Raw genomic sequence first — 71,875 nt, 5'->3', positions numbered from 1 at the left:
TTTTCAAGCTATTCCAAAAAATTAGGGAAGATGGAACACTTCCTAACACATTCTATGAGGCCAACATCACGCTGATACCAAAACCTGACAAGGACGCCACGACAAAAGAGAACTACAGGCCAATATCACTGATGAACATAGATGCAAAAATTCTAAACAAAATTTTGGCAACCAGAATTCAGCAATTCATCAAAAGGATCATACATCAGGATCAGGTGGGATTCATACCAGGGACACAGGGATGGTTCAACATCCGCAAATCAATCAACGTGATAAACCACACCAACAAACTGAGGAATAAAAACCACATGATCATCTCAATAGATGCAGACAAGGCATTTGACAAGATCCAACAGCCATTTATGATAAAAACTCTGAACAAAATGGGCATAGAAGGAAACTACCTCAACATAATAAAGGCCATATATGACAAACCCATAGCCAACATCATACTCAATGGGCAAAAACTGAACCCCATCCCTCTGAAAACAGGAACAAGACAAGGATGCCCTCTATCACCACTCTTATTTAACATAGTACTGGAGGTCCTGGCCAGAGCAGTCAGGCAAGAAAAAGGAATAAAAGGAATCCAAATAGGGAGCGAAGAAGTGAAACTCTCGCTGTTTGCAGACGACATGATCTTATATATAGAAAATCCCAAAGAATCCATTGGAAAACTGTTAGAAGTAATCAACAACTACAGCAAAGTTGCAGGGTATAAAATCAATTTGCATAAATCAGTAGCATTTCTATACTCCAGTAATGAACCAACAGAAAAAGAACTCAAGAATACAATACCATTCACAATCGCAACAAAAAGAATAAAAATAGATTGGGGTAAATTTAACTACGGAAGTGAAGGACCTATATAATGAAAATTACAAGGCCTTTCCAGGACCAATTCTTTGATTTCAAAAGCCGCTATATTAGAGCTTCATCAGAAAGCGTGCTTTTAGCCACACGTAACAAAGAGCTTTGATTCTTTCAGGTTACACAATAAGAATAGTTCGTTACTGCACATAAGGAGAAGTTTGGAAGGTAGGGTGGCGCCAAGGTTGGATAATTCAGCAGCTCAATGATGTCACTGGTGATCTGGTTATTCTTGGCTTTCTCCTCTCCTGTTGTGATAGGTCAGTTTTCTGTACAAGCTAGCTTTTCTTCATGGTCGTGAAGTAGATTCAGCAATATTAGGCATCACACCCAGAATCAACACCATCCAAAAGAACAAGAACGTGAAAAACAAGATATGACACCACATTTCTGGTGCGGTTTTTTTTTTTTTTTTATCAGAGAGGAAACCTTTCTCGGAAGCCGCCCAGCTGATTTCTGCTCAAGTCTGTTCTCCAGAATTGGGTCACATAGCTCCCCTGCATGAATCACTGGCAAGAGAAATGGGATCATCATAATTGTTTTGGATTAATCAGATGTGTCCTCTAAGGCAGATGGGGAAATGGACACTGGTGCTCAAGCCATCAAAGAAGGAGCCACGAGAACCTGCTGCCACAGGGCAAAGGGGAGAGTAGATGTCGTTATGGGTCACTTAAATGATAAATGACAAACCTTTTTATGTGCATACATCTGTGGGCTAAGCATTTAGAAAATATCCTGCGACACATGATAGAATCCTTAGTCCTAAGTCATTGTCTTCCCTCCTCGTTCAAAGGGCCCCTGTTCATAAATTTCTACTGCCCGAGTCCCAACTATACACCTTTGGAATATGAAAAAATACTCTTTTTAATTTCAGAAGTAAAATCTGTTTTACCTTTTCAAAAGTGAAAGTCAAACTCTGAGCTGGAGAATATCTGCATGCAGCCATGCCGTCGGGGAACTATAGAGAGGTCCATTCTTAAGAGGTAGTGTGGCTTTCATTGGCCGGTAATTGAAACACTACCTACTGAGTGCTTACTGTTCAGTCTAACAGCCCAGCTTAATATTTCCTCTTCCAAGAAGACTTCCTTAGTTCACCCAGTCTGAGGTCCTGTTTCCAGTTCTCCATGAACATTGTCTTCTCTGTAGTCTAGTTATTTAGGTCCACATTTACCTCCTCCTTGCTGACTAGTCTGTGAGCTCCTCTGGATCTGGGCCTCAATCTCATTCTGTTTCTCCAAACTGTGGTGCAGAGCTGGACATAGGAAGTATGCAGCAATATTTCTATATGTTGATAAATGAATGAATACGTGACTGAACCAGCAGAGGAGTTAGCTGAGAACAACTTAATAACATTACTGCCAATCACGCCGCTACTAATGGTTAACACCCATGAAGCACGTTACCAATGTGCTGGGCGCTTAAGAGTCGCAACCTTATGAACTGGGCATTCCTTTATTACACGATGAAGAAACTGAGGAGAGGTTTGATACTTGCTCAAGTTGACACATCTGGTACCACGAGGGGCTGGGCCTAAACTCAGTTATGCCCGACTCCAGGGTCTTAAGCACTTTGCACATCTCAGGATGTGGTTGGATTATGTTCCATCACACGGGAAAGAAACAACCTGGATAACAGAGTCTTCTTAATTTTGGTCTAAATGGACTAAATAGGGTAAAAGAGTGAGTGGGTGTGAACTTGGGGTTCTGTTTTTAAACCTCCTTAAAATTTGTGATAATTGAATAGAAAACTCTGTTGCCTTGAATGGATGTGTTTGGTTATCAAGGAGAGAAGCTTCTCGATCTGCTTGTTGAGTGCAGCGTGGAGGCCTGGTCCCTGGGATAGCCCAGGGATGAGGTGGCCTCGGCAGCAACAACAGTTTGTTAAGAAGTTCAGGCTACCCGGCGTCTCCACTTGGATTTCCTCTCTAGGCTTTGGGAAGATGTTCATGGCACTGGATGGTTGTTGACATGTGTTGATTCCATCTCTTGGCAAAGCCTAACTGGTCCAGGCCCTTTTTACAATCCAGGCACAAAACCGTCTGAAGTCAGGATTAGACACAGAAGCCCTGAGCTGTGGGCAGGAGGCATAGTAGCAGACTGTGTTAGAACATGGGCTTTGGCGTCAGAGGATTTCAGCTTTGAGCCCCGGGACTCCACAAATGTTATGCATTAGTTGTCATTTCATTATTATTCTGATCTTGACATGGTTACTAATTCCGAGAACTTGATCAAGTCATTCTTGGCCTTACAGATTTAGTTTCCTCAGCTGGAACTTGGGCGTGACAATACTCAGTTCCCAGAATTGTCATGAAGAAAAAATGAGATAAGGGAGGTGACATTGTAGCTCAGGGAGACCAGGGGCAGGCCTGGCTTTGTGGGCATGTGGCCTGTGCAGTTGCACAGGGCCCTGTGCTTAGGAGAGCTCCATGCTTGGTTTAATGATCTACTGTCGCCATCTTGAAATTCTTAATAATTTCTGAACAGGGGTCCTCACGTTTTCATTTTGCACTGGGCCCCACAAAGTCTGTAGCTGCTCTGCCTGGAGATCCCCTGGACATGTTACAGCACCAGTCCCAGGAGGAGAAAGATGCTCCCCGGAAGGAGCTGGCCAGGGAGGGGCTCTTCCTGGTTGGGAGAGCACCGTTTCCACATCTGGTGTCAAAAGGAGTGAGTGATCATCTGGACCATTTTTGGGGGAACCAGGATGTGCTCTTCCTTACCCCTGGACCTTTGCACAGCCTTTCCTCTTGCCAGTAACACTTTTCCCCTGCATGCCTGTCAAGACTGAACTCCTAGTCCTCCACATCTTTTGCTCTTTATGAGAAAAGACCTTTCAAACTTGCGAGCAAGTGGCATGATAGTATAGCCCTGGAGACGTTTGGGAATCTAGGCTTCCTTTAATGCAAGATCAATTTGTATCTCATCTTTGAGGAGTGAGTAGACATAGTGGGGAGGAATTGGACCCGGCACCAGCCAGCCTGGGTTCACATCCCAGCTCTGCCCCTTCCTAGCTCCATGACTTTGGGGGAGTTTCATAAACACTCAATCCTTTAGTCTCCTCATCTGTAAGAAGGAAATAATACTAAAATTACCTACATTCACAGGTCAGCTAGGAGGAGCAGATGAACCCATGCAGACACAGCAGCTGGAGCCATGCCTTTGCAGAGTGGGTACTCTTGTCCATAAGCTAGAATTATGATGCTTTTCCACGCTCTGTGACCTGATTAACTGAAAGACCTTTAGAATCAGTAAGGACCAGTTTGCAACTGCCCCCGGGAACTTGCTAGCTGTGCGAACCCAGGCACAAGCTGTTATATCTTGATCTTAGCCCTTCAATCCTAGGAATTCTGGGAGTAAGACCTGCGATCAGCTGCAAGAGGTAGGATGTAAGGGAAGGAGCATAGGTTCGGGTCTTAGAAGCCAGCGCTTACATTTCATCTCTTCTCTTTACCAGCTGTGTGAAATTCCAAGTTATGAAAACTCCCAGAACCTTATTTTTCTCTTTAAAAATGGGGGTAGCAGTATCATTTAGAGAGGTGCTCCTCCACAAAAGAACATAAGTTCCACAAGGAGAGGGGTTTGCTTGCTTTGGTTCTTTGCTGCATCCCTCGGACAGTGCCTAGCACTCAGGAAGTGCAAAATAAATATTTGAAGGAAGGGATTGTTGAGAGAATTAAATAGCATGATTTATGTAAAGTACCTAGCATGGAGACAGGCCCCTACATAGCAGACGCTCAGGAAAGCAATGGCTGTGGATATTTTCAAGTCAGGTGGGTGGGAACACTGTGGGTCTAGCCAAGGGCTCCATTCGGAGCAGGACTGCCTGTCCCTGCTCCTGCCCAGGCGTGCTGCTGGGATTGAGAAGAGGGATCTGCCACAGCAAGGATGAGCAGAGTTGCTGAAGTGAAAACCAGGTGCGTGGACCTCTCCAGCAGAACGAGGGGAAGGAGATGGCTGTAGGTCACGTGGCAGTTTCCACTTATGCAGCAGCAGGAAGAATGCTCCCCAACTCCCTCAGGCAGAGATGAGGCTCTCATCTCACTCTTTTCTATCAGAGTAAGCTTAGAATCGTGGTAGAGCTTAGCTTACCTGAGGAAGGTGTTTGTATTCCAGCCAGGGAGGGGCTGGGGAAGGCTGGCACCCACTGCAACACGCTGCACAAAAGCAAGCTCTGATTATCACTCCATTTGTTTTGACTAGGCAAGTGTTAGATCCTTATCAAGCAGAGAGGAGCAAATTGGTTCCAAATTTAAAAAATGAAAGAGAAGAATGATCATTTAGAAAGCGTGTCAACAAGGGGCGCTGGCCTGATTCACCGGCAGCATGGCCCAGCGGAGAGTAAGGTGTGGTTTGAGTTCTGATTTCTACTCTAAGCCAGAGTATCCTCATAATACGTTAGGAGAAAGTGGCTCTAGCTCAGGTGTTCTCTTTACACTCACTGGAGAGTGTGTATGAGGTGAGACCCCCTCATCAAGACCTTGAAGAGAGGCTGTGAAGTTGAGTGGAATGAACACAGGCTGTGGAATTGGGCTGGTCTCGATTTGATGCATGCTCCACTGCTTGCAGGCTGGACAATCTCAGCCTCTCTGAGCCTCAGTTCCCTAAGCAAAAGTAATAAGAACGCCAGTGTGCAGTGAGAATTAAGTGGACATTACATATAGTCTTGCTTAATAAATGTTCCCTGGGTCCATACCCCCGCAATCCAGAATCCAAGGTTCCACAATCAGATTTCAGCTCTGGCTGATTCTAGGAAAGCCAATGAGAGCTGCAATAAATGATTGAGAGAGTCTCACCCCTGATCGCCTCTTCTCTAGGACCTTCCTGGAGTCTCTGGCGTCTGACTGAATTCCACAGGTTCTTGGGCGGAGGGTAGGGTGAGGGAGGGACGGCGGGAGGCAGGCCCATGGATATCTTGATATCAGGGGCAAGACTCTGCTGGGTTCTAAGTGCAGATGCCCAACCACCGAGGCAGCACTTAAGGGTAATATATGCCAGGATGTCTGAATGACATCTTCAGCATCCTCAGCCAGGCCTCATCACTGCTCCGTATATTCATCATCTGCAGAGTTATTAACACACATTTATTGAAGCCCGCTTTGTAACAGGCCTGTCCTGGCCCAAGAACACAAGAGGCGTAAGTCATGGATCCTGCCCTTATTCTTGGGACCACATGGAATAAGTCAGATAATATCCCCAAGTTACCTTGCTCCCCATCCTGCATGGCTTCCAGCCTGCTCTCTGTGCTGGACCCTTGTCCACAGGACATAAACTAGTTCATCCATTCCTGTCCTAATGTATAATCTCCCAAACTGGAGATGCTTCATGAAGTATGGAATAGGAGGTCTGGATGCATAGAGTACAGGGTTTCAGATTCCAGATGCCTGGTGTCTCCATTTCAAGAACCAATAAAAGACAAAGTAGAATTAGCCTCATCGTTTGCCCACATCTCTTTTGCCATCTCTGTGCAAGGCATTGCTATGATTCTGCCATGAAAAATATTTAACAAAGTCAAAATACCATCTGCAGAAATTAGCAGGGGGGGGATATTGGGTTTAAGTAGGAACAAGTCATGTGTGCGTGCATTTTGAGAGGTAGAAAAACCAAGAGCATAAATGTAAGATGGAAAGAGAGTGTTGTCGGAGGGAACACAGAGGGGGCAGTTATGAGGTTGGTCTCTGGCTCGCTCTTCTCCTCTCACTGATATAATGCACGTCTTTGGCTTTCTACGTGGACTGGCAAGTTAATATCTCCAACTCAGATACATCCTCAGTGTTCCATATTTGTATATCCAATTGCCTCTTAACACTTTCTCTTAGGTGTTTCAAAATACTCCGAACTGAAGCCATGCTCTTCATGACTCCCTTCCTCAAGTCTGCTTCTCTTTCTGATTTCCCTCTATCGGTGAAGTCACCGTGATCCATTCACTTGCACAAAGCGCAAACTTAGGAATCATTTGTGACATCTCTTTCTCCCTCCATCCCCCATCTCCAATTCATCACCAGCCTGTTGACTTTAATTCCTAAAAGTCACTCGAGTCGATCTACTTCTCTTCCACCTCCTGCCAATATGCTAGTCCAAACTGCCATTTCTTTCCTCAAAACTCCCCACAGTCTTCCAGCTGGTCTTCTTGCATGCAGTTTCTTCCTCACCCTGCACCCAGAGGGATTCTCCCCAGATGCGTCTCTGATCACACCATCCTGCCATTGACTCTGTCCTCATAGGGACATACTAAAACTCTTCAGTGGCGGCTCCTTGCTCATATGATAAAGATATGCTCTAGAGCTGGAGACAAAGTGAGCTCCCCCGAGCTGAGCACGGAAGTGGGAGTGGAGGAAGGATCCTTTATCAAGGCCAGGTACGAAGCTGTTACAGCACAAGGAGAAGTGGATGCTGGTCATGGAGAGACAGCAGACATCCACTACAAGGACAGTCTCTCAAGGGAGAGTTTTGTCAAGGAAGAACTTTGCAAGAGATTAACAGGATTTCAAGACCCTGTACAGGTGGGCTGAGATAATGGTTTCAGCAAGAGACTAAGAGACCTTAGAGGCTTAGGGAAAAGCTGACTGAGTGGAATCAGGGCACGTATATCAAGTTTAGGGCAGCGTTAGTAAGACCACACTAGTGGTGAGGCCAAGGCACCTAATATGCATCTGACTGCTGAAGACTTCCAGTTCATGGAGCTATACAGGAGCAGGCTGGGGCTGACAGGAGTCTGGCATGACTTGGTCATACTGAACCTCCGTTGGCTTCTCCCTGCTCAGAAACCATCTGTTCTATAATGTCTTCTAGAATTGAACTGGGATATGATGTTGTACTACCCGATCTCTAATTCCTGGGAGTCAGCCTTGAATCTTTGTTCTTGCCTGAAAATGAGCTCAATTACTCATCGCCAGTCTCCTGGTGTCTCTCTCACCTACCTACCCTGAAGATTTCTTCTTTCTTTCTTGAAGTTGAACTTATATTTCATAATAGGTGCCTCTGTTTAATCCACCGTTTGAAGTGCTGGAGGAGCAAGGAAGGCCAGATGAGTTTCTTCCCTTTCAGCCCATCTTCTGTGTCTCTCTAGAGACATTAAAAAAAAAAAAAGCCAGCTCTCTGTTTAAAAGCCTCCAATTTTCTGCAGACTAAAGTTCAGCCGCTCTAATGTGGCACATGGAATTCTTTGTAACACAGCCTGCATCTTGTAGGGTTTCTTGGTTACAGGCACAGTAACTATCTCTGAATGGTTTAAGCCTTAGAAAGCTCATGGAATGGAAGGCATAGCTGATCAAAGAAGCCTAAGAAAGGACTGGAACCAGCAGACCTCCAATAATCCAGAGAATAGGACTTAAGCGACAATCTCTTCAAGACGCTGTGGCTGGTACAAACCAGCTCCAAGACATTTCCCTCAGCCCCTCCGTTCATGATTTAAATTCCTAAGAACCACCTCCCACCACCATTGTGTGGCTTCTTAGAGGAAATCCCAACCAAGGTGTCCCACGTCCCTTGGGTAAGGAGCAGTGACCTAAGCTCAGCCGGCTTGATTGCGGAGGGCAGCGCCATTCTTAAGCCCATGCAGAAAACATCCCTGCACTGAGTCATCCGCCCTAGAAGTCTCCACTCTAGTCCTTCTCCCATCACGTCTTCCCAGGGGATAAGGAGGCCACAGGCCAAGGGCACTTGCCCACCTCAACCTGCACCCTCTCTTCTGGACCATTCTCTTGGTCACAGAGACCCTGGACTTCCCTGCCCAAGTTGGCTCTTCCCTGGATCTGTCCTCCCGAGGGCACATGGCACATGAAAGCCAGAGGGGATGTAAAGACTGCTGTCCACCCATTTTCACTGTGCAGGTTATGATGTACTCACACACGTACAAAAAGCCACTACAGTGATGGGCAGAGCTGGGAGTAGGAAGAGAAGTGGGGAACAGGCTGAGGGTAGGGATCCGGGAGCCATAAGCCAGGAGCCAGCTCTCCCCATGCTGCTATATTCTGGCAAGAAAATCTGAGAAGCCAGAGGATTCCAAATTTGAACTTGGCCTTCCAGGTCATTATGAAGATAGGAGGATAGTACATATTTTAAATGACACTTTAATAGATTGCTTTATCACTTTCAAATCCCTGGGCATGTGGTATATGGCCCTTCATTTGTACGCTTCCTCTGGGTCCTGCAAGGGTATAGGCAGGTCGGTCAAAGAGCATCAGGATGCTGCTACCCGAGGAAGAGGCCAGTGATGTCCACGTGCTGTTGAGATCCCGTGTTCCCACCCCTGTGTCTAGTGACCCAGCGCCCCGTGACTCAGCTGCCCAGGCCCTGAGCAGACCCTGCAAATGCCGGAGGCTCCCAACTGTCTCCCTGCCTCCACGTTAGCCCCCTGGAGTCCTCTCAGTCAAGCATCCAGAGGTATCTTTAAACATATAATGAATCAAGCCCCTTCCCAGTTTAAAAGCCTACAGTGACCGCTCCCCACCCCCACCTACCCCGCCCAGAGGAAAAGTCAAAATCCTTTCCACATTTCGCAAAGCTTTGCACGACACCTCCCAGCCTCCATCCACCGTCTCTCTGTCCTCTTGCTGACCCACTCCAGCCATGCTGTCCTTCTGGTGGTCGCTGGGACACGTCAAGCTCAGCCCTGCATGGGGTCCTCTGCACCTGCTGTCCTTGTGGCTGGAACATTCTTCCCTTGGTTGTCCCCATGGCTAGCTCTTTCAGCTCCTTCAGCTCTCTGTTTATGCTACTTCCTAGCACAATCTTCTCTGGTGACCCCAACTAAAATAGGGGGCCCCGTTCCCACCGCAGCATCTCCCACCTCCTTTCCCTGCACTATTCTCCGCACAGCACTCCCCGTCACACTATGCGTCTTGATTGTTTCTTGCATGTTATCTATCTAGACAGACTAGAAGAGAAGCAACGTGCGGGCAGGGACCTTTGTCTGTCTGTTCCCTGCTGTCTCTCCAGCACCTGGAACACTCCTGAGCTCAGAGGTGACACTCCACAAATGTTTGTTGAGTGAATAATGGGATGAATGAATGAAAGCATACATGCCATGCCCCTGAGCCCCTGCATATGGTCCCCTCTCTGTCTGGGATGCCACCATCATCTTCTCCTTCAAGGCCTTGCTCAGCATTACCCTATCTCTGCGGCACCTCCTCCTCTCCATCCCACCCCAGCAGCATTGTTTTTGGTTCCCCCATCATGCTTTACACATACTTCTCTAATAATACTCACTACATTCAATTATTGTCTGGTGTTTTTTTTTCTTTTAAAAGATGTACATAAGCAGTACATGAATACATTCACTTTATTAAATATTCAAACAATATAGTAAGTGAAAGATCTCCTCTAGGCTACTCTCAAAATCTACCTTTCCTTTCCAGAAGTAATCTTGTCTGGGAATTTACATACACATACATGGATAAAAAAGTAAAGTTTTGTTTTGAGTGTGCATGTGTGTGCTTTATTATACCTATGTTCTGGCATTTTCTATGATTTGCATCTTTGACACAGAGTACTTTGTGTGATTGTCTGTTTTGTACCTGTATGCATTTAAATCACTTTAAAAAATAATTTAGCATTGAATTAGATAGAATGAAGGCATGAAGATTTAGTTGGCCATTCCCCATCTTATGGGTATTTAGATGGTTCACATTGCTGCAGCCATGCCACAGTGAAAGTTCCTACACAGGTCTGTTAGAGCATATGTGTTTCTCCAGACTACATACCTAGAAGGGAAATAGAGGATTTGAAAAGTGTGCAGATTTTAACCTGTCAATTCACCCTTTAAAAAGCCTGTAAAAATTATGCTTCTGTGAAGGTGGGATATTTTTAATATTTGCCTATTTGCTGGGAGAAAATGTCTCATTCGAGTTTTGTTTTTCATTTCCCTGATTATTGCTGAAGTTTACATGTTTGTCTATATTTATTAGAATTTAGTTTCTCTTGTGACTCGTTTTTCCGTCTTCTTGGCCCGTTTTTCTTTTCTCTTGCTGTCACTATCTTACGTGCCTGTTTGTTTTACTTGACTGTGAGCTCCTTCAGGTGGTCATCACATCTTATTTATCAAGGTTTCCCCTTCCAGAGCACACAGACAGTGCTTAATGAATGTATATCCAATTGCATTATTGAAGCCATAGGCATTACCCTTTATCATGGTTATCATCATTATCATCCTCCTCATCACCGCCAGTACCATTTATTTAGTCTCACAGGATGCTAAGCCCTGTCTCGGGAGGTGTGCGTATATAGTCTCTCATCTTCCTAATACCTCGCCCAACAAAGTGACTATTGGTAGCTCTGTTTTACAGATAAAGCAGTTGAGACTCATGCAAGTTACACGGGCTGCCCAAGGACACTCAGCCGGATTATGAAGGGAGGGATTATGGAGCAGAGTCTTTTCAGCCTGGTTCCAAAGTATGTGCAGTCTCCCTTAGAGCAATTGGCCTCTTCCTGGCCACGCATTAGAATCACCTGAACAGGCTTTTAAATGATAGCTATATCCAGTCCTACCCCAGGCCAATTGATTCAGAAACTCTGGGACTAGGTCTGGGGAAGTGGTGTTATAAAAATCCCTACATGATTTTGATGTGCAGAAATGGTTGAAAACCTTTGGTCTACATTGGGAGTGAACCAGATTTTTTTGTAAAGTGCCAGATAGTAAATATTTTAGACTTTGCCTGCCATACAGTCTCTGTGGCAACTATCCACCTTTGCTGTTGTAGGGTCAAAACAGCCAAAGACAAAAATGAACGAACATGACTGTGTTCCAATTGAAACCCATTTACAAAAACAAACGGCAGCCAAATTTGGTCCATGGGCTGTAGTTTGTGGACCCCTAGTCTATATCATAATACTTCGAAGATCTTGGAATTTCGGATTGTCCCAGTCAAACCAGGACATCTGGTCACATTAATTACCTTGCTAAGTCTCAAGGACAGTGGCATGAGAATCTTTGCCCCACCTCAACAGATTCTGCTTCAGTAGGTTGGGGCCTGGGCATCTGCATTTCAACAAGGGATGCAGCTGATTCTGATGTAAGCAGACTTCGTGGGTCCTTACTGCAAGAATCACTGGGCTACCAAAGCATAATGTTCTTGGCAAGTAGCGAAAGCTTGGCTGGAGAAGCAGAACTGGTTCTTATCCAACAATTCTTTAAGCTCATGGATAGACATTTTGTGCGTCCCAGCCTGCCTTATGTTCCAGCATCCTGCCTCCAAGGTTCTGGAACCTTGGGTGCCCCAGCATCACATCTTCCCAGTCTGCACGTTGGCAGAGAAGGAAGCCGTCCTGCCTCTTCAACTCTGAAATTAGTAGAAGACCAAAGTCCTTGTATATTTCAAAATATTGAAGAAGAAAGTGACTGTTTAACCACCTACGTGATAAAACTGATACTGGCATTTATCAGTCTGTGTGTGTGTGTGTGTGTGTGTGTGTGTGTGTGTTTTAATAGTTCAGTAGTTAGAAAATGGAGCCTCCATTTTCCCGTCATCCGCTTTGAAGCTATGTAGTGGGTGAATGCCATCATTTCTGTTTCCGACCTCTTTAGCATCCATTATTTCTCTGTTGTCCACATCTAATAGTCTGGATCCTTTTAGTTGTTGATGGCGCAGCGATTACTGGGGCTGCTGCTTTAGGATGACTTCCAAATGCATCTGAACAGTTGAATTTACTTACTGCTTCCCTCCTGAAAGCTTTTTAGCATGATCCAGCTGGGGTGGTTTCATCGGGAAAACCATTATTTGCGGCTCTCTTTTTTTGAGGGGTAGAAATAAATTTCCCAAAAGGTGAAAGTGGACGCTGTTCATTGTGGATCTGCAATCTTACTTTTTCTTCTCTCTCCTTCTTACATTCCATTTGCACAGTTTTTCTCAGGAATGACTTCTTTCTGGGGAAATGGAATGTTCTAAATGGCACGATTGAGTCAAATCAATGTTTAGAGTGGTTTGGACTTTTAAGCCTTTTGCTGGATTTTGGCAGTATCATTTTATACTGTAAAACCCCTTTTTCCCAGGTAACCTATAATATTCATATTGAACATTATTCACAGCTTTCTAACACCCCCTCATTTCACTTAGCTATCAGCTAAGCAAATAGTGCTCAAGAGTTAAAAATATGCTATTCTTCCTCTACAGCACATGCACTTTTATGTGAAAGGGGAACCGCTCTGTGTTCCTAATCTCTATATACATATCTATCTGTGCATGTAGTAGCTTTCAACACTGTAATTAGACACAGAAACCACACCGTGCCAACACAGTGCACACATGCAGGTTTATAGAGCAGCTGTGACAAGTATATAATATGGTAAGACACCTTTTCACCAGCTGGGACAAATTCTAGAGTATACAAGGAGAGTTTCAAATGAAAATTAGGTAGAAGAATCTGAACTATTTCATGCAGGAGGACTGCACAGATGAAAATATCTAGGACGCCTCTCTGGAAGAGTGTATTTGAGAGGCACTGTGCAATACTGGAAGGCTGATAGCTCAAGGAGTCCAATCCTCTTGGATTTAAATCCCAGCCAAGGTGCTGTGTGATCTTGGGCAGGTTGCTTTACCTCTCTGAGACTCAAGTACCCTGTTACGTCACAGAGATAGTAGCAGCACGTTTACCTCATGGGGCTCGTGTGAGGATTAAGTGAGGTAACAAATGTCAGGCTGCAGACACACTTTCATCATCTGAGGATCGGAACCACAGTGTGGTGATGAAAATGAAAGGAGATACGTCATCATTACAACAGAACTCTCTGGAATATGCCCCTCCCTGCCACACACACAGCAAATATGAGTCTCTTTTGTGAACTGTCAATGTTAATAGCATCCACATTTACTCAGCTACCCTCATAAAAAAATTAGAAGCTACACTTAAATGGTTTCTCTCTCCTCCTACCTGTCCCCTTCTTCTGGTGCCTGATCCCCCATGGTCACTTGGTACCAAATTGTGCCATTCAGCCTCCGAAATAACTTTCTAATTCGGTCTCCTCAGCTTCATCCTCCCTGTCACTGCCTCAGTTCAGACCCTTATTGTCTTTTGTCTGGATTAATGCAAGAACCTCTTAACCAATTTCAGTATCTTCGGCTTGGATCCTCCATGATCCATTAGTAGCCCCATTTTACAGATTAGAAAATTGAGACAGAGAGAGGTTCAATCAAGAGCCCCAAATCACACAGCTGGTAAGTGGTATTATAGGGATTCCAACCTCAGCAGCCTGGCTCTAGGATCTCTGCCCTTTCCTGCCTTGGAGCTTGGTGCAGTGCATTATTTGGTTGTGGAAATCGGCAGTACCTCCTACGTCTGGTAATTGCCTGGAGTGAGTCCTGTTTCCCCCTCACCAGATGTTTCCTTAGAGCTGCTCTAAGTGATACATCGATCCTGCATGAGCTCCAAGGAGCAGCCAAGCCATTCTGCAGGAAGAGAGCGGGTGAAGGAGGAACAGGCAGAAATGTACAAATGAGTTCTGGTGGGAGACCATCAGTGCATCGTGGATGCTGTCCAGAGGCTGACGTGGGCCACGTATAAAAAGAAGAGGCTGAACTAGGGATGGAGAAAGTAGGGATTCAGGTCCATTTCAGCATTTCAGGAGTCTGGTCCAGTGGGTGGGGCCTGGCACGAAGAACTGCCAGCGGGGATGATGCTGGGATTCTGGCAGTATCAGAGGCTGCTGGTTTAGAGCAGGATCGCAGGCAGACGTGATGCTGTGGTACCACAGGGACAGATCATCCATGTTCCCGTGAAGCCACAGCCACTCTGAAGCCGGGGCCAGGGCTTTCCCACGCCCTGTGGTCGTAGGCACTAGAGTGGCAGGAAAAGTAAACTGAGAAACTACAAGTTTCTCCTTGTAGAAACCTTACTCATTCTTTAAAGCTCACTTAAAAATTAATATTTATCTAAGGAATCCATACTTGTGCCTTTAAAATCAAATAGTACTGAAGGCTTTATAAAGGACCGTGACAGGCCCTCCCCAACCTCACAACCCCAGTCCTTTCTATCCCCCCAGTTCCATTCCCCATGGAAACCACTTGAGCCATTTCTATCCTAGCTGTTCTTGTGTTTACCTCCATTTATATAACTAGTACGAATACTTGTATTTAAAAGTAATTTTAAAATATTAGACACTAACTTCTTGCCGTGGTAGATAAAATTTGAGTAGGTAAAATTGCAGGTGGATGAAATTTGGTCCACACCCCATTCCCCTCTTCACTCTTCTCAGTCTGTCCTCACTTAAATCTTTATTCATGCAAAGTTCATCTTGGCATGGAAGGTGACCCCTTTCCTGGAACGTGTTCAGAGACTGCTCCTCCCCTGCTCCCACAGAGCTGTGTATCTCTCTTAGTGCACTGTTCCCCTTGCCCTTCCACGTTGGGGTTATCTATAGAACAGGTCACACAGCTGTGGTCTTTACTGCTGTGTGCCCGATATTGGTAAACCCTGCTCTTCTTCCCTGTCCCTAGCCATCTCTATATCTTTCTGCTTTGCCAGTCTCTGGGTGGGGGGAAACCAAAGTGGGTACTTCCTGTGTGCCCTGAAAGGCTGGGACGCCGGTCGTTCACTCTGCTCTCTCTTTCCCTGAAAGGAGAGCTCTTTCTAGCTGAGGAGTTCCCTCTTAGCACTGAGTAATGCCAGCTTAAAGGACGGGGTGATGCAGGCAAAATGAAGCTGTTCTTCTTTCTCTTTATGTGTGGTTATTCTCACATTTTTTGTTCCGCTATGTTGCTAAAGTTTCTTAAGAGGGCTTTAGAGCTCTCCCAGAACTCTTTTTGATCATGGGTAGGTAGCAGTCTAATTGTTGATCTTTCTGGGAGGACAGAGGCTAACATCTCCTACTCCCCCATCTTGGTGACATCACTCACTAACACATCGTTAAGGCTTTTTCATTTATATTCATGAGGGATAGTGGTCTTGTCTTTGCATGTGATGTCTTCACTTGCCATTGAAATTAAGGTGACTCTGGCCTAATAGAATGATGTGAGACCAGCTCTCTCCTTCTAATATTTTCTGAAATAGATGGTGGGAGATTGGGATTATTTTCTCCATTAATAGTCAATGGAATTCACCAGTTGAGTCATCTGAATCTGGGCTTTTCTTCCCTGAAAGGGTTTTAATTAGTAATTTAACTTTCTTGTTTGTTACAGATCTATGGAGATTTTCTATTTCTCTTTGAGTCAGTTTTGGAAATTTGGATCTAAGAATTTGCCAATATCTTATAAATTGTCTAATTTGTGGCATAAAGTTGTTCATAATATTCTCTTATAATCCTTTAATTTCTCTGTGGGTGTCCCTTTCTAATTTCTGATTTTGGTAAATTCTATCTTCTCTCTTCCTTGGGGATGCTAGCTAAGGGATTGTCAACTTTATGTGGTAAACAGCCAATTTCTGGTTTTATTGATGTTTGTGTTTTGTATTTCACAGACATGTGTTCTAATCTTTTGTATTTCCTTTCTTTTGCTTGTTTTCAGTTTGGTTTATTTTCCTTTCTTTCCTTTCTTAGGGTAGGAACTTAAATTATTGATTTGAGACTTTCCTCTCTTCCACTATAGGTGTTTAATACTCTAAATTTCTCTCTAAGTACTGCTTTAGGCACATCCCATAGACTTTGATATTCTATTTTTTAAATTTTCATTCACTTCAAAGTACTTTCAAATTTTGTTCCCAATTTATTCTTTGACTCATATGTTATTCAGATGGGTGTCATTTAAGTTCCAAATGTTTGTGGATATCCCAGATATATTCCATTCTTGATAGCTCACATTCCATTGTGGTTGGAGAACATATTTTATATAATTTCATTCTTGCTAAATCTGTTGAATTTATTTTATGGCTGAGTACACGGTCTATCCTGGAGCATGTTCCATGTGGTATTGAAAAGAATGTGTGTTTTGTAGTCATTGAGTGCAGTGATCTATACACGTCACTTAATTTAATTTGGTTGATAGTGCTGTTCAAGTCTTGTATAACCTTGCTGATTGTCTTTCCTCTTTTTAATCCATTATGGACAGGAGGCAGTTGAAATTTCCAAGTATTGTTGAATTGTCTCTTTCTCCTTTCGTTTCCGTCAAATTTTACTTCACGTATCTTGAAGCTCTGTTGTTACATTTGTAAGCATTGATAATTTTTATATCTTTCTGATTTAATGACATTTTGTCATTTGGATATGTCCCTCTTTGCTTCTAATAATATTTCTTGTTTTAAAATCTACATTGTCCAGTATTAACACAACCCTCCAGCAATCTTTTGGTAACTATTTGTGTGATGTGTCTTTTCCATCCTTCTTGTTTCAACTTCTGTTTGTCTTTGAATCTAAGATGTGTCTTTTGTAGATCACGTATAGTTGCATCTTGCTTTATTATTCATTTTCCCAATCTCTGTCTTCTAATTGTTTTTTTTTAGACCATTCACATTTAGTGCAGTTATTGATAGGATCAGAGTTACATTTGCCATTTTGCTATTTGTTTTCTGTGTCTTCAGGCTTTTTTGTTCTCTGTCCTTCCTTTATTAACTTCTTTTGTGCTAAATAAATCTTTCAGTATATCATTTTAATTCCTCTATTGAATATTTTTTACTGTTTTTGAGCTATTTTCCTAGTGTCTGTGGTAGGGATTCCAATATGCATTTTAACTGACTATGGTCTATTTCAAACGAATATTAACTTAATTCCTATGAAATATAGAATGTTTCCTCCAATGTAACTCTGTTACTTTCCCCTCTTGTGCTCTTGTTTTTATATATATTATATCTATATATGTTACAAAACCAATACTAGAATGTTACAGTTATTTCTTTGTACAATCTCATGTCTTTTAAAGAATTTAACAGAAGAAATGAGAAAATATATTTATAGATTCTTTTTTTTAAAACCCAGAAATTTATTACTTCTGGCTCTCTTAATTTCTTCCAGCTGATTCGAGGTACTGTCTGATGTCATTTTCTTCCAGCCCAAAGAATTTCCTTTAGTATTTCTCACAATTCAGTTCTGATATCAGGAAATTCTTCCAGTCCTTTTAAATTTAAGAATGTCCTTATTTCACCTTTATAATTAGTGGATAGTCTTGCTGGATAAAAAAATTCTTCGTTACCATTTTTTCTTTCAGTATTTTGAATATGCCATTTCACTGCCTTCTAGGGTCTATTTTCTCTGATGAGCAGTTAGATATTATTTATGTTGATGCTCTCCTGTACATGTTCAGTTGTTTTTCTCTTTCTTAAGATTTTCTCTTTGTGTGTGGCTTCCAACAGTTTGACTATGATGTGTCTAGGTAAAACTATATCTTTGTATTTATCCTACTTGGAGTTCAGTAAGCTTCTTGGATGTGTAAATTAACATTGTTTCATCAACTTTGGGAAGTTTTGGACATTATTTCTTCAAACAATTACAATAACTATTAGATCCACAATTTGAGGAGGTGTATTACATGAGATTTGGGACGTTTACTGGGAAAGTCTAGGAACCTGGAAATTGGAATGATTACATGTATTTGGATTCACATATAGCTGAACTCATTGGGCACAATGAGTCTCCCTTGATTTCATAAGCAGTTGTTTCTCCCTGTGTGAGGCTGTTCCTTCATTGCTGGTATTCAACTATAGGATGAATCTCAAAATCATTATCCTGAGTGAAAAAAAAGCCACACAAAAATACACTGTATGATTCCTTTTGCATGAAACCCTAAAAAGATAAAACTAATCTAATATTGACAGGTGTAGAGACAAACAGTTCCCAGATGGAGGTGTCTGAACAGTTTGAAAAGTGATCCAATATACTGGGGCTCTCAATAGATTGCCTCAATTACTCACTCAGATAAGGTTTGAATACAAGAATATCTTCAAGAGGGACATTATGTTCCTCAATATTTTATAAAATGATCACTAGCCATATGAGGGTGAATGCCGGGTAAGTACACCTCCCCCAATTACTGCGAGGATGGATCAGTGTGAGGTCAAGATTAAGGTGAAGAAATTGTATTCCTTCACTTACATGGATTTACCGAGCATCTCGGAAGCCCAAAGTTATTATCAGAGGAGAAGGATATGGTCAAACATATACTACTACTTGGTCAGAACAGATGTTCTAAACTCTGTGCACTTTGCCTGGCAGGTGTACACTTGCCTCTGCACAGCTTTGAGGCTTATTAGACAGTTCAAGTTTGTTGTACCTGCCACACACTCTGCAATTTTAAGGCCTTTAAGGTATACTAAAAGTCACTGCTTTGAGGAGCTTAGAAAAAGAAGTGAAGAGTAACTGAATTCTGACAGTGTCTGTCTCACTTCTCTCTCTCTCTCCAAATCCTAAGGGGTGATCCTAGTATAAGTTACCCCTGAAGGAGATACACACTATCCTCAGGCCCTGTCCGAACTTCCTTACTGGCTCCAGGCCCATAATAGGAATAAAAAACCAGCTATGTTCAGAGTAAAATTGCAAGAAATCCAGAAATTAAAAAACCAAAAACACAAAAGGAACTCAAGATCTTGCCCAATAAAGCAGAAACTAGGTAGCACATAAGGGGGTGGATCCTTACCATATTAGATTAGGAAGGATGAATTATGTTTGGATAGGCTCAAATTAATCAATATGAGTATACTCCCTGTGGACTCAGGAGCAGCCCATGTTGCATTTCAAAGCAATGAAATATGTATTTTCTCTAATGGGATACTGACAAATGTTTTTTGAAACTCTTAGAGTGTTTCTCATGTGCAGCCATCTTTTGTGGTGATATGAAGGGATCAGTGGTGGTGGCTCTTTGATCATGAAGTTCATTGAAATGAAATAGATGGGTATTCTACTAAGATGCTTCTTGAGATATATATCTATATACATGTGAAATTCTGGATCTTGTGGGCAGAAAACGAACACAAATCACCACAACAGGGATTTAGATTCTCTTTCTAAATCCTTGATATATCCTACTTTATAGACAGGAGGCTTTGACTAAAGGGAAGGCTGGGTCCCTTTGACAAAATTCCTCATAACTTGGTCACAAGAATATACAATTAAACATTCCCCAAAAGTCCCCAAGGGAGACCTGTGGCCACATACCCATCAACTCTCCTTCAAACTGGGTTTACAGTGTATGGTGGCATCATTGGAAATTATGGCTGCTACGATTACAGTCTCACTTAGGGGTGGTTCTGAAATGTGTGGTGAAAAAAAAATCTTCCCAGTGGGTAGAGTTTAAGGAGGTATATTTAGTTCACTTTGTGAAGAACTGACATGTACTTGAGTTTCGATTTATACTGATTTATGTCCAGTAGCTCAGTGAGTTGACAGGTAGTAGGGGGCTAAACAAGAATAAGACTGGAAAATTGGTGACCAAAAGGTCTAGAAGAGACACATGCGGATGGAATTCTAAGAATAGGTATTGAATGGGGTTTATAAATGCTTAACGGAGGATAGGATATCAGAGGGAAGAGAACAAGTGAGGTGTTGGGTATTTATTCCTTTGGCTCTCCGTGCTGAGCCATGTAATGGGCATTCACAATGTTTCTCTTCCTAAGACCACAGCTCTCATAAGGGTGGCCTTTTGTGCTAAGTTCTGATAATGTCACCTACTCTCACTACAGCCCTGGGGGCGATAATAACTCTCTACCAACACTAGTTACAGGATGCTTCACTAACCCTACCCACATTTTTAGAGCCCTATTTATTAGACTCTCCTCAAGTGTCCCATGGTTTCTTGACAACTGACACCTGTTTCTTCAGGGGACCCTGACTAATAGGCCCCACAACAAGCCTGATCATAAACTCCATGGGGGTAGGGAATTTACTCTCTTTTATTTGATGTTGCTATCCCAGCACCTAGAATGATGTCGATTGTACAGTCAGTTTTCAATAAATGTTTGTTAAACGACATATGTGTGACCACTTTCTCTCCTTCGTGATCTTTATGTTAAAGTCTATTATGATTGATTTAATATAGTTTAACCAGCATTCTTGTGCTTTTATCTGTAATTTGGTAAAGAATGACAAAGAATTATAAACGTCAGCAAAAAGCAAGCAAACTTGTCGTTATGTGCATGGAAATCCAAGATATTTAACATAAAAATTTCTGAAACAATAAGAGAATTCAGCAAGAATCAATGTTAATGTAGAAGACCCAACAGATTTCCTATAAACATCCACCCCTGGAGCACCTGTGCAGACCCTCAGTAGAATCTGCACACTGGGCCCCAGGCGCGCCAGGATGGGGCTCAGGGGTTGGTGGGTCCGGCGGCTGTAAAGGAACAGGGTGGAGGTCCCAGGTTGAAAAATTGTAAAATTATAATTTTACAGCTATATAATTTAACTACTTCAGTCGGCATGTCTTTTTCTTTTTACAAAGTCAATTTTCCTACCTAACTCCAAATTTTTTTCACACCATCTAAGTAATATTTTAATATTTTCCATATCCAATCCGTATTCAAATTTCCCCAATTACCTCCAAATGACTTATGAAAAAAATGCTATTTTAATCGGGAGCCAATAGCGGACTACCCTTTGCATTTGACAGCAGAGTTCAGGCTTAACCCTTAACCTCTTCGGGCTCGGAGGACCCTGGGCAGGAGAGATTTAAGAACACCGTCCTCCCGCTTTCGCGGAAAGGCCAAAAGTGACTTGAAATGTAGACGCGGAGGCCTATGGGAAATGTAGTTTTAAATAGGTGAGGTTCACCGCCTGGACTCCGGGAAGGGGACGCCACGCTCCTTCTGCGCATGTGCAGCCGTAGCCTCCTCGTTTGTCTTCTCAGGACTCCAGAGAACCGTTGGGGAACTTTGGGGTGTGCTCGGAAAATGCAGGGTGCGCACCGAGGGCGAGGGACTAGCTGGGAAGGGTGTGCCTGTGCTTGGGGATGGGAGCAGGAAGTGTCTGGGACCTCGTCGCCCCCCGCGGCGGTGTATAAACCCGGGCGGGCCGTCAGAGCGGGTAAGGCCGATGGGGGAGACCCCGGCCCTCGGGCTGCCGGGGGGCGCAGGTGTTCGGGGCGGTCCGGGATGCCCGAGGATCGTGTGACCAGCCCGCCTGCAGCCCGACCGGAGAGAAGCCCATGTCGGCGGCGGTGGGTGCGGGAGGGAGGAGTGCGTTTATCAGGCGGACGGTGACCGTGGGTCTGCGGTGGAGCCCGAGCTCTGGAGCACTACAGGCCCGGTCAGTGCCAGCTCTGTCACCTGTTAGCAGGGGCGACAGAAGGAACCTGGGCGAGAGTCAGGGTTCTCATCTATAAATATTAATAATGATTGTTTCACGGCGACGTTTGGAAACATAGATCACTATTTTAGACAAGTGCCAGGTAGGAAGCCTTAAGTAAGTGACAACTGCTGTTATAGTTAGAGGACGCTTTGTTTTTTTACTGGATAGTTTAATGTACCCTGACAACCACTTCACCAGAAACCGAGGCTCGGGTCGGTGGCCCGATGTGCTCGAGTCAGGAGCTCCCAGCCAGGGAATTTGGATTCGAGGGCAGGTGTGCTTGGCTTCAGTCTCAGGCTTTGTCTGATGTCACACCTGCCCAAGACTGGCATTACAGCCTTCACAGCACTTAGGAACATGGCCTGTCCCTGCGTCCCCAGGGATGTAAAGGAAAGGATGTGGATGGAATCCCACCATGTGTCACATGTATCCTGGGATTTCTAGTGTCTCTTCAGGTCCCTTGGGTCAGACAGAGGTGCCTGGCCCCCTCTGCATTGTCAGGCTTTCTGTCCTTGAAGTCTGACGTTATAATGAATTCTAAGAGTCAGCCTTTTTGCCCCTAAGATGAATTTATTTCTCAGATCCATGTCCCAGTTGCCTTGAAACAAACCAGCCCTTGTGAGGCAGGAAGCAGGGGGCCTCTGTGAGGGAGTCTTACCTGGAAGAGAGCGCCCCTCTGACCTTAGACCTCTCTCCAGAGCTTCAGAGCAGAGACAAGAGCCCAGAAAGGAGCAGATGCTAGATTTGCAAGATCAGAAGCAGGTCTTGATCCTCCTGCCCAGAATGAACCAGACTTGATGATGCCACCTTCAGGAGCCACCACACTGTGTGACAGTGGGGCATTTGGGCCGTCCCTGGGAAGTACAGGTGAGCTGGGGTGGCCCAGGGGCAGGCTGCTCAGGAAAGCCTGCTTTGTTGGAGAGCCGTGAGGGCAAGGTCTGGGGGTAAGGGACAACCAGGCAGAGGGAGGAAGTTCTGTCTCCGGTCCCCTTAAATGGCCCCCGCTATTTACAGATGCGCTGCTGTCACACATGTCCACCACCACATGTGACATTAGTGACGTTATCCTGATGTCACAGGATCCAAGAATGATGATCTGTGAAGAGTTTTCCAAGGTCACCTACTTCTAACTCTTTTGAAAGATTTAAAGACATTGGGCCTGAAAATTTCAGTGACTTGTCCAGGGAAACGCAGTTTGTGACAGTTCACTCTCTCACAGGTAAGTTACCAAAAGCATCTATCGAAAGGGCCTTTTGAGAAATACTTCCCAGCTGAAATGAACAATTACAAATTCCTGCCTTAAATCCTCCCATCTCTTTTACTAGGCTTTCCGTGGATTGTGTATACCAGGGGTTGAATAATATTACTGAGAAAAATAGATAAATGATGCATACTGAGCATTTTTCTGCTAAGTTAACTTTAATGAAGGAATAGTGTCTTGTCGTTTGGCGTACTTTAATTCAACTGATCGGTTGTTTTTATTTCTTTCTGTTATCCAGAAGGACGCATGCGTTATTGTTAAATCAATCGAGTAAAGTTTATGTTCACTCAGTAAAAAACTGCAGATTTCAGCTCCATGGTCATTTCAGAATCACACAAAGACAGGTGTTGCTGCCTGTCCATGATCCTTCTTGTGCCTTTTCAAGGCCCAGAGGGCCCTGTGCCTATGGGGAGGATGATCCCCAACTGGGGTGCTGAGATTTGAGGAGGTGAATCTAAGAGCTGTAAGACAGCTAAATCTCAGGACCCCTGTCTTCTTTCTGTCCCCTCAGCTGAACCACAGTCCTCTGTACTCGCCCAGGAGCCACAGAGAGTGAACATCCCTCAGGTGAGCTCTTTATTCATTCCCCACTTTATATTGTAATGGATTTATAAGGTTTAGCAGGATCCATGCATTAAAGGAAAAGGAGAAGTTGAAATAGTAGAAATCAAGTCAGTCTTGAGGAAAAATATAGCGTGTTTTACTATTAATTGTGATGTTGGCTGTTAGCTTTGAGTGGGTAACCTTGTCAGGGTAAGTAGTTTCCCACTAAGCTACCTGTTTCAATCTCTTTACTTGTGATTGGGCTATTCAGATTCTCTGTTTCTTCTTGATTCAGTTTTGGGAAGTTGTATGAGTCTTAGAATTTATCTGTTTCTTCTGGATTGTCCAGTTTGTTGCTATATAGTTTTTCATAGTATTCTCTTATAATCCTTTATATTTCTGTGGTATCTGTTGTAATTTCTCCTCTTTCATTTCTAATTTTATTTATTTGAGCCTTCTCTCTTTTTTTCTTAGAGAGTCAGGCTAAGGGTTTGTCAATTTTGCATATCTTCTCAAAGAACCAGCGCTTTGTTTCACTGATCTTTTCTACTGTTCTTTTTTCTTTTTTGGTTTCAATTTCATTTATTTCTGCTCTGATTTTTATTATTTCCCTCCTTCGGCTGACTTTGGGCTTTGTTGGTTCTCCATTTTCTAACTGTATTTTAAGATTGCTTATTTTAGATCTTTCTTGTTTTTTTAAGCTGGGCCTGTATTGCTATGAATTTCCCTCATAGGACAACTTTTTCTGCATCCCATATGAGTTGGTATGGTGTATTTTCATTTTCATTTGTCTCCAGATATTTTTTGATTTCTCTTTTAATTTCTTCAATGATCCATTGGTTGTTCAGTAGCATGTTGTTTAGTGTCCACATATTTGTCACTTTCCCAGCTTTTTTCCTGTAGCTGATTTCTAGTCTCATAGCATTTTGGTCAGAAAAGATGCTTGATGTGATTTCAGTCTTCTTAAATTTATTGAGGCCTATCTTGTTTCGAAACATATGGTCTGTCCTTAGAATGCTCCATGTGCACTTGAGAAGAATGTGTATTCTGCTATTTTTGGACAGAATGTTCCATATATATCTATTATATAGTCCATCTCGTCTAGTTTTCCATTTAATTCCACTATTTCCTTGTTAACTTTCTGTCTGGATGATCTATCCATCGATGTAAGTAGACTGTTGGGGCCCCCTGCTATTATTATGTTGTTGTTAATATCTCTTTTTAGGTCTGTTAATAGTTGCTTTATGTACTTTGGTACTCCTTTGTTGGGTACACGTATATTTATAAGTGTTATGTCTTCTTGTTGGAGTGTCCCTTTTACCATTATATACTGCCCCTCTTTGTCTCTCATTGCCTTTTTTATCTTGAGGTCTACTGTGTCTGATACAAGTATTGCAATAACTGCTTTCTTTTGTTTGCCATTAGCTTAGAGTATCATCTTCCGTCCCTTCACTCTGAGCCTGTGTTTGTCTTTAGAGCTAAGAGTGTTTCCTGGAGGCAGCATATTGATGAGTCTTGTTTTTCAATCCATCCCACCACTCTGTCTTTTGATTGGATAATTCAATCCATTTACATTTAGAGTGATTATTTATATATAAGGGCTTAACGCTGCCATTTTATCACTTGTTTTGCAGCTCTGTATTTCCCTTGTTTCTTGTCTTGTGTATTTTGGACTGCCAGTTCAGTTTGGTAGTTCTCTATGATGGTTTTCTCAGTTTTCTCTTTTTTGTGTGTGAGGAAGACTGGCCCTGAGCTAACACCTGTAAGCAATCTTCCTCTTTTTTAGCTTGAGGAAGATTGTTGCTGAGCTAACATCTGTGGCAATCTTCCTCTGTTTTTTGTATGTGGGATGCCAGCACAGCAGGGCTTGATGAGAGATGCATAGGTCTGTGCCTGGGACCTGAAGCTGCAAACCCTGGGTGGCTGAAGCAGAGCATGTGAACTTAACCATTATGCCACTGGGACAGCCCCTCAGTTTTCTTTTTTTCTGTATCATTTGTGTCTCTGTTCTGATTATTTGTTTAGTGGTTACCATCAGGTTTGTATAAAAAATCTCGTAGATGAGATATACCATTTTCTGATAGCCTCTTATTTCCTTGGTCTAAGCCAGTTCCATCCCTTTCCTCTTCCTCTGATTTGTTGGTCATAACACATTCTGTTTTGTGTTGTGATTTTGTGGTTAAAATCACAAGATTATAGTTATTTTTGATGTTTTCCTTCCCTTTACCTTTCATGTCATAATTAAGTTTTTGCTAACCTCTTCTGGTAGAGAGCTGCAATTTTCTGACTTTGGCTGCCTATTTATCTCCTTGCTCAAGGCTTTGTGAACTCTTTTTTTTCTTTTTCAGGTATGAAGGTCTTCTTGAGCATTTCCTGTTTGGGGTGTCTTGTGGTGATGAACTACCTCAGCTTTTGTTTATGTGGGAAAGTTTGTATTTCTCCACCATATCTGTAGGATATTTTTCCCTGGATAGAGTATTCTCAGCTGAAGGTTTTTGTCTTTCAGAATTTTGAATATCTCATTCTACCTTCTCGTAGCCTGTAAAGATTCTGCTGAGAAATCTCCTGAAAGTTTGATATGGTCTTTGTAAGTTATTTTCTTCTGCCTTGCTGCCTTTAAAAATATTTCTTCTTTATCACTGACTTTTGCCAGTTTTACTACTCTATGCCTTGGAGTAGGTCTTTTTACATTGATGTAATCAGAAGTTCTGTTAGCGTCTTTTACTTGTAATTCCAGCTCCTTTTCCAGGTTTGAACAGACTTTCTGCTCCTTTCTCCCTCCCTTCTCCCTCTATAATACCCGTAGTTTTTATGTTGCATTTCCTAATTGAATCAGATATTTCTCAGAGAATTTCTTCGGTTCTTTTTAGTCTTAATTCTCTCTCCTCCTCCATCTGAAGCCTTTCTATATTTCGGTCCTCCAGATTGCTAATTCCGTCTTCCATAACGTCAGCTCTGTAATTCAGGGTATCCAGATTTTTCTTTATCTCATTGTGTTTTTCATCTCCAACATTTCTGATTGGTTTCTCTTTGTAGGGTCAATCTCTTTTGTGAAGTATTCCCTCTGTTTATTAATTTTATTCCTGATTTAATTGAACTATCTGAATTTTCTTGTAACTCGTTGAGTTTTTTAATGTTAGCTATTTTGAATTCTCTGTCGTTTACATTGTAAATTTGTGTGCCTTCAGGATTGATTTCTAGGTGCTTTTCATTTTCCTTCTGGTCTGGACTATTAATATATTTCTTCATACTATTTGATGGGGTTGGTTTGTGCCTTCACATAGATAGTATCTGGTTGCAGATTCCACCTGCCACCACTGGAGGAGGTTCAGGAGCTGTGTATTCTGAGCCTGCTGTGATCCCTGGTGTCTGTGCTTGTCCTTTGGAATCTATGCTGACAGGACCCATCTGCGATTGCCTGCTTGTAGCTGCTGCTTTGCTAATGTACGCACGGGCACTCTAGACGGGGTCCCTTGCTCTGGCTGACTGGCTGAGCTTGTGAGCCCAGCAGGGGGAGGGGCACTTCTTTTGCATGTGCCATCCCGTGGGTGTTCTCTGTTTGCCCTCGCTGTCTGTCCTCCTGGCGTGCTGGCTTCATGAAGACAACCCCACAATAGCTTAGCCTCCTCTGTGGAGCTTTCCTATGGGATGTGAGGGAACTTGGAGAGCGAAGGCATTCCTACAGAGTCTCCCCCCAGGCCCCTCTTTTCTCAGAGCTGTGCATGGTCCTGTGCCCTAGGTCATTGCTGGGGAGGGAGAGGAGATCCCCTTACTTCCTCCTCCTTCCTCCTGGGGGGTCCAGCACCTCCACCTTCAGGCATTTGGCTGCATGGGTCTCTCAGATGTCTTTTGTGTTGTGTGCCTGTCCTCTGTTGGTTTATGAATGTCCTTTTCATTCTTTCTTAGGGAGGAGAGTCTAAGGGAAGAGCTCACTCCGCCGTGATGCTGATGTCATGCCTGGTCATTCTATTTTTAAGTTTTTGAGGAATCTCTGTACTATTTTCCACAGTGGCTGCACCAATTTACATTCCCACCAGCAGTGTATGAGGGCTCCCTTTTCTCCACATCCTCTCCAACACTTCTGTTTTCTTTGTAAAGATTGGCACCTGAGCTAACATCTGTTGTCTATCTTTTTTTCCTTCTTGTTCTCCCAAAACCCTCCCAGTACATAGTTGTATATTCTAGTTGTATATCCTGGCTGTGCTGTGTGGGATGCCACCTCAGCATGGCTTGATGAGTGGTGCCGTGTCCAGGCCCAGGATCCAAACTGGCAAGACCCTGGGCTGCTGAAGTGAGTAGCGCACACGAACTTAACCACTCGGCCATGGCACTGGCCCCTCTCCAACACTTCTTATTTCTTGTCTTTTTAGTAATAGCCATTCTGATGGGCATGAGGTGATATCTCATTGTGGTTTTGATTTGTATTTATCTAATAATTAGTGATGTTGAACATCTTTTCATGTGCCTGTTGGCCATCTGTATATCTTTGGGAAAATGTCTGTTCAAATCCTCTGCCCGTTTCTTGACTAAGTTTGTTCTTTTGTTGTTGAGTTCTTTATATATTTTGGATAGCAACCCCTTATTGGATAAATGATTCACAGATATCTTCTTCCAATTGCTAGGTTGTCTTTTCATTGTATTGATGTTTCCTTAGCCATACAGACGCTTTTTAGTTTGATGTAGTCCCATTAGCTTATTTTTTCTTTTGTTTCCCTTTCCTGAGGAGACATATTCAAAAAGACACTGCTAAGAATGATAGCAAAGAGCTTACTGCCTATGTTTTCTTCTTTGGAGTTTTATGGTTTCAGGTATTACATTCAAGTCTTTAATCCATTTTGAGTTAATTTTTGTGCATGGTGTAAGATAATGGTCTACTTTCATTCTTTTGTGTGCGGCTGTCCGTTTTCCCAACAGTGTTTATTGAAGAGACTTTCCCTTCTCCATTGTATGTTCTTAGCTCCTTTGTTGAAAATTGGCTGTTCCTAAATGTATGGGTTTATTTCTTGGCTATCAATTCTGTTCCATTGATCTGTGTCTGCTTTTCTGCCAGTATCGTGCTGTTTTGATTAATACAGCTTTGTAGTATACTTTGAAATTAGGGAATGCGATGCCTCCACCTTTGTTCTTTTTTCTCTGGAGTGCTGTGGCTCTTTGGGGACTTTTGTTGTTTCCAGTAAATTTTAGAATTCTTCTTTCTATTTCTGTGAAAAATGTCATTGGGGTTTTGATAGGGATTACATTGAATCTGCAGATTGCTTTAAGTAACATGGACTTTTTCACTATGTTGATTCTTCTAATCCATGAGCACAGAATATCCTTCTATTTCTTTATGTCTTCTTTAATTTCTTTCAACAATGTCTTATAGTCTTCAGTGTATAGGTCTTTCACCTCATTGGTTAAATTTATTCCTACCCACTTAATTCTTTTTGTGATTGTAAATAGGATTGTATTCTTGATTTTTTATTTCTGCTCGTTTGTTTTTAGTTTTTTGATGGATTCTTTAGCGTTTTCTATATGTAAAATCTCATCATCCACAAGTAGTGACAGTTTTACTTCTTCCTTTCCAGTTTGAATATGTTTTATTTATTGTTCTTACTTGATTGCTCTGGCTAGGACTAAGAAGGGTGAGCGTGGGCATCCTTGTCTTGTTCCTGCTCTTAGAGGGATAGCTATCAGTTTACACCATTGAGTATAATGTTAGCTGTTGGTTTGTCATATATGGCCTTTATTATGTTGAGGTACTTTCCTTCTATAATTATTTTATTGAGAGTTATTATCATAAATATGTGGTGAATCTTGTCAAATTCTTTCTCTGCGTCTGTTGAGATGATCATGTGATTTTTATTCTTCATTTTGTTAATGTAGTTTATAACATTGATAAAGAATACTGTTGTAATCCTTTGTATTTCTGTTATATTGCTTGTGATTTCTTCTCTGATTTTATTTATTTGAGGCTTCTCTCTTTTTGTCTTATTCTACCTAAAGGTTTGTCAATTTTGTTTATATTTTCAAAGAACTAGCTCTTAATTTCGCTGATCTTTTCTATTTTCTTTTTACTCTCCATGTCATTTATTTCAGCTCTGATTTCTAGTAGTTCCTTTGTTCTCCTGACTTTGGGCTCTTCATTTTTCTTCTTTTCTGATTCTGTTGGATGTATTGTTAGATTGTTTATTTGAGATTTTTCCTGTCTCACAAGGTAGGCCTGTGTTGCTAGGAACTTCCCTCTTAGTACTGCTTTTGCTGTATCCAATAGATTTTGGTACACTGTATTTTCCTTTTCATTTGCCTCCAGATATTTTTCCATTTCTCCTTTAATTTTGTTGTTGTTCCAATAGTTAATGAATAGCACGTTGTTTAGGCTCCACATATTTGTGACTTTTCCAGCTTTCTCCTTGTGGTTGATTTCTAGTTTCATACCATTGTGGTTGGAAAAGATGCTTGATATCTTTTCAGTCTTCTTAAGTTTATTGGGAGTTGTTTTGTTTCCCAACAAACAGTGGATCTTTGAGAATGTTTCATGTGTACTTGAGAGAAAATGTATATCCTGCTGCTTTTGGATTGAATATTATATATGTATCTGTTCAATTCATCTGGTCTAGTGTTTCATTGAAGATCAACGTTTCTTTGTTGATTTTTCTCTCTAGAAGACCTATCCATTGATGTAAGTGGGGTATTAAAGTTCCCTACTCTTATGGTGTTGCTGTCAGTTTCTCCCTTTAGATCTGTTAATAGTTGTTTTATAGACTTTGGTGCTTCTACGTTAGGTGCATATATATTAATAAATGTTATGTCTTCTTGATGGATTATCCCCTTTATCATTATATAATGCCCATCTTTGTCTCTTGTCTTTTTTGGCTTGCAGTCTATTTCGTCTGATAGAATTATGGCTACACTCACTTTCTTTTGGTTGTCATTTGGTCGGAGTATCATCTTCCACCCCTTCACTCTGAGCCTATGTTTTTCTTTAGAGCTGAGATGGGTCTCCTGGAGGCAGCACATTTTTGGGTCTTTTTCTTAACCTGTCCAGCCTCTCTGTCTTTTCATTGGTGCATTCAATCCATTTACATTTAGGATGATTATGGATATATAGGGACTTACTATTGCCATTTTATCTTTTGTTTTATGGTTGCTCTATATTTCCTTTGTTTCTTTTTCCTTGTGTTTCTCACTACAATTTCAGCTTGACGGTTTTTGGTGATGTGTTTTTCAGTTTCCTCTTTTTTTATGTTTCGTGACTCTGCCTTAATTTTTGTTTTGTGGTTACCATGAGGTTTGTATAAAAGGTCTCACAGATGAGATAGTTCTTTTTCTGCTGATAGCATTTTTGCTTCATTTGACTAGGCAAGTTCTGTCCTTTTCTTCTTCCCTTGCTATTTTTGTTGTCAAAATTCTTTCTTTCTGTATTGTGAATTTGTTACCAAATTGGAACGGTTAATGTTATTTTTAATGCTTTCTTTCCCTTTAACCTTTGCATCATAATTGTTTACTAACATGTTCTGATACAGAGTTGCAGTTTTCTGATTTTATCTATTTATCAACTTGTTTAAAGCTTTGTATCCTTTGCCTTTTCATTTCAGACAGGAGAGCTCTTTTTGACATTTCTTATAAGGCAGGTCTAGTGGCGATGGACTCCCTCAGTTTTTGTTTCTTCCTCACACTTTATTTGTCAGCTGCAGCAGTGGACCCCCAGCTGTCGCAGCACCCAAGGACACAGAGCTGATTATTACAGTGTTGATTAATACAGTCCCTAACTAGCTCTCAAATACTTGTACTTTTCTGCATCCTTTCTGAAACCACCCTAGTCGAAGTAAGCAACTAAGTAACTGGATGACTTTAATGACCTCATGTCTCTGATCCTCAATTTCTTGGTTTGTGAAATGAGGCAGTTAGAAGGAACACCAAGTTTCTTCCTTCTCTATATTCTGTGATTATCAGAATCTACAACTATGGAGAGACTCAGGGAAAAATCAATTCCAATGTTTTGGGAAACCATCTCACTTTCTCCATTTAAATTAACTCTTGGGGTGACTGAGATTGTGCCTCGTATCCTCTCATAGCACTGCTCGTAAGGACAGTCTCAGAATCTTCAAGACAACTTAAAAGAAGGCCCTTTCTCTTAAATAGGAATCTGCCTTATGCCATGTTTTGAGCTGTAGAAAATATTTTAGAATGAGATTCTAGTGTTGGTAACAAATTTATCTACATTGCTAATTCATCTGAAAGCTCCTATTCTTGAAAATGTCCCATGTGGGGGTAAAGAAGTTCCATGTAAAGGTTTAGTCCATTTTTGTTGACAATCTCTTGAGTGGATGTTAAAAACCTGGATAACAGGATAATGTTCATGGAGATTGGGGGGAGGGACAGTGATGAATGAGTTTGGTTGACTTTCAGCAGTAGTAAGGTCAAAATGAAAGCATTATAAAAGAAGAGTAGAGATTTAGGTCAGGGCTTTCTATGAAAAACAAGTAAAAACCATAAGCAGATGGAAAAAGTTTAAGTGACACAGTATGGCAGATTCCACTGATGAGTTTAATAGGCAGCCATTTTAGTGGCACAGAGAGTAGACTGATTCAAGGGACAAGAACCAAAAAGCAAGGGGTCCCATCCTGCCCTGAGGATTATTTTGTTCTGAAGTGTGTTAGCCCAGCTGAGTGAAGACCTGGGGAGGATGTCGTAGATCCTCTAAAAGGGGCATCCATCAGCTGCAGGAAGATGTGCCATCTCTCCCCAAAGCTCATTAGCAGATTGGAAGTGGCATGCTGCATTACTCTGATTAGCATTAATTTTATAATTCTAGGCATAGAACTTTCCTCCACATGAGTCAGCCTTCACACAAAAACACAGACGCACATGGTGTGGATAAAACACAAGTAACCTTACTGCTGCTTCCCATCTTCCAAGGACCCAGTGGGAAGGAAAACGTGGTTCCCTAGCAAAGAGGGGAGTTAAGGGCTGGAGTTTTCCAGCTCTCCAAGCTGGGTGCAGGTCCCACAAATCGGGGAGAAGTGCAATGCCATCTTTCTGGCAGACCAAGACTTTGGGAAAACTGGGTCCTTCTGATCTGGTTAGGGAAGACGCAGTACTTCCAACAGCCACTGCAGCAAGGCAACAGCAGCATTACAAGTGAGATGAGGAACGTTACCTCAGAGCCTCCCAGGGAGAGAGCATTGAGGCCCCTACCGTTTATTGGGATAACTGGTTCCTGGCCCTTTGGAAAATACCCAGTCATCCCAGGGCTAGACTTCTCAGGAAAAGTAGCTTGCCAATCCCTTTAAAATTTGCAGCTAAAACCTATCTACGCTTTTATTTGTTACATATATTGTTGGGGCTTCATTTCAAACTGCTATATTACAAAACTGTGTTTCAGATAACTTTAAATCCATGGCAGTGACTTTCAAATTCTTTTGATGGCAACTCACAAAATAAATCTATAAATTATTTTTTATCGTAAATCAGTATATACGCACACACACCAAAGGAATATAAAAATTTTATGAAACTGTTCTTACCTTTTTACGTGTAATACACTCTAATATTATCTATTCCATTTTGTTTCATTGTTTTTTAAGTGCTTGTCACACTCTCTAGAATTATTTCATAATCCACTAGTTGGTCAGGACCTGCAGTTTGAAAAGCACTATTTTAAAATTATTGCTTCCAGGTACCCTAGCCGGTAGTCTGGTATCCAGATTTTTAAAAGGCTTATTAAAATGCATCATCAAAAAGCAATATTTGCTAAAGGACCCTCAGTCTCTATAAAGAGCACTCTCTTGGGGATTCCAACCACAAGTTACCAGATAAATAACCAGCTTTCCTTTGCAGAACTGAGATGTGAGCTCAACACCAAGTAAAAATGACATAAAATCAGAACAAAGTTGGAAAAGGAGGACCACCTCCAAATGCAATATGTGGTCCTTCTGGGAAACATGACGCAGCCTAGAGTGAGGTGAGGGGGACAAAACAGAAAAAAAACATTAATGGAGAAAAAATCAAGCTTGTAACTTCTGTCTCCAGGCTTCACAAGGTGCACTTGTACTTCCAACCCTAAGAGACAGAGTGATGTTCAGCATGACTCCATAATCCTGTGGCCTTGAGAACCTCAGCAGACATCAGTTAAGTCATTTAAGGATAACTGCAAATTAAATTAGTTCATCCTAACTCTATATGACTCCACTCATAGTTGGAAGTTAGTATATTGATAAGGAGATCTGATCGGTGGTTACCAGGGAAAAGGGGGGGTGGGGGGAGGGCACAGAGGGGGAAGTGGTGTACCCACAACGTGACTAACAAAAATGTACAACTGAAATCTCACAAGGTTGTAATCTATCATAACATTAATAAAAAAAAAATTAGTTCATCCTAATTACGCAAAAATGATAAATTCAAATAAGCAAGGTAATTCAATTCTGAATTAAAAATTTTTTCAATCACTTGACATCTCAAATCAAAGCAAATGGGTAATGTTACCAATTATATCAATTCGACTCTATATTTCAATACATAAACATATGATGAACAATTAAAATTCTTATGTGATATGCATTTAACTTGTTAACATTTATGCTACAGTAGGGAACCACACTCGAGAAACAGGGTCATGTCCTTGAAAACCAAAGAAGGTTATCACAAAAGAGTCTTTGTAAGAATCCAGCAACAGGATGAGTCCCCAAAATCTATTAAATAAACTATCCCACAGGAAAAGTGAGGCAGATCACACTAGTAAAGGCAACACTATGGAAGCTTATGCAATAGTTATCAAGGGAAACATTTGATACATAATAAAAATATTTAGTTTTAGGAAGCAGTATGATAGGCTCTGATATGGTTGCACTTATGAGTACAGGACTTTCATAGGAAGGAAAGAAATGGAAATTCGCTGAATGTTTGTGTTTTGTCATGCATCACTAAATACCTTCGATTACATTATAGCATTGGAAACTAGGAAGCAGAAATGTGAAATAACTTGTTGTAGGCCACACAGTAATAAATGACAGAACTAGGACTTAAACTCCATCTTCTAATTACACATCCATTATTCTTGTCACATCAATACCACTTTATCCTGAACTAGTACTCAAAATATGATAGTGCTTAAAATATTTGCTTAAGCATTTCTTAGGATTTCTGATCAAGGTCAATTCAAATTCCAATTTCAAGGCTAATGAATAAGAAAGTGACCTTTAAAAGGAAAAAAATACGTAAAAAATATACATGCATTCCGGGTGGCATCATGAATCTTCAAACTTTCGATATTCTTTGTGTCTCGTGTAAGGATGAAAAAAGTTATCTATTGCTGTATAACAAACCACAACAAAGTAGAGTAGCTTGAAACAGTAACTTATTCTTGTCTCTTATTGTTCTGTGGATTGGCTGGGATTCGCTGGGCAGTTCTTGCTTGGGGTCTCCTAGGAAGTACAGTCAGATGTCAGCTTGGGCTGAAATCCTCTTTGCCTCTATTGTGCTGGATGTCAAGATGGTTCATTTCTGTGTTTGCTGAGGATGCTGGCTGTTATCTTATTCGGGGCTGCCAACTGGAGGGCCTGCATGTGGCCTCTTCGTGTGACTTGGGCATCTCTCAAAGTGGTGGCTGGGTTCCAAAAGAAAGCATCCCAAGAGGATATATTCCAAAAGACCAGGCTTCTTACAGCCTAGCCTCAGAAGTCCCAGAAAGTCACCTCCACAGCATCCTATTGGTTGAGCCAGTCACTGAGGCCTAGGGGGAGGGATGTAGACTCCATCTTTTGATATGAGAAGCAGCAGGCAATAAGGGAGGGAGGGAGACTGCCCATCTCACCTTAGTCTTTAGCCTCCCATCTGGCATCTGTACTTTACCCAACTGAGTTAGAAGGGGAAATAGATGATACAACTACAATAACACAAATTATTGTGTGGTGTTTTCTCTATCTCTTTGGCACTCTCTCTTTCTCTGGAAACACAGCACTTCTTGAATGAATGGATAAATGAGTCTCTCCCTTTTCCTCTCTACTCCTTTTTTGCCTCCTCACCTTTCTTTTCTTCTTTTTAACTGCAGATGAAAGGTTAAAAAAAAATGTGTTAAGCAGCAACATACTCTAATTAGTAAATCTTATAGTTAGTTTCTACTCAGATCTCCCATTTCATGTCTACCTGCCCGATTCAGTCATCGTCCTATCAGGGAAGGTGATAAGAATGCAAGCAAAGGAGAGAAGAGAGGGAAAAATGGGAAAGCAAAAGTAGATTATCGAGGGAAGAAGGAAAATATAAATGGGAAGGGAAATAAATCAGGAGCACTGAACACCGTTAAGCCCAAATGGCTGAAAAGACAAAGGGAAAGAAGCAAATTTTTCCCTTATGATGCTGCATCCATCCTTCCTTCCTTTCCAATCCATGGCCGCCATCGCCAGCCTAGTCTAACCTTATTTCTTAATGCCTGAATTTTTGCTATATCATCTTACCTAATCTCCCTGCCTAGTTTTTACCCCTTAGAAATCATCAAAAATGGGGCCAGCCCGGTGGTGTAGTGGTTAAGTTTGTGTGCTCCTCTTTGGCGGCCTGGGGTTTGTAGGTTCCCATTCTGGCACAGACCTATACACTGCTGATCAGGCCATGCTGTGGCAGGCGAGCCACGGATGAAATGGAGGAAGATGGGCACGGATGTTAGCTCAGGGCCAATCTTCCTCCAAGAAAAGAGAAAGAAATAAAATAAAATAGATCATCAAAAACACTCCTTTCCTCATGGTGCTCTCAGTTACAAAAAAAGAAAAGAGAACACTAAATGACTTCTGAAGGATTAAGTCCAATAGAAACATTTTAAGAATTTTCATAATCTGACCTAACTTTCCTTGCCACTCTTGTTTCTCAAGTCTCCCATATGTGAAACTCTTTACTCAGCCAGAGCACTCTACTCAATGTATCCAAATACACAGAAAAATGAGACTAGATCTCACTATTACATCATGAAAAATACAAAACCTGAATCAAGGAAAATAACAGACAACAAAAATATTACATTACAGAAAGCAGTGTGGTGACATTATAAGCTTCTAATTATAGCGCTTATGGTCCAGCTCACTTCTCATGAATACAGCCTTCTCCTTTTGTCTTCTGTCCTTTGCTCTAAGGATCCTATCACCAGGAGCATTCCCCGCCGCTCTCTGCCTTCCTAAATCCTGTCTCATCAGGACCCACAACATTAACTGACTAATTTGGAAGACGTGTGATTAACAGAATCATTCTGGACCTGAAGTCCCTTGTTAACACTACAGCATCAGATTTGATTCTCGATGGACACCAAGTCACTCAAATTCCATCTCAGTTTTTACTCTGTAGATTTGTTCAGTATACAGTTGATTAAAAGACCATTCACCCCAGTTTGGTAGATAATTCAACCAGCCTCCAATCCAAAGTTTGTACAACTTTGATTTGTAGTAATTACAAACGGTAATTACAGAAACAGTTAAAACATTCATTGCTAATATTGTAACTCTTTGGGAACCTGATATAAATGCAGTTTTAAAAAAACAGGATACTTGAAGATAGTAACGTACACCGTGATTAACAAGATTTTGTGGTGAGAGTAGTTTATTGTCAGGTATAATTAAAGCTGTAGATGCTATTCTGAAAGTACAGACTTTAGGGGGCAAGGGAAGAGAGTTTTTGAAGCAAAGTACAAATTAGGAATAATTACAGTGATGGTTATGGAATGTCAACATCCATTTCATCATGATGAGCTCAGTCTCCTTCAAAATTCACTTGAGTCCGGGAAAGCATTAGTGTAAGACAAAAGGCAGCTTTGGGAAAAATACCTTTGAAGTATTAAGGAGTAGAGTGATTGGCAGTCAGCAAACATAAAAATGGACGAAAGAGTAAATGTCTTGATCACCTACGGAAAGTGTACACTTGAAGTATCTTATTAAAAAACCAGTTTCCTTTTTCATGTCCAATGTTGAATGCACCTGCAATTGTTGTTTTTTAATCTATTTTGATCCCCAAACTGGATATAACTAAATGTTTTATGGGAGTCTATAAAGGTGATGAAATTATAAAGAAAAGTAAGTGAAAGATTATCAGACAGGAGAGTGGAGGCTTCTGGGGTGATATCAACATTGTATGATTTGACATGAGTGGTGGGTCTGTGGGTGCTCACTTCATTCTCCTTGTTTATGGTTTATGCGTGTTGCTGTTTACAAAGCAGTTATGTAGAAAATCCGCTGACACTACTACCTTCGACAGTTCATTAGCCCAAGGGTGTCTGTTATGCTTTAACCAGGGCTTTGCTCATGTTCCCTTTTGCCCACATGAAGCCAGTTGTGCATTAAGAGATGACACAAACATCTCTTGAAACAAGAGATTTCTTCTTGTTTTCTAGAAGAAGTAGCGAAGCTGGTCTAGCGCTTGGTGATGTTTCCAAACAGTCCTTTTGTGAATGGCCGTGAGAAGATGTCCTTCTTCAGCCAAGGATGAAGTCTTATACTTTGTATTATTTAAAGTACCTGATGCCATGCTACACAACTAGTGAGTGTGCATCCATCCATCTGACAGATATTTATTGACTCACCTACCAGCTGACTGCCTGGGAAGCCAGAGCAGTTTGCCAACTAATATGGTTAATTGGGATTTGATAAGTGCTATAAAGACACCAGAGATTCAGCAGTTTCTCCCAGCTATGGAACTTATTTTGGCTAATGGATATCACTCCCACTCCCATTTCAAGCTTACAAAGGGATGCTAGAAGAGGATTGAGCAGTCAGAAGGTGGAAACTTAATAAAAATTGAAAGTCAGAGACGGGAGGGAATGAAAGCAGCAGAGGAAGAAGGAGGCAGAGACTGGACGGCCAGCAAGGCCTCAGTGCCCTGCACAGTTTAAGCTGAGCCAGGTATTCTTCCTGTTTCCTTGCTTGATCTTTGCTTGATCCTCCCTCTTGCCGACGCCCTCACCTGGAGGAGTCAAGCCCAGCACAGATGCCACTGAGACAGGTCAAAGCCAGGGAAAGGTCCTGGGATCAAAACTTGGCTAAGTATGATCCAAACTTCCAAGCAGTCAGAAGTAGAAAGAGCCAGAAGATAAACCTAACCCATTTTTGAAGGGGTGCCAAAGGTGAAAAGCAGGAAAACCAAAATTACTCATCAAGTCTAAAGGGGGAGCACAGAGCCAGAAGCTGAGAGGAGAAGAGGAGTCAAGCGAGTCAGTGCCAGGTAAAAACAGAAATAGAGAGTTGAAAAAAAAAAAACAAAAACAAAGCAAAGCGAAATGAAGGGTCCAAGACAATAATTGGGAGCATTCCTTGGGGTTTGATAATGGATTTTATGGGTTAGCTTAAGTTAAAAGCAAAAGATGTGAGCAGATACCTTCCTTCCTTCTGACATTATCTCCCACCTTATCAACAGTCCATTGTTACCAAGGCATTAACAACACTTACCAAACAAAGTCTAGAAGCCCTTTGGGCAGTCTTGCTAAGAACCATCTTAGTCTAGACTGATTTGGCCTTGAGGATGACCACATCTCCTCAAGACAGTTCTCCCTGGAGTCCTCCATTGGCTATTTTGGGAAATGACGCACTTGGACAAATGGTCTACCTAAATGAATGGTTCAGGTCTGAGCAGCATGAGACACTGGCAGATAGGAATGCCTCCCTTAGCAGCAGGAAATTCAGCACTTACCACGTCCCATGCGGCATGCTCTCCCAGAATACTTTTAATATGATATCCCAGTGTATTTAACATTTTAAAATTACTCCATTTGGTTAAAATCAATTAGATTTTTTTGAGGATCTTGGTCTTTCTCCAGCCCAGTTTAAACCATAATTTCCTGAAGACTAGGATTATCTCGCCATGTTCTTTTTCACGTCCCCGTCGTTTCTAGTCAAGCCTCAAAACGTGAAGTCTGCACTGTGGGTTCATAGCACCTCAGAGATCATCTCGATTCTCCCCATCCCACAGTGGGAAATTGACCTCAGTGAACGTGGAGTAGAGTGTTTAGTATCAGCCTTAAAATAAGTGTTTTCTTTTTTATTGTCTTTTCTTCCTGTCTGCTTTTCAGAGTAGAAGCAACAGTAATTTAAACTTTTCTACTATGTGACCTACACTCCACAGGTACCTTATAATAGCTGAGCCAGGGCTTAACAAAGGAATTGGGTGTGTGTGGTATTTGTGTGAGCATGTGCTTGTGTGTGTGTGTGTGTGTGTCACAATCTGATTGCCGATGTGGGATGGGAGATGGGAAAGAATGTTTAGGCACTTGTGTATTTATATCAAAGAGATGGTAGGACCCACAAAAAAGAATTCATTTTTTGTGATGTTAATGTTATATTTTGGGGGGAGGTTTTGGGGGAGGAAGATTTGCTTCTAAGGGGTGGACTCATATCTCTGTGTGGGGAGGCTCAGTTATAACGACAACTGAAGTCTCTCCTGGCGTTGGCATATTTCATTCTCGTAGGGAGAAATGCAATGCTCATCCCTCCTCCCTCACACCCCCCACCACTTCCTTGGTGCCCTTCCAAGGTAGGGCCCTTGGTGCTGGCTGCTCATTCCTCCCCCAGGGGTGGCTTTCCAAGGCCAAGAGGGCCAGAGAGGGCTGCTGCCAGAGATGCTTCTGTTCTGGCTCCTTCTCACTCCCCTTCCTGTCTGCTGGGCCTTTTGGTGGCAGCACCTAGTCCTGACGGGGTTAGAGTACCACCCTGGAGCGGATGGTGTGTGCACCAGCAAGCATCCAGTCAATTCATGAGTTATCCTCTGCGTGAGCTGGGCTGTGATGTGCCGTTATCTTCCTGCTCCCATTGTACACTTCACACACCAGCTTTCTCTCCAGACAGTTGTTTGATCACTAACTACTTCGAATATCATGACCATAGGCTCATTTATTTTTTTCTGTTTTAAAGGATGGTGCTGGTGTGCACAGGGAGCAGCCACGTCAATTTACACATTTGCCAAGGTATCCGATTGTGAGCTGCCTATCAAGGTGCTGACTTTAATAAAAGCTTATTACCATGAGCATTATTTAGCATTTATGTGGCTCCTCACAATTGTTTACCCATTATTTCTCAGCGCTCCCCTGTCCAGGTGATCAGTGTTAGCAACCCGCATTGTAGAGGCAATAAATCTGGGGTCCTGGAGAGGTTTTAGTAATATCCCTAAAAGGACACAAAGTGAATAACCACAGAACAGTGACTTTCCTGGAACCCCTTGAAACTGGCCTGGACCCCTCTCCCTCTAGCATACTTGGCGAGTTCACTCATTCCACCATCTGGTTTGCAGACCTGCACAGGGTGGGCTCTTCTCACAGATTGCAGCTCCGATACCCTGAGGCCTTCCCTGGCAACCTTATCTACAACAGCATCCCTTCCCCAAGGCTCTATCACATTCCTGTGTTTATGGACTCCACAGAGCTTAGTGCCACCTGAAGTTATCTCGTTTATGTGAAGTTGTGTGTCTTTGTGTTTGTTGTCTGTCTGCACCATTCAGGAAGGTCATCACTATGAAAATAGCAGTCTTGCCTGGGTTGTTCATGCTGTGTCCATCCTCTTTGTTGAAAGCACCTGTCATTACAGTAGGCACTCAGTAATGCTTGTTGAGAGAATGACAAAGACAGACCCTGTAAATACTGTTACTCACACGTCATTTTCTTTGCCTTTTTATCTCTTTCTGGATTTTCTGGCCATAGTCACACATACAGTCAGTTATTCTCAATTACGCTGGAGCTAATGATCCAGGCTGTGGATGGCCCAGGTCCTTGGCTTCCTTCCCTCTCTGGCTTCCTCTCCTCTGGAGATTCCTCCAGATCTTTCGGTCTTTTCTGGCCTTAGTTGAGAGGGGTCGAGAGGAGAGTAGGGCAATGAAAGTCCTATTAGACAATTTTGCAAGTTCTAATAGCTTTTGACAGGTACAAAGTTGAAATTATTGATCTGAAGATTTATTTTTTACCTTATTTGTGGATTTAAAAAAATGCATCTGTTTTATATATGCAGTACAGTGAAAAGTGCTTTGAAGAAGTTAAAAACACTGGATAAATGTAAGAGAGAATTATGTATGTATGTAGTCCCATTAACCTTGGTAATTGAGACTTGGTTGTAGATTTAAAATATAATTAGTTTTGATAGAACAGTAGCTCACACTTTTCTAATGGGTAGAGCCAGACGAGGCTTAGAAAACGTACCTTTGGTAGATTTTATTTTTGAGCCATCAAATCAAGACAAAGCTTACAATTCCTTCAGAGGCTAAAAGGGTGGCAGTAGTCGTGATTTCTCATCAACAAGTAAGAATAGGCAAATGGTCTTAAACGATTGAGTTTTCTTGCTTCAAATTTCAGGACAATGAGAATACAGTTTCCTCCGAAAAAATCTTAGGCTGATCTTGGAAGAAAGACCCCCTGGATCATCTAAAAATAAAGTTTTCTATTTAAAGGTTGGTTTTAATGTTCATTATAGCCCTATGTGCTACCAGAAAATGGTTTGCCTTTTTGTTTTAAACATAAGGAATCAATGTAACGCCTTATACCTGATAACCTGTGCTGTTGTATTTGGTCCTCCCTACAACTCTGTCCATAGATATTATTGTTGCCACTTTATAGATGAAAAAACGGAAGCAAAACCATTAAGTGCCTTCCCCAAGGTCTTAAAAGAAGTCACCAAGAAGGTGGTGTGGCTCAAGTCTCCTGACTCCAGTTTACTATTTCCCACAATAATGTTGGAAAACCACATTGGAACGGGAAGACTCATTCCAAGTACTGCTGTCACACCAGCAAGCTTCAAAGGTCAGGCAGATATTTTACTTTACGGTTAAATTGGCCACGTTTGCTCAGTGTGTGCTATATCCCAGGCCCTGTGCTTTGCCCTGGGAGGATTCTGGGAAAGTAAAAGACGGATTAGACTTTTCTGGCTCTTACAAGCTGGTGGGAATGGGAGACACATACATACAAACGTGGAAGGGCAAGGGGGACAGTGCACTAAGAGAGATACACAGCTCTGTGGGAGCAGGGGAGGAGCAGTCTCTGAACACGTTCCAGGAAAGGAGTCACCTTCCATGCCAAGATGAACTTTGCATGAATAAAGATTTAAGTGAGGAAAGATTGAGAAGAGTGAAGAGGGGAATGGGGTGTCGACCAAATTTCATCCACCTGCAATTTTACTTACTCAAATTTTATCTACCACGGCAAGAAGTTAGTGTCTAATATTTTAAAATTACTTTTAAATACAAGTATTTGCGTATTAGTTATATAAATAGAGGTAAACACCAGAACAACTGTGATAGAAACGGCTCAAGTGGTTTCCATGGGGAATGGAACTGGGGGGATAGGAAGGATTGGGGTTGTGAGGTGGGGGAGGGCCTGCCGTGGTTCTTTATAAAGCCTTCAGTACTATTTGGTTTTAAAGGCACAGGTATGGATTCCTTAGATAAATATTAATTTTTAAGTGAGCCTTAAAGAATGAGTAAGGTTTCTCCAAGGAGAGGGAGGAGGTGGGTATTTATAGCAGAGGACCCAACATTAACAGAGAGAGGCGGCAGGAGAGCAGAGGGAAGAGCAGGTGACCCATTAGGATGACTGTGGAACACACCTCCCTGCGTGGGGACACCTGAGCTGGTGCTTGATTGCAGAAGGCCTTGGATAGAAGGGCGCGCACAGACACACACACACACACACACACACACACACACACTCATGTGGTTGTCGGCAGGAAAGCAATAAAGGGTATTGGGCAAAGGGGTGATATGCTCAGAACTGAGCTTTACGTACAGCAGTGGTTCTCACCTTGGAGATTACCTTGCTTGTTAAAATTGCTGGGCCCCACATCAAAGTTTCTTCTTGAGTAGGTCCAGAGTGAGGCCCGAGAATCTGCATTTCTAATAAGTTCCCAGGCAATGCTAATGCTGCTGGTCTGGGAACCACAATTTGAGAAGCAATAATAGAGTAATCTGGCAACAAGGAGAAGTCGAGACTAGAGTAGTGGGAGAATGAAGGTCAAGGGACTGTTCCACTAGGACAGAGCAGAAGGAATGGGGCCCTGATGGTTAGTGACGGTGAGAAAGTCCAGAACAGCAATCAAGAAAACAGACTGACGGCTTCAAAGGATAGAGGACCATTGGGCCATGTTCTGGGTCACACCAAATCACAAATCACTGTTAAATCTCCAGTGCTTGGGCCAAGTATGCCAAGAAGCACCTGAAATTCATTTTTAAAGCAGCAATCCTGTCTAGAAATTAAGCTGTGAGTTTTGCCTTACTTTCCCTTTCTTCCCCATCTCTAACCTCATTCTAGTGCAATTTAGGTTACAAAAGCATCTTCCAGGGAGAGCATTCATATCTGCACGTGGTCAGAAAGTGTATCTGTCTGTATATATAAAATCGTATTAAAGCTGGTTTCCTTATTATTTCATTTTAGAACATCCCTGTAGCTAAATGGTGTTCAAAGTAAACATGGAGAACAGAAAGCATCCATCTCTACCTAGTGGGGCAAAAAATGACTGAATTCCCATACCATATAAATACCCCATGAAAAGACAGAGGAATCCTTGATCCACCCAACATTCACTGAGTATCTGCCTTGTGGCAAGCACTGCGGATGTGCTTGGATACAAAGATAAATAAAACGTGGGCTCCACTCCCAGCAGTTCAACATCTAGCCGTCTTTGTCCCATGCTCTTAAATCTTGCTAAGGCTTGGGTTTTGTTTGTAATAGAAATTCTAAAGCAGGGACAGAAGAAGTTATCTTTTCTAAATTGCCCACCTCTGTTGTCTAATTATTCCACTGAGGAAAACACTTGGTCCTGGATTACTTCGCTGAGCTCAGATATGTTTTGCTGACACACAGAGTCTGGGCAGCATCCAGCCCCCCGTTTACTCCCTGGTCTTTAAGTCTAGTAAGTATTTTATCATTTACACCTTTCGATGTCCAAAGAGAGTGCCGCTCGGGGTTTAACACATGTAATTTCCTTTACTACCTCCCCAAATAACAGGGTCATTTCAGGACCAGGACAGTTTGGCACTGGGACGTGTTTCCCAGAAGTACTAATAGTTCGAGAGAGGAGCAAGTGTCTTCACATCTGCAGGTCTGGGTGCCGAACTTTCTACTGTCGGTGAGAATCATGTCCCAGTGAAAATGTAGAAGTGAACCAACCCTCAAAGGGATAAGGTGACAGGGAGTGGTGTTTACTTGAGTCAGAGAGTAACTGAAAATGACTTCTGCAGCTGGAATAAAACAAAGGGTTGAAGGTCAACTTCCTCTTTGATTTTGGCTAGTCAGCAGTTCAAGCAGCCTTTTCAAATGTTTCGTGTCTGCTGACTTGTCCAACTCTATAAAAGACCCCACATCTTGCACCAACCTGTACCTCTTGGGCACTGGAGCGAAACAAAAGGAAAAATGTTCCGTCTTATTAGAATTAATGAAGTCATGCCACTCACATCCGTCCACATTACTCCACTTTGGTCACCACCATTGTGGTCCATGCTGACATCATTTCTCCCGTAGATTACTGCAGTGGCCTTCTCACTGGTCTCTCACATCCTGTTTACCCCATCCAAAGCATTCTTCACATTAAATCACTGTAATTCATTAATTCACAGTATTAATTCACAGTAATCTTTTGGAAACTCAAATAATACAACTAAAATCTGAATACCCTACACATATAAAGAAATCCTAACTTAAAAATTTCCCCTGGCTCCCCATTGCTCCAAAGACTTAACTAGTTCATTTGGCCCAGAGAACTCTGCTTAATCGGTGCCTCCCACGCTTTTCCCTCTTCTTGCTGCATCACGTTCCTCCCTCCTCACTCTCCCTGCTCTCATCACCCAGATTCCTCTGCCTGGAACACTTCTCCCTCCCTGCTTTGCCAAGTTGTCTCCTACTCACCTTTTACCTCTTAAGCCTTATCAGCTCCTGAGGGGTGGGTGAGGAAGACCCTCTTCTCCTTGGTTAGGCCAAATCCCCATGTTTTAAACTCCCTTGGCATCGACAACCAGCTCATGAACCCTTCATAGAATGTAACATGGGACATTTACACAATCTCGTATGATTAATTTCTGCCTGATCTCCCCTCTAGACTGTAAGATCCATGAAGGCAGAGACTCTACCTTTTTGCTTACCATTGTATTCCAGAGCCTGGCATAGTGTCTGGCACATGTTAGGTACTAAATAAATTCATTCTGAAGGAAGGAAGAATGAATGAGTGGTAAATTGATACTTCTAAAATAATAAAGAGGAGGCCTAGCATTTTAAATGAGTGATAATAATGGGTAGCACATATTAAACTTCTAGTGTTAGGTAAACACTGTTCAAAACTCTTTACTCATTCATTCCAGTTCCGAGGACCAACCCTATGAGTACACGTCAGTATCTGCACATAATAGATGAGATCTGAGACTCAGGCTACTTGTGCAAGGCCAGGCAGCCAGTGTAAGGTGAAGCCTTAACAGTTGTCAATGTTGTTACTCTATTTATTACTATTCTCACCTTGGTGGAGTTCCTAAGAGTGCCATCGTCAAAGGGGGTGGTGTTGGGCAGGCACAGCCCGCCCCCAGGCCTCTGAGCGCCTTCTCAGGCTGGGCCTGGAGTGAGAGTTTGGGGGCCCAGGGGCTGTGAGGGCCTGCCCACCGTAATGGAAATGGCAGATGGAGGAAAGGATCCTTCAGGCTGGGCAGTGGGGAAGGTCACTCAGGCATCCAGAAACCTTCCTCAGAACCTGTCTTTGAATTAAATCTCAACTCATATCTTCCAGAAGCCTGAGGTGAGATGTCTGGCCGTGTTGCTAGTGCCGTCGCCCTCAAGAAGCCAAACAGGCTCTCAGAGTCTCTCAGGCCCTGCCCCCGGACGTGGCCCCGCCCCAGAGCATGCTGGGCAGGACCTCCCCATAGATCCCTCCCATTGCCAATGTATTCCTCCAGAGGATTCTGAGCTCTGCTTGGTGTTTCCAGCTGTGATGAGGTAAATGTAGTCTTGGTCCTCTGGAAAAGTAGATAATTAAGGCAGATAGTCCACACATGTGAAAGTGTTGTGACTTGGAAAGGGTGGGCAGATCCCAGGTTGGGAGGATTAAGGAAAGCATTGAGGGAAACCTTTCAGTATGGTGGGAAGGAAGGAGGAAAGAAGAGATGGAGGATCTCATTTTGGTTTTGGTTTTGTTTTGTTTTGAAGTTTTTATGAAGAAAAGTTCCCATCTGATGACTTCTCTGTTTCCCTCTGGTGGTCCAGCACATATGATCAATGAGCGAGGAGTGTGGACAAGGTGTAGGAAAGTGGAATTGTTTTGAGAACTTAGGCAAGCGAGTTGACTGAGAAAACAATCACAGAAGCTCCCCCGAGACAGGGCCTCTGTTTGTTGCCTCCACTGGGTGTCCCAAGTGCTTGGAAGAGCGTCTGGCACATGGTAACACAGGAGGAATGACTGGATTCTGAGGCAGTGGTGGAGCTGAGCAACAGATGTAGAACAGAAGTTTATGGGGCACAAACACACTTGTGTGATTTTATCCAAGAGGAAGCAGGCCCTTATTTGAAGGCAGTTCTAAAACAGGCAGAGTTGGATTTTGCTAGACAGGACGAATGAAAGAAGGGGGTAGGCTGTTTAGAGCAGAGCAGTATATTTAGGTTTAGGATTAAGTGATGCCCCATGAAGTTTTCCTTGGAGAGGGAGGAAATGAAGACAAAGGTTGTCAGGTAAGCAGGGGAAAGTATGGAGTGGCTTGTAGTTCCTGAATAGGTTGAGGCATTAGCATGCTGAGGGCAGAAGCTGAGAGGATAAAGGGAGGAATGTCAGACTGTATTTTTTCAGAACACACAAGTGTTGCTGGTGATAAGTTCTAGGATATGGCCATAACTGAACTGGAATGAAGGTAAAGGACTCTAAGATGAGAAGGAGCAGACAGTGAGAGATCAGATCATTGGATGGTCTATCTGCATGGATGTTGGGGCCTCTGATTGATTCCTTCCCCTTTGAGTTCCTTTCCTGTCCACAGAATTGGCATTTCCTCTAACTCTAACCTTCAGTCCATGGCATGACTCTGGACAAGAAGGCAGAAATGGGGTGGTGAGAGAGAGGGTTGAAGTAGACATCCGTTTTGTTTTTGTTTTTATTTTGACACTCAGCATTCACTCACCTTCTAAAAATAGTCCTCCTTTTGCCCTCTGGGGATCTAACCCCGTTGTCAGTTTCAGTCCATGTGAAGTGGAGCTGTTTATCACTAACGCTCTTACTTTAAAGGAGGGCATTGAAGTCAGGCTTGGCCAAAAAGATTGGTCCATGCTTTTGGCAACAGTGATTGGTCAGGGATGGGCATGTGACCCAACAGGAAACAATAAGGCACAGTGGGACTTTTGAAGGGACTAGTGGGAGAAACAACCCATTTTTAGCTGCGCTTTTAGTTTGGAAGATGTAGCTACGAACTTGCCAGACAGACTTACAAGGTAGCCAGTCCAGAATCTAGAGCAGAGAAATGGATAGAAACTGAAACTTGATGACATCAGCTGAGCCCCAATATGAATCCTCCTGCGTGAGGGCAGCCTGACTCCCAGAGCTTTTTCAGGTGCCTGAGTCAACAGATCCTGTTTTTAAAGTCAGTTGAATTGCGCTTGCCATCATTTACATCCAAAGAATCCCTCACAGCGTAAGGGGGCTCTCCATCCCTGGCTCCCTCTTCTGTGCTAGCACTCTGAATATATATTACCTTCTCTGTCCTTCAGGTCGTGCCCTTCTATAAAAGAGGGTAAAGAAACCTACTTCAAAGCATTGTAAAGTTTAAATGGGATAATATACATAAAAAGCATAAATTTGTTTCACAACATTGAAGTACAATAAGCAGTACTTAATTTTTCTAAATTAAATTAAATCTGGCTCAAAGACCCCATTTTAAAGGGTAGGAAGATATACAATAGTAGTCATTAATGGGAGCTTTTTGCCTATTTAGTTAAGTATTCACCATCAAATATGTAGGTAAGAGCCTGTGATCTTGAGTCCATCTTGGTTGCCCCTGGGATTTTCATTGCCCAAGCCCTTCAGGCCCATTGAAAGGCCAGTGGCTGCACAGCCTCTGTGCTAAGTGTGAGCAATGCCGTGTCTTGCGACAGCTCTCAAGATGATGGGGCTTGATGATTAGTCATCTCAGCATCATCACTTCATCCCTTAAAACATTGTGCTGTCTGCTAGAGGACTTCCACACAGAACCCGTCCACCTAAGGGACTCGTGTCTACATCCTGATTCTCAGGGTCTTGGAGCCACTGCTACCTTTAGGCAACTCTCCTTCTCTCACCCCAGCACTTGTGTCAACCCCTATCTCCTCTCTCCTTGGAGCAGCCAGCTAAAGTCTCCTCCCACATGAGGGTCTGGACAGGACTGCACAACAGGTGTCTCACAACTTCTGCTTGGGTTCAGGAAACATGAAAGCCATTAATAACTCCTGAACCCAGAAGCCCAGAACTTCCTGTAAGACAAATGCGGAAAGGTAACTTTTATTCCTTCTGGAATCCCCTCAGGTGGAGGGTAGAAACAGCATTATCCTGCTTCAAATGAAGGTTGCCTCAAGCTGGGCAAGAATCCCTGCAAAGGAAAATTACCTACTCTTGTCAGCCCAACCCCCTCCCACAGTGAAGCATTGCTAAACTTGCATAATACTCAGTTCCTTCTCTACCTCCTGGCCCCCATAGAAGGAAGGAACAGACCCCGAGTCTCCTGGGAGAGATAGGGAGGCAGCCTCCACAAATCTCTGAGCTTCCACTTGGCCTCCCTAAGGAAGACCAAACGTGTCCTTGTGACCCCAGGAAAATAGCCTAAATTAGGCTCTGATCCAGGGCCAATGGAAGTTCCAGAGGAAAGGCCTCAAGAGGAGCCCCGGGGCCAGCCCCGTGGCCAAGTGGTTAAGTTCGCACGCTCCGCATTGGCGGCCCAGGGTTTCACTGGTTCGGATCCTGGGTGTGGACGTGGCACTGCTCCTCAGGCCACATTGAGGCGGCGTCCCACATGCCACAACTAGAGGGACCCACAACTGAAATATACAACTATGTACTGAGGGGATTTGTGGAGAAAAAAAGAAGGAGAAGATTGGCAACAGTTGTTAGCTCAGGTGCCAATCTTTTAAAAAAAAAAAAAAGAGAGAGAAGAGCCCCTTCTCATAGCCTGGGCCCCTTCATTGTGGCTGCAGATTACGGCACAGTTCTGAGTGTTAATCCATGTGAAGGCTGCCTCAAGAAAGCTGATTCCCTTAGGCAGCACCTGGTACCAGAGAAATTCACAGTGCCTGAAGCTGAGATCTGGGGTTCCCATACCCAAGCCACATCAAGGTACCAGTCAATTCATGCATTTTATTCGCCCTGACATTAGGTTTGGAGTGTGGGCTTGAGGGTATAAAAATTCAGGTAACCCATTCCCATCACATTCTATGTCACTGAAAATTCTTCAGGTGCCACAGAGTACCATGTAAATGAGACCCCCACCCCCACCCCCCACACCCCCCAAGCTGCACAGCACTGATCTCTGGGTATAAGCAGCAAGCCCATGAAATCTAGAGAAATTCCTCCTCATCTCTCCAGTCACTGTTCAGCTAATACGTTTTCCTTCTTTTGGTAAGAGTCCTGCTTTCCCATAGGAACTGGAATCTGGGAGAAAGGAAAACAGTACTAGAAGCAGAACAAGAGTGTGGGATCACTCCTGGGTGGTACTGTCACCTCATTTGGACAGTTCACTGCCTAGATGTGCTGAGTGTGCAAATTCTGTCTCGTTGCCTCATCCAGTGTTTCTCTGAATAGAAGCAAATATCTGGGCACCAGGTATGACTTGTCTTGTGACCCCAGCCAGTAAGTCAGCCCTTTTGAGCCACCACCTCTCCCTTGGTTAGAAGCTCTTTGGCAGTGGGTTCATGGAAAACATCCCAGAATGGGAGCTACATGCTGAATTCCCTAGTACTGGCTTTGCCATCGATTGTGTGATTCATTCTCTCTGATGTTCAAGCTGTGAGAAGCAAATTTGAAATGATGGATGTGCTATATTAAATATATCAATAAGAGCAGAAGTTAAACCTTGCAAGCTGTAGGGTTTGCTTCCTCGATAAGCCTGGCTATCTCTATGGGAACTGAAGGTTGCTTCTTTAGGCCTATAGTCGGGGAGCTAGAGCAGAGTGGAGATTTGGTGGCAGAGCGAGGATGAGCCGTCTTGCTCCTAATTTTTCCTCCCCTCTAAGTCTGAATACTGGCAGTGGTGAGGCAGGTGGTTCTAAGGGCTCCTTTCACTTTACCGTTCATGATGACCCCACACCGCCTTTACCTCCATGCCACCTTTCCCTGCTTCTTTGGATGCTTCAATCTCTTTGATGTTTTTCTTACCAGACGTTTCTCCGCTTAGCCATTAAACAGCTTTACCTTTGATGACGTGGATATGGATGAGCACAAGGATCCACTTGGTCCCTTTGGTCACTTTTGCTTCAGTGAACTCAGTGGGATGTCCAAGAAGAAACCCTTGTGTTAGGAAGAGTTCTAAGAAGGTTTCAAAGATCCCTTCTTTTGCTAGTCACACCCTTGTATAAACTGCTCCCCTTGAGTGTAAGCTGGACCTCGTGATTTGCTTCTGACTAATAGAATAAGGGAAAGGTGATGGGATATCATTTCCCTCGTTAGTTTACAAGATTGTGACTTCTGTCTTGCTAGCAGACTCTCTCCTGGCTTTGATGAAGCAAGCTGCCATGTTGGAGAGGCCTACATGACAAGGAACTGAAGGTTGCCTCCGGCCAACTCCAGCCAACAGCCATCCAGGAATTGAGGCTCTCAGTCCAACAGGCCTTGAGGAACTGCATCCAGCCAGCAGCTATAGAAGTGAGCGAAGAAGTGTGCATTTCCCCAGTCCAGCCTTCAGCTGAGACCCCAGCCCCAGCTGCCACCTTAATTGCAGCCTTGTGAGAGACCTTGGAGCAGAGAACCCAGGTAGGCCTTGCCTAGATCCCTCACCAACAGAAACTATGAATTAATAAATACTTGGTTTTTTAAGCCACTAACTTTTGGGGTATTTGTTATATAGGAACTAACACACCCCTAAATTACTGTAACCTTGGTGTAAGATGTAGCATGGCTGGGAAGGCAGGCACCAAATGAGAGGACAACCTCCTTGACAGCATTCCTGGAGATACTGTCTTCAATCTCGAAGACTATCCCAAGTTCTCTTAGCTGCAGTGGTATCATTGTGCTCCCCCCAGCCCTGATTAGTCTCCAGGAGGTGAGGCCTAGGTAAGGTAATGCTGGGTGGAGTGGATGGCCAGGATGTGGGGTGTTAATCTGTCTGGAAGGGACATTTTGAGCTCGAAGTGACCCTCAGGGATCATGAGGTGTGATGATAAGGTCATTCTTCCCCTCCTCATTTTTTCTTTCCTTTTCCACTCACTCCACCATTCCTTTTTCCCTACTTGTTGTCTCCTTTTGCCCCAAATTCTGGGTGGCTGCCTGACGACCATTCCTACAAATGATAGCCAGGTGATCTCTTGGTCTTGCAATAATTCTACCAAGCTGGGCATCCTGAGGAAGTTTCCCTCGGGAGCGTCTCTGCCCTTTCCTTGAGGTGTCCTCACATGCAGGGAGACCTCATTGTTGAGCTCAGAATGTGCCTTCCAGACAGATTACCACCCCACATATAACAGATTCTTCGGTGGGACCCACCCAGTTCCTGGACCCTGCCCTGGCCACTCCAGTGTCCACAATCGCAAAACCCACCCATACGCACACCTGCACTGACTGCTCACCTGTGAGATACTCAGGAATCAGCAACTTTTTCTAAATGAAGGTAAGTTACCGTTTTCAGGAAAATATTCATATCTCTGGTCCTTTTCAGAGCTGCAAGGTCTCTCCTCCCGTCTGCTCCAGGAAGGGTAGAGGAAGGGGAAGGGTGAACTGCCCCCCATTTTCGTTAGGGTCAGCTGAGGCGTGGGGACGCGGCCCACCACCCAGACCTCCTGAGGGAGAGAAAGGCTCTTAGGAGCAGGTGACATTCATTCCTCACCAAGAGATCCAAGAGCAACATTTCCCCCTGCCACTCACCTCAGGGCCTAAACACCCCCACACTTCCAATTCCAAAACTTTCTGAGGCAACAAGGGGAAATTCTGGCTGTATCCTTCCAGAGGAACGCATCCCACCCTGCAGCTGTGTATAGTTCAGGATAGTGAGGGAGCAGATGGAAAGACAAGTTGAGCCAAGTTCTGGACTTGAAGGGTTCTTCTCATTTTGAGAAGGCCCGGAAGTTTTTAGAGTAAACTTTTTGTACTTTTTATGAAAAAGTAAAGTGTTTTAAGTACAGGACATCTGAGTAAGGTCAAATACAGGACCCAAGATAAGACTGAGAAAGCCACTGTCAGGCCCCCTACAAGGGACTGGTCATCTTGCAGAAACCAAATGAGGAAATCAGTCAGAGCTGACTTCCCTCCTTCCTTTCCCTGAGCATAAGCGCTGGGAACCCCAAACCCACTCCCCCAAAGCACCACACAGAGAACACTACTCTCTCCTAGCAGAAACATTTATTGAGGACGATCAGTATCCTTGGTTGTGCTAACCATGGTTCTCATCAGAGGATGTGTTCTCGTGAAAACGGCAATGCTTTCTCAACAAGGACTGAATGATTTCTTTGGGGACATTTTTCCTCCCTGGAAGTGTTGGAGAAGCATTTCCTGTTTGAATAGAAGAGTCAGATCTCTGAACACAGTGCTTTCATTAGAGGTGAGGGTGGCCGGAGGGACGTGGCATACATCATGCATGCAGGTGGGTCTTGGATGGGGCACAGACTCCCTTTAGGGTGGGGAAGGGGGTTGACTCTGGCATAAATGCTGGTCCTTGAAGGCCACAACTTTCCAGGGCTGTCTGATCCTGTCTCTTTTCTGTCTAACCCTTGTACGAAAACTCTTGTCAGGAGGGACAGCATCTTGGCTGCAGGATGTGGTCCTTGCCCATTCCCCTGGCTGTGGGTCAGAGAGAGCCCCGTAGTTGGAGGGATGTCCCTCGTCAGGCTCTACCTGGGCCTGCAGTTCCCCCTTCTGCTGACTTAACTCTGCAGCCTCAGGTTCGTATCTCCATGCCGGTTTCTCCTCTAGGATCTTCCCGATGGCTGCCATGAGCTCATGAGCTTCAGGAGGCCCACAGCTCACGAGAGCTGCACTTTGAGCTGGGTCTCGGAGCGGTGCAAAGGTTGACGTGAACTTGGCTTTTTGCTGGGGACTTTCCTGCCCTGTGATTTTTTTCTTGGAATTAATCCACTGAAAAAACTGCCTCATTTTTTTTCTGAAGTAACTTTCAGGAGGAAACTGTTCATTCTGTGACAGATACGGGAAAGTGCCCTCTAATTCTCTGTCCTCAATAGAGTGGCTCTTCTTTCTGGCTTTAGACGTCCCAACTCCTGAATCCTCGCTTCCACATTCTCCTGCTCTGGAGTCCAGAGGTCTCACTGTCTTTGCAGCTGGTGGGAAATTCCTATCCTGGCATTTCCATGAGACATGCTTAGAGGCCCAGGGTTCCCGCCAATCCCCATTGTCCTCCAAGTGGACTTGCAGCACCTGGGAAGCTCCCATGTCCCCACTGGAGACGCTCTGGGACTGAGTCAGTGAGGAGTCGGAAGGCAAGCTATCTGAAGTAAGGGATATGTCAGCGGGAGAGCCTTTAGGCTGGCTATGTTCCCTGCTCTTCAATTGAAACTTCAACTCGGTAAGGAGCTGTTTTTTAATGTCTGATGGCTTGGAATCTTGGGGAACTGGTATTTTTGGTGAGGGACATTGACTGGTCAGGGTAGTTTCTACTTTGCTCACATTGATATTTACCATTTGGGAGCTTCCCAACTTGTTGGTTGTCAAGATGTCACAAGATTGTGATGTAAGAACGCACAGCTCCTCAGCCTTGAATATCTCCCTGAAGTTCATGGTGGACGTGGAAAAATGTTTTCAATTCTTCTCCACCATCTTTTGGCCCTGAATCATGTCCTCTCTATCACTGGAACTCACATTCTCATCCCTTGGCACATGTCCAGCCCCAGCTTGCCTTGTGGGCACCTCTCGGCTGCATCTGTTATTGTCTAGTGCAGTCTTACTCTGACTCACTTTGTCTATAAAGCTGTGTGTGAGGATCTCTGAAGTCTGTCTGCCATGCTCGATTGACTGGATGTCCTTGGCAAGCTCCTGGTCGCTATCAGAGTGGGATGGTTTTAGGGCCCCCTGTCCTTCGTTGCCCGCAGATGAGGTAGCAGGGAGTGGAAGATCCAGGATGGGGACTGAATTCGTTGTTTGCACCTTATTTCCCTGAAAACTTTTAGAGCTTCCCTCAAGGGGCTTGGAAACCTCAAATTCCTTTCCCTTACTTGGAGTCTTATTTCGTTTGTCACCTATGTCTTGACCCCCTCTTATTACTTACAGAACAATCATTTTATTCTATTTTTCCCTTTTTCTCCTCCCTTCCATTTTTAAAATCATGTTGTTTTTAGAAAACAAAATTGGTATTTTATTTTTCCACCCTTGTAACCATCTTTATTTTACTTAGACATCTACAACTTAATGTATTTCACGCTCACCATCATAATGCTTTTTGAATTTTGCCCCAGTTGACACTCAGCCAATTTTTGAGTCCCAGTCTGTCTAAGTGGAGTTGCCTTTCCTCCAAACCCCTATTGTAAGGGTGGGTATGTGTGCAGTCCATGGTGAGACCCCCATATATCTGTAACCTGGTGCATAGTCTGGGACTCACCTCTGGTTCATGAGCTGCAGATGTTCTGGGGGAGACCAACCATGGCTCCACCAAGGCCGTGAATATCAGAGGCGGCACTTCCATCCTGATAGGTGAACTGTACACATTAAGGGCAAGATCTTGTATATTCCTATTAAGCATAGATGGACGGAAGGCAGCAAGATCACCTTCCCAAAGAGGGGGATGCCATGCCTGATGACCTCCCTGCAGATAGTGTTTAGTATTCAAAGAACAGCCCAGTGCCTTTTTGGAATAAGGCATCAGTGTGCTGTGCAGTGCCTGGATCAGCCTCAAGGTGGTGATGCCTGGATCAGATTGAGGAGGGGGCGGGGGGAACAGGACAGGTTCACCATATGGATGATGATGTGGCATAAAGCTTTGTTCTACCAGCAAGGTCCTTCTTTCCCCTCTTCATTTTTTCTTTCCTCCTGGCTTACTCCAAGTCATCTTTTCCTTACTCTCAGCTTTATTTTATCCTGGGAGGTAGGTGGCTACTTGGTCAACATTGTTACTACTGGCAGCTGAGTGATGCTTTTGCTCTGCAACAAAATATCATTTGGCAGTCTGAAGAAATACCTACAGAGGGGAACCACTTCCCCCAGGTGCCTTTCCAGTAGGGAAACCTCAGTGTAAAGTTTAAAGTATTCTTCCCTAACACATTAATATGACTCACATGACAGATTCTTAAGGCGTGTCTGTGCTGTTGCTAGCCCCTCCCCCACCAGCCCAGGATCCACTGCAGCAATACCCTCCCCCACCCCCCAAATCCCATTTAGGGTTCACCCCCTGTGGGGTCCTCTGGTCACTGACCTCTAAATCATGATGAAGCCACTGTTTTTTCTTCATTGTTGTTTTATGAATTGCATACCTATTCTTGGCCCTCTTCGGATAGAGAACACCTGTCTTCCCTACTCTCTGAAGGATGTAAAACATTCAGTGAGCGGAAGGTGTGGGCTGCTCTACACTTTCGTTAAGGCTAAGCGAAGAGGCAGGAGGCAGAGCCCACCTCCTCAAACTTCATCAGGGAGGAAATGGGCTTTTGGGGGCACGTGATATCGCTTTGTCAACAAGAGCTGCAGAGCACTGGTGACCTTTCAGAAGCCAGAGGAAGCAATCAGTAAGAGCTGAACTCACTCCTCCTTTTCCCTAAGCACAAGCCCTGAGTTACCTGAAACCCATGCCCCCAACACAGGACACAGAAAAGACATCACTATTATTAGAGAATCATTTATTGGGGAGAATTAATATTCTCCACGAGAAGGAATTATTTTGTGGTGGGAAATTTTCCGCTCTCGAAACGCTGGAAAAGCGTTTTCTGTTGACGTAGAGACGGATCCCTAAACATAGTGCCTTTAGCAGTGGTGAGAACAGCTGGAGGCCCCTGGGCCGGCTTGACGCCTGCAGGTGGAGCTTGGATGGGGCACATGCTCCCTGCGGGGCACAGATAAGGGACGCTTCTGATCCAATAGCTGATCTTTAAGCGCCACGACTTTCTGAGGGTGTCTGTTGTGGTCTCTGATCCGTCTAGAACATGTAGGATAATTCTGGCCAGCAAAGACAACTTCTTGGTGGCAGGACTTGGCGTTTGGCACTTTACAGGAGGGAGCCCTGTAGTTGGAAGGATGCCCCTGGACGGGCTCTGCCTGGGCCTGCTCTTCTGCCTTCTGCTCAGTTTTCACAAACTTCCTCAGGGAAGGAAGGGGCTCTTGAGGGCGGGTGACCTCTGTTGCACACCGCTGCCCCAGTTTCTCCACTGGGAACTTCCCAGGGACCGTCCTGGTCTTCTGAGCCGTGGTGGTCCCAGTAACGGCAGCTCTCCCTTTAACCAGGCCTCTGCTCTGTGCAGATGATATGGGGCGGCCCTTTTCCGGGGGATGGTCTTGCTTTTTGCCTTTTGTCCCAGGACGAAGCCATTGAAAAATGTCGTTCATCTTTTTTCTGAACAGACTTTCAGGAGGAGGCTGTGCCTTCTGTGATGAGGTCTGGGAAGACTTGCTCCCAAGCGTCTCCTCTGATGCTGTGATCTGAGTAGGGAAACTCTTTCTTGTAGGTTGGGATGTCCCCAACCCTGCATCCCCTCCACCAAGCTCTTCTTTGTTGGGGCCCGGAGGGCTCAGTCTCATTGTAGCTGGTGGGAATTTCTTATCCTCGGACCTCTTTAGGTCTTTCTTAGGGACCCAAGGCTCCTGCCGCTGCTGTCTGCTGATCCCACTGTCCTCCAGATGGACACGCAGCACCTGGGAAGCTCCCATGTCCCCACTGGAGACACCGTGGGCATGAGTCAGTGAGGCCTTGTAAGTCAAGCTCTCTGAGGCAGGGGACCTGTCAGTGTGTTGGCCTTGGACCTGGCTCTGATTCCTCCTCTCTAGTTTTGACTTTAATTCCCCAAACAGATGTTCCTTAAGATCCGATGACTTTGGGTCTTGGGGAACTTGTCTTTTTGGTGCAGGGCTTTCAATGGTCCCAGTAATTTCTATTTTACTGTGATTCTCACGTATCATTTGGGAGCTTCCTGGCTTGCTGGTTGTCAACACACTACCAGTTTTTGACTGCAGAGCATTGAGCTCCTTGGCCCTGAATATGTCCCTGGCCGTGTTGTACATGGAAAAGGGTTCCGACTTCATCTTTTTGTCCTGTCGCCCTTCTCTTCTATCACTGGAACTCACTCTCTCATCTTTTGTCTCAGGTTTGGCACCAGCTTGCCTTGCAGGCAGCTCTGGGGGGCATCTGTTGCCTAGTTGAGTAAATTTCTGACTCGTTTTGCCTGTGATGCCACATGTGACAGGCAGATGAGTCTGCCTGGCACCCTTACTCCTCTGAACAACCTCTGCAATCTCTTGGTTGATACCAGAGGGTGATTGTCTCGGCACCCCTTGTCCTTCCCTGCCCATAGGTGATGTAGCAGGGCAATGACGATCCAGGACCAGGGCTGAATTTGTTTCCGCTTTTTCTTGAAGAACAGATTTAGAGCTTCCTCTGTGGGGCTCGAAGCCCTCGGATTTGGAGTCGACTTCCAAAGTTGGGTTATTTGAGGGGGGCCAGTAGAAATAGGGCAAGGACTGGGATGCAGCATCTTCCAATTTAAACGCCTGTATGGATTCAAGGACCCTGCAGGGCAGGCCCCACTCCATCCTCATACGGAAACTTTTAATATGGGTTTCCATCATCTGTTGTGCACTGGAATCAATGAAGCAAAGCTCCTGGAAGGTATTCAGGGAGGAGTCCCCACCCACTGAAGGTGGCAAACTCCTCTGAGTTATTTGGGTGCGGGGTTTGTCAGAAAGCAGCAATGTCTGCTTGCTAGCATGCCATGAACTGCGCACCGTCCCAGGGAGCCGAGCCTCACTGATTTCCTCAAACTTCTTGCTCAAATGTGCTTTCAGGACATTTTCAAGTTGTTTCTGATCTAGACTTTCCTCCAAGGCCCTTGAAGCTTTCCCTGACAGACTTGCCATGTGACTATTTAGGTCTTTCTCAGAGTCATATGCCGGATCCTTATCTGAAGAGCTCTCTGGGTCACTCAACAGATGAGCTTTTGGGCCGTTCTCTGGGCTATGCCCCTGATCCTTCCCCATCTCCTTCTCTACCTGAAGCAGTTCTGAACCCCTCTCATGGAAGCTTTTGGATTGGCTCAATCCAACATTTAGATCTTTGTTCACCGAGATCCGTGAGAGTCCACGATTGCTTTCTGACTTAGCTATCTCTGAGAAATCTCTTGGAGGCATCATCAGTGACAGACACTCACAGATCCTGCGGGGCAGGCCCCACCGGTGTTGGATGAGCCTCTTTCGAAGGTGATGTTCCAGTTTCTTCCTCAGCTCATCACTGAGAGGAAACTCTACGGGAAGGGTGGAGATGGAGGCATGGGCCTGGGAGGCCTGATGGTAAGGAAAGTTGGGAGCTGAAGAACAAAATTCTTCCTGAGATCTTTGGACTACAGAGGGGGAACCCCACAAACTTTCCTGTTGCTTCTGCAACACTTTCCATTCCAGTTGTTGAATTTCAGATGAGGTGAGAGACTCTGATTCATCCGGGGGTCTATGGTAACACACTCCACAGATCCTTATCTGGGGTAGAGGACCAGATGGTAGGATTGGGAGTGGGGATTTAAGGTGGGCCTGGGACTTGACCTGAGTGAGAGGTAGGGGCTGGGATTGGGGCAGGGTTTGAGGCAAGGGTTGGGGCTGGATCTCAGGCAAGGATGGAGGTGGGCGATGGAGAGGTACTGGGGATTCTTGGCCCATGGAGGCATTTGAGATGGTATTGAAAAGGAAGATTGTGGTGCAGTCACGTGAGTCACGGATAGCAGAGGGCAAGGACTCGCTGTGCAGAGATGGGAGACCCCAGAAGAGCTGCATACATTTTTCCTGTAAATGGTCCTCCAAGATTTTAGGATATGGGGGCTGCTCATGCATGTGCAGCTCCTTTGGTTTGCCTGCACTGCTCCAGAAAGGAAGGGAGAATGCTGAGTCACACTCATCAGCATTTGACTCTGACATTTTCCCCAAAGGATTTAGTTGGTGGCCTGGCCTAAGTTGTTTTGGAAAAGAGCCCTTCTCCTTCTCCTTTTCCTTCCACATCAGGAAATCACTCCTCTTTCGGACTTGTCTCTCCAGGAGTGCCAGGACATGAGGGCTGAGAAATGAGAGGTTACCAGGCTCTATAAGGTTAGCTGTAGGGTGTCTCTCCAGAGAGGACTCTGGAGAATGGAGGGCAAGAAACTCTCGATTAAAATCACGTGGTGCCAAGGTGGAAGGTGCTAAGAACAAGTCTTTGGCACAAGCTTGCCACCAGGATAATTCTGAAATTGACAGGCTTGAATGGTCAGTGCCTCTGATTGTTGGGACATAAGTGGACAACCCACCAGGGCTATCTGGAGATGAGTTCTCTGGAACAGACTTCAATAAGATGGAAACCGATTTAGATTGAGTCACAGTTAAAGGGTGGTCTGTCGGTGGTGAGACAGACAGGCTTGGTGGTGCGTGATGACAAGCCAGTGAGTCATTGGGATTCATTATCTGGGGCAAATTTGGTAAGGGGTTAATATCTTGGGAAAGGGTGCGGTCAAGAGAGAAGATCGTATTCAGAGACAGAGTGGCCTCTGGTTGGAGAATAGGACCCGTTGCCTGGGTGTCATGTGGTGGGAGAGGGGGAAGGGCAATGGGTTGGGGTGGGGAATGGTCTGCTGGGAATTTGGACTCCAAGGGAGGAATAGGCTCTGGTGGCATAGAGTGACCCGGTGGTGAGGGTGAAAGAAAGTCAGCTAAGGGTGTCATTGGGTTAGGTGAGAGAACGGAGGGGGGCGGTGGGGAAGGGTCAGGTGGAGGGGATGGTGTTAGGTCTCCTGGAGGGACTTCTGAGAAGGCAGAGGACAGAGTGAATGATGACTCAGTCCCAGAAGCTGTGGAAGCCATAGAGGACACAGAGGCAGTATCATCTTCCAGGTCCTCCAGGAACAGCAGCCGATTGATTTCAGCAGTTGTGCTATTACACACCTCACAGGAGGGGTCTGGGCATAATAGTTGACGAATGCGGGTGGTATCGAGAGGCCGGCCTAGGGGCCTGCGGGAGACAGGAAGTAGAAAACTGTAGCCAGGACCAGAACAAGGAAAGGAGGACCTGCTGGCCTGTCAGGGGAGGGGCCACCTGAAGCCTGCTGCCCCTTCACAATGCCCCACATCAATGACTTCACCATACACTCAGCAGCCCTCACCCCAAGGCGTTCATTCACATACCCGTTCCTATGGCAAACCCCTCCCATGACTACTGCAGGCTGTACTGAATCCCTGGAATTGCAGAGAACATGTCAAAGAGGGATCAGGAAAGAAAAGACTGGTCACCTTTTCAGAATAGAAATTAGCCTCCTTTTCTCCTCTGTTTCCCTCTGGTAGTTTCTCCAACCTGGGAAACCAGAAGAGTGAATTACATGTAATAAAGGTAGAAGCATAGGTGTTACACGGGAGTCCCTTTATGGGAGACCCTTGGGATATTAACGGGATATTAACTCTGAAAGCCCCAAGAATCAGTAGATGTGGTCAAACGGTCAATGATAATATTAATAAGGTTCACATGTGTTTGTTGCTTCATTTATAAAGTACTGTCACATACATTATCCCATGGGATGTTCAAAACCACCATGTGAGGAACATAGGTCAATGGTTACCTCAAAGAGGAGTCTGATCATCCAGGAAGTCAACGTAGTTTCACAAGGTCAGGACACAGAAGTTCTGACTCTTGGCGTCTCCCACGGCAACCCACTGGGCAACACCCATTGTCCAGGCCCATCACTGCTTCATGCCCAGAGCTGGGCAGAGCAGGAATCTGAGAAATGTCTCGGGTTCTGACTACCTTCCCATGAGCCTTTCCTCTGAGGCCTCTATTTTCTGAGAGGGACTCTATCTAGCGACTGACATCCTCAGAGACCATGGACCTGGGACCTCATGGAGAGGACAGGATGTGTCACCCTTGGAGAGCTCAGGTGGGATAGGTGGAACCTTACCACTTGATGTTCCACCTTTTCTTCTCCTCTTGGCTCTGCCCTGACGCTGAGAACAAAAAGAAAAGAATGAGGAGCGAGGACTTAGTTGGCTTGCTCCTCTCTCTAGGAAACTCAGATATTCATCCAAGATTAATGTCACTCTCTATTTTTATTACTAGCACTTTGTGTGCTTTCCCTTTCTGAATTTCTAAAGGTGATAAGATACTTTCAATTTTTCCTTCTTTGAAAAACTCGAAGGAGGATTTTTGGCTAGAGTCCACACTTGATATTCTCAGTCAGAAGTCCTCTGCTCAAGGAGGGCATAGACTCTGAGGCCCCCAGTCACATCTGTGCTTCCTCAGATAGGACCCTGTATCCTGGGACAGAGCTCACACTCCAGTGTCTGCTCAGAGGCTCAGCCCTGCTCTCCTGATCTGCCCAATACAAAGGACGGTTTGGTCGAATGACGCCCGTCATGGGAATGTGACTCGTGATCCAGTGTTGGGAACAGTGTTCTCCTACACAGAACCCAAACTCTCTAAATAACCTAATGCAGGGCCGTGAAATCACTGATGGGATTTTATCCGGGAATCCTCCACCACACCCAGATGGTCTGTGAGTTTTAAATGGGAAACAGTCCCAGCTGAACCCCTAGTCCTGCCTGGCCTATTCCCCTAGAAGGATGATGTTCTATCCTCTATTCAGACTTGCCATCTTAGGAGTCTCTCTGGACCAACTCATTTAAAAATGTGGGACTAGAAATGGAAACAACAATAAAAAATCCCTGTTGGTGGCTTGCCCAGGGATCCTTACCTTTTGGTAGATTTTGGTTTTCCACAAGGTTGCTAAAGATGGAATCCCCACCAGGAAGCACAGGAACAGAAGAAGCAACCACAACCCACACACGATGGTGAGGTTATAGTCACTATCTAAGAATGTTGAGCAGATGCTCAAAAACAACTCCATATGGCTATTCAGAAATGAGAGAACATTCCATTGACTGAACTCCATTTTCTGAATCGCAAGGCTGCCTGAGGCAACTGAGCTCTGAGAGTGTCCGCACTTGCCTATAATCCCAGGCCTGCATCACAGAGCACTGAAGAGTCACAAAGGGTTTCAGAGGGTGGGGGAGGGGACATGAAGAGGGTGTGCCCATGGCCCCTTCCTCCCACCAGCCCAGCTGATCTCTCCATCCATCCTGGGCCCTCCAGGTCCCTCTGCCCTACCCTGCCATCCTATTTTCCAACTCTGTCCGTTCATGAAATCATACAATTACATTAATGAAATTTTCTGCCTGTTCCACCTGTACTCCAGATATTACCTGGGCCCCCTTTACTGTTTGGAGAGCTTGACTTTGGTTTCACCAATTCCACTGCCTCGAAAGTCTGAAATGCTCCCTGGAATTTTTGCTTGTACCCAGACATTTACACTCAGAATCATATATGTCCTCAAATCCATCTTTCCTTTAGAATGTTTTTGCCTTACATGAACCCTGATATAGAACTTAAAGTTCTTCTTTACTCATTTGGTTTTGTGAATGTTGAATAACAAATTTTAGTTTTTTGCTTCAGTCAGCCTTTACCATCTTCAGCCAGTGGGGCTGACTCAAATAATTGAAATGAGTAATTCATTATTCAACACTCACAAGACTAAAATCAGTACAGGCGTACCTCACTTAATGAAAGGGAAATGTTTAGAGAAATGCATCATTAGGCACTTTCACTGTTGTGTGAACATCACACAGTGTACTTACACAAACCTAAGTGGTAGAGCCTACTACACACCTAGGCTATGTGGTGCTACCCGTATGGGACCACTGTCATATATGTGGTCCATCAGTGACCGAAACATCGTTAATATTGTTACGTGGTGCGTGACTGTGGTGGATGACAATGACAAAACGGAATACCATTTTCAAGGCTTCTAAAATGGAGCTGGGAGGCCATTAAGGAAGTGGGGCTTATGCTTGTACACCACATCCACCACCAGATGTTAACTGAACTTTTGAGCTTTACCTGACAGCAGAGGTCACATCTTGAAGTGTTTCCTCATTCCAAGAAGGGACAGTCTGCCTAGGACCAACTATGTTCTGGCAAGTCAGCTCACCCCATGCCAGAACCAGTCAGTAACTGTTCACTGTAGACCTTTGTAAGCCTGTGTCCTTTCCTTTTATCTACCCCTGCCTCCTTTGTCTTCCTAGGAGCACATTTGAGCTTCTACTCGAATCTACATCTCCTGAATTGCAATTCTTGAGACCCCAAATAAACTTTTTGGTTCTTTTGCAGTTTATGCCTCTTATTTGCTGACTTTATATGGTGACAGAAGTGGGATCCCTAGCTACTGACCTTCAATTCTGGTGCCACTTCACAGACACAAGCAAGGTGCCTGCAAAGAATCTTTTGTGCTCTGTCGTCTCCTCCTGGTGGCTCTGGTTCCTGGTGGTAAGTCCTCCTGGGCCTGGACCTCCCATTTTTGGTAGAGGTCCAGACTCTTTCTGTAGGCGTCCTTTGATACTGGTTCTGGCCATCCTTCCGTTGTCAGCTTTGTTAGAAACTTCTGTTTCTTTCACTCCTTTTTTGGGCCTTTGATCCTTTGGTAAGTTCATACAGATGAGAAATCCATTTTCTAAGAGGACCACCAAAGAACAGCCCCACTCTGGGACTCCTGCTGGTTTTGTCTTTAAAGAATACAGACCTTCTACATGTAGATTTTTGTTCCACTGGGCTCAGATTACTCAGGGTGATTTAAGGCTTCACTGGCCTAAATGGGGCTCCTTTGAAATTCCTAAATTGGTTTATCTGTGCACTCAATTGGAAAAAGCCTATCAAACCAAACAAGTAAAATGGGAAACTTTTTAACATTGGTATCTTGAGGCCTCTAAATGAAACACTGAAAAGGACACTTCCTTGCAAGCCATAACAATGTCATAACTAAGAATTTCAAATGATTAAATGTAAATGCCATCGATAAAAGAATATTAACTCCTCCTGTATTCGTCAGGGTTCTCTGGAGAACCAAGGAGATTATCTATATATAATATATATTAATATTGCTATATAATAGAATATATAATCCATTGTATCTATATTTAAATTCATTTATTTAGTTCTATAAATTACATATATACACTCAAAATTTATATATGAAAGAAACTTTGGCCTCACCCCTAACTGCCTAAAAGAATTTAAGACAGAAGGCCTGTTCCAGGAAGGAGCTGTCAACGTAGGGAACTCTAGATGTGGTAGAGAAGAAGGTACCTAGCCGGGCCCATTTTACACAAGTTCTCTCTCATTTGTTTAGAGATGGCCCAGCAAACATTTGGTTTTCTGTCTCCTTGTGAATTGGCTTCCTCCTCTTTGAAGTCCCAAACCATGACCCCCAACCCCGCGCCTTTGTAAAATATCTAAACCCTAACCATAGGCCTGGCAGACACGCTGTGGACTGAGCAGCAGCATGAAGACCAGGGTCAACCTGATGACATTGTGGGTGGGACTACTGGCTGTTTGTCCACATCCTTGTCCTGGGTGCCCAGGAAGGCAGTCACCCAGCAACTTGCAGTGAGGTGTGGCGTGTGACTATGTTTCAGCCAATGCAATGGGAGTGGAAGTGGTGTGTGCCATTTCCAGGTTGGAACTTTTGAAAGCAGGTGTGTCTTCTCCGTGTTCCTTCTTTCTCCTTGTGCAGATTGGTTGCAGACAATGATACAGGCGTCAGGAATGGCGGAGCCAAGAGACGGGAATTCACGGGTGACTGACACACCCTGTGGAAGAGAACCACCTGCCCAACGCGAAACCCACCTTGGCCTGTAAGGTAATCACACATAAATTTCTACTCTCTGGTTATTCTTTTTCGGGATCTGCTTGTTATTTTCTTAACTATTATGGAAATATTTCAAATATGCAGAAGAGTACATAGTATGACCTCTATCTCCGGCCCCAATACCCAGAAAGAACAGACGTTCAATTCTGCCCTATTTGCTTCCGATGTTGCATTCATTTGCTGGGGCTGCCATGACAAAATGCCACACGTAGGGTGGCTTAAACAATAGAAATTTATTTTCTCACGGTTCTGGAGGCCGAAGTTCAAGATCAAGGCGTTGGCCGGTATAGTCTCTTCTGAGGCCTCTCTCCCCGGCCACTTCTCCCTGTGTCCTCACACGGTCTTCCCTCTGTGTGTGTCTGAGTTCTAATCTTCTCTTCTTACGTGACTATCAGTCACATTGGATTGGAGCCTACCCATGTGACCTCACTTGACCTTAATTACCTCTTTAGAGGCCCTCTCTCCAAATACAGCCCTATTTTGAGGTCCTGGAGTTAGGACTTCAACATATGAATTTTCAGGGACATGATTCAGCCCACAATGATATCTGTGTTTTTAAGAAGCAAAATGTTGCCGTCACACCTAAAATTCACATTTCCATCCCGTTCTCCTCCCTCTCTCATCATAGGTATCAGTATCCTAAAATTAATTACATTCTTTATGATTCCAAGAATATCCATGTGCATGGCTCCATTAACAAAAGATTACATTTTTATGCATAGTCAAGACATACATGTGTATGTCTCCATGAACAAATTCTTACATTGTTATGCACTTAAAAAATGTACAGGAACAGCATCACACTGCACATGTCCTTCTTTGATTGGCTTTGGGCTATAAATGGGGAAGGAAAAACAGCAGCCGAGGGTAAGAGAATAAATAAACGGCTTATGCATAAAAACCCAAAAGGACAGATTTCCAAGAGCGTCGCGGTTGGTGACCATGTGGAGGGTCTGGGAGAGAGGTGGTTCTGGGAGAGTGGTTACCTGGAGAGGGCGTGGAAGCTCAGTGCCCTTTCCCCATGTCTTGCCCTATGCGTCTGTTCCATCGAGCTATTCCCGAGTCATATCCTTTTCTAATAAACAGGTAATCTAGTAAGTAAGAGGTTTCTCTGAGTTCTGTGAGCCGCCCTAGCAAATTCGTCGAACCGGAGTAGAGAGTCTTGGGAACCTCCTACTGACAGCCAGTTGCTCAGAAGCATAGGCGACAACCCAGACTTGCTGTTGGCACCTGCAGTGGGGGCAGTCTTGTGGGGCTGAACCCTTAACCTGTGGGGTGTGATGCTGTCTCTGGGTACATAGTGTCAGAATCGAGTTGAATTGTAGGACACCCAGCTGGTGTCCCAAGAATTGCTTGTTGGTGTGGGGGACTCCCCCGACCCCCAACCCCACACACATTGGAATTGGTACCAGAACCCAGGAACAAACTGTGAAAGATAAGCGTCTTAGCTTGGGTTCCCATAACAAAATGCCATAGCGTGGGTGACTTAAACAACAGAAATTTATTTTCTCACCATTCTGGGGGCTGGAAGCCTGAGAGCAGGATGCCAGCATGGTCAGGTTCTGGCGAGGGCTGTCTCCTCAGCTTGCATAAGGTCCCCTTCTCACTGAGTCCTCAGATGGCGGGGTGTGTGTATGCGTGTGAAGAAACAGAAAGAGAGATCTCTTCAACTTCTGATGAGGCCACAGTCCTATCTGATTTAGGTTCCACCATTATGACTTCATTTTCACCATAATTACTTCCTAAAGACCTTGTGTCTGGACATGGTCACAACGGGGGTCAGGGCTTCCATTATATGAACTGTGGGGAGACAGAATTCAGTCCATAGCAATAAATAAAGAGCAAATAAATAGAAACAAAGGTTTGGCATTTATCTTTATCATTTCCTTTCTTCCTGACTTTACTGTCTCGCTCTTTGTCTAGCTTCTTGAGCAAGCAGCTCGTTGGTTTCTAATTTTTCTTTTTAGATAAGTATATTGAAGGTATCTTTCTTCGAAGTATTGTTTAATTCCGTCCACCAGATTTTGTCATGTAGTGCTTACAGCTATAATATTTCCTAAGTTCCATATGAGATCCCTTTCAACGCAAGGTTCTATAAGTTCCCGGCCATTATTATTATTTTCTCATCTGTCGCTCCTTTTACAAGTATGTAATGTTCCTCCTTGTCACCATGTTGGTTTTGTCTGGAGCCTTACCTCCAGATTTCTATAGATATACTTTTTTATTGACAAGTAAAGGACAAAATGAGGAAATATCTTTGCTATATATAAGCGTGGTATCAGTCTACACTCCTGGGGCAGTGTAGACTTCTAATCTGTCACTTATCCACCTTTGTGAAAAGGAATTCTAATATTGGCTCACTGAAGTCATTTTGGTCAACAGCAGAGGAAATTGATAATATGTATGTTTTCATCAGTCAGATAGTCCATGTTGTGCTGTATTCACAACAAACTCCTAAGTCTCAGCTAAAAATAACCAAGGTTTATTTCTCAAACATGCTCCATGTCATCAGGGGCTGGCTCTGTATTATCCTTGCTCAGTCTGGAGGATTGAGTAGATGGCAGCTAAAAGATGCTCGATCCAACTTCTTGCACAACTGCCAGGCAGGAAAAACACACTCCCACTGTTTGCCAAAGGTTCTGTCTGGAAGAGACAACCTCACTTTTGCTCAAGTTTCATTCGCCAAAGGCTCACAGAGTCACCTCTGACTTTAAGGGGCCAAGAAGATACATCCCTTCTGTGGGCCAGAGAAGAGCCGACAATATCTGGTGAACAGCAGTAATAATAACTATACACTGTGCTCTATTGTGCCTTCCAAAGCTTATTTTTGCTTTTTGTTTGTTGATTTTTCAAAAATTCCCTTCAGTTATGTGAGTTACCATAAATCCTTCTAGTCAATTTCTTTAATAAGAAAACTGAAGTTAGCCAGAGTTAGCTTCTTTCGCTTAAAAAAAAAAACTAAGGCATTAGATTTGGCGTTATAAATGTCACTAAGCGGCTTAGGAAAGTGAACTTCAGTTTACACCTTGGGCTGGTTTTGAAGAAAGGGTACACACCGATTTTTCAAGGATAAGGTTTTAATAGGAAAAGAAGCAGGGCATGGCATGAGCCAATATTTAGGTCCGAATAATTACTGGTGGCTGCAGCATGTCAGGCAGGGAGCCAGCTGTTTTTGCATATGCTCTCTAAGTCAATTTAATTCTTTATAAAAACAATATGAGGTGAGTCTTACTATTCATCACTTACATATGCAGAAACTGAGGGTCAGGGAGGTGAAATGACCTGTCCGAAAGTCACTTAACTAGCAAATGATGGCTTTGTTTCAACTCCATCATCTGATCAGGCAGAGGTGAAAGAGAAGAATGCAATGTGTGCTTTTGGGTAGTGGGTACTGTTCGGTTTGGCAGGACTGTGGGATACATGCAAGGCAGAGGGGCCCTTGAGTGCTAAGGCAGAGAGTTGGAGTCTATCAGGTAGGCAGTGAGAGGAAGGTTTCTGCATCAGAGAGGGCACTGGTGGAGCCATGCCTCAGAAACATTGATCTGCTATTGTCCTCTACGATGAAGAGAAATGAGGCACGCTGGAGGCCTGGAGACCAGTTGGAGCAGCATTGTAAAAACTCTCATAGGCCTGAATGGGCATGGGTGTTGGCAACGGAAAAAGAAAAAAGTATTCTATCGAGTCTCCAGACGCCCAGGGAATTGCTGAACGAAGTCTGAGTTCTCCCTATGTAGATAGCTCGTACTTTCCATTATAGGTTTCTCAAGAACTGGCTCCCAGAAAAAACCTGGATGGAGAACAAAACAGGTAAGTGCCCAAGTGAGAAATCTACAAAGCTCCTCTCCCCAAAAATCACCTCTTCCCCATCAGTTGTGGGGCCTAACATTTCACCAACGGGGTTCCGTTCTTTCAAGAGTCTCTTATTTAAGTAGGACTATCTGTGGACAAGAGGGAGAAGCGACACTGGGAAGTGTCCTCATTAGCAGCATCCAGGCAAGTAACATAAATGTATGAGGGCACTCTGGGGGGGCACCGTGAAGAACAGGGCACATGCTCCATGTCAGGGGGGCCTCTCGGTTCTGGCTGAGGGGCCCAAAGTTGCAGGATCTACTATTTCAGCAGAAACCTCATAGCCAAATTTTTTGGGAAAGTCCTCAATTTTACAACATTGCAACCAGTTTCAACTTCTTAATATCACTGCGCTGGCCACATTCAGTTCTTAATTTGTTACCAGTTTGCCACCTCTAGGTTAAATGTTAGTACCATTTTATCAAAACCTTTCCATATTTGAAAGCACATCTTTAGTAAAAGTAGCTACAGAGCAAGTTCATTTGGATTGCCGAGAGCTGGGATACAGAAGTCTGGGAGCCGGGCAGGGACTGTAGGGAGGCCCCTGGACCACGTGCTGGGCATCCTGGTGCCTTAGCTTTGAAAGGGAGATGGACGACAGCAGTGACAATATTTGCTGCAACCGGGCCCTCCTGGGCGACCACCCAGAGCTGGGCCTGGAGCCGAAGGAGGGATGGGCAAGCTGTGCTGCTCCCAGCTCCAGTTGGCCCCTTCCCATTAACATTACAGGAGTGCAGTTGCGTGGTGTTTGAAAAAGCATCCCTAGTTCCACGAAATGATTTACAGGACACCAGACTCTGCATTTCAGAGGTCTCCGGTGTACCATAAAAAATATATTCTAAAGGAATAATCTTTATCTGAGCTGAAGCTGCAGTGAAGGAAGCTCATGTCCAGCTGAGAGCAGCCGTGAGCTTCTGTTCACTCAGGGAAAAGTCTGTGTTCATGTTATTGGAGCAACATTTTTTTCTCTCTTTGGCACTAGGTATCTAGTTAATATTTAGACACTATATACATTTTCTTTCAACTGTTGTCCCCGTTATGTGATCAAACAAAACCGGAGATGCCAAGCACATCAGCCCTGTAGGTGAAAGCAGACCCTCCAGGCACCCAGCTGTGGCTAGCAGGGTAAACAGGACTCACTGGAGCCAGCCTCTGGGAAAGACTGGCGCCAGGTGCGTGCAGGGCCAGCCCCTGCCCCCAGGAAGCAGAGTTCGCTGGAGTGCCTCAGTTGATAGCTCTGCCTGTTCCTGCCATTCCAGCCTCGCGTTTCCTCTACCTCCCTGAGCAAAAGGAAACAGGAAGCAAAGTGTAGTTTTGAATGTTCCAAAGCTTTCTGATGTTTACCATTCCCCCCAGGAGAGGGACGTGAGGGACAGAAATCTCTCTGCAAAGAAGATACTTTGTAATTCAATGAAGCGATGCACAGACACAGCAACACAACTTCTCTCTGCTTATAAGGTGTTTAGAGCGATGATAGTCTCAGTCTATTTTGGTCCAGGGAAATCCAGGGCGCATGTGCATCTGTGGTTCAGGGTGTCCAGGAGGAGACAGCCTCTCCTTTTGGAGCAGAAAGCACAGTCAACCAACCGGTGGCGGGACAGAGGCAGAAGCTCTAGGGCAAGGAAATTTGTGGGTTTGTGTCAAAGCTCCGCCAATCAGGAGCTTCAAGTTAAGATGGGGAGGCTGGAAAGATGGAAGTTGGCATGGGAATCCTGGTATGGACAAGAAATTCCTCCTGGGTCAAAGGCAGGAGGATGTCCAGGAAGGGAGAAGGGCGGGTCACGGATGGACCGAGTTTACCTGGAGTCCCATGAGAAAAGGGGAAGCGAGAGCTCACCGCCTTGTGGCCGCCAGCTACCTGTTGGGCGGCACTGGCGGCAGGCGTCGGGCTCTAAGTCTCTGAAAGTATCAGGAGAGGGAAGGAGAAACTGGCGTCCCAGGCTCCCAGGGGAGGGGAACCTCTCCAGCATGAATGTGGTGCGGGGCGGGGGAGGGGGGCACGATCTCCGCTTTGCCGGGTGCCCCAGGCCTAGCGCACGCCGCCTCTGTTCTACGTCCCCCTCTGCAGGCGCGCTCGAGGCGCACTCCCCCGTCCCTCGGCGGCGCGGACCGCGCGCCCGGGCCCCTCCGCCTCCCATCCACGCCTTTCTCTTCCCGCAGAAAGTTAGCAGCGGGGAGGGAACTCGGGGCTGCAACAGGGCGCGGCGGCGGCGGCAGAGACTGAAGTAGGAGCCGCGTCGGAGCCGGGGAAGCGGGGGCGCTGCAGA

At 44.2% G+C, this 71,875-nt stretch overlaps 2 long non-coding RNA genes across 4 annotated transcripts; one reads left to right on the top strand and one right to left on the bottom strand.

Moving 5' to 3' along the window:
* The first annotated feature begins 20,920 nt into the window (after positions 1-20,920).
* LOC138919028 (uncharacterized) lies at positions 20,921-26,174 on the top strand. 2 transcript variants are annotated; one of them, XR_011428917.1, is made up of 5 exons: positions 20,921-21,738; positions 22,701-22,869; positions 23,017-23,221; positions 23,775-23,830; positions 26,155-26,174. It is a non-coding gene; the product is annotated as an uncharacterized lncRNA (long non-coding RNA). The 2 variants fall into 2 exon arrangements; XR_011428918.1 differs by lacking the exon at positions 26,155-26,174 and having other exon boundaries at positions 20,926-21,738; positions 23,775-23,834.
* Positions 26,175-56,673: 30,499 nt separating this feature from the next.
* LOC138919029 (uncharacterized) lies at positions 56,674-69,521 on the bottom strand. Of its 2 annotated transcripts, none has more exons than XR_011428920.1 (3): positions 67,273-69,521; positions 61,303-62,007; positions 56,674-61,024 (listed from the first exon to the last, which is right to left on the bottom strand). It is a non-coding gene; the product is annotated as an uncharacterized lncRNA (long non-coding RNA). The 2 variants fall into 2 exon arrangements; XR_011428919.1 differs by lacking the exon at positions 67,273-69,521 and adding an exon at positions 62,754-64,229.
* Between the last annotated feature and the right edge of the window lie 2,354 nt (positions 69,522-71,875).

The sequence above is a fragment of the Equus caballus genome, chromosome 19 (assembly GCF_041296265.1).
Source record: "Equus caballus isolate H_3958 breed thoroughbred chromosome 19, TB-T2T, whole genome shotgun sequence".
NCBI lineage: Eukaryota > Metazoa > Chordata > Mammalia > Perissodactyla > Equidae > Equus > Equus caballus.
The sequence above is the reverse complement of the archived record's forward strand: the minus strand, read 5'-3'. Positions and strand labels throughout refer to the sequence as shown.